This window comes from Corvus hawaiiensis, chromosome 4 (genome assembly GCF_020740725.1).
Source record: "Corvus hawaiiensis isolate bCorHaw1 chromosome 4, bCorHaw1.pri.cur, whole genome shotgun sequence".
Taxonomy (NCBI): Eukaryota; Metazoa; Chordata; class Aves; order Passeriformes; family Corvidae; genus Corvus; species Corvus hawaiiensis.
Window position 1 is genome coordinate 19,530,124 of NC_063216.1, and position 60,948 is coordinate 19,591,071.

Sequence of the window (60,948 nt, forward strand, 5' to 3'; positions counted from 1 at the left end):
CGCAGCTCTCTGAGTACAGCCAAGGCAGAGGAGGTAAATAGGTGTGAATAAATACATCTCTACCATCCTTAAGCACCTGGAGAGAAGGAATATAGAGTGTTTGTTGTTCTCTTATATTAAATGTGGCTTTCATTTTAAAAGACCCTGATATTCTACATACAAAATAATCTGAGGCTGCACTGATTTTGGGTGTGCTTATCCCAGAATGATGATTGTGGGCCTGTTACCTTTGTTTTTTGGTTCCAGGGCTGTGGGGCAGTGTATTTTACTAAAAAATTACTTACCTGTCTGGAAAGAGTAGGATATGAGAGTATTTGTACTCAGGTTGAGCAGAAGGCCATTTTTATGCCTTGAAGCTGCTGTTAAGATCAGCTCATCCAAGGTAAATACAGGCTTCATATTTAGTAGTATGTTGGAGGAATAGCTTAACTAATAAGGTGGTTTTTTATGTTATAATTTCTAAAAGATGATGTCTACCTTAGGCCAGACAATATTCAAACTATATGAATTGCTTTAGCACCATCAGCAGTAGTTTGCACTGGCTGAAGATCTCACACCTTCATTGATCTTAAATTGCAGAAACTTCCAGGTTGCTGTTACTGAACTGCATCTTTTGCCTCCTTTGATATACTTCTCAAATGTAAATTTTGTTGTCTTCTCCAGAGGCTCATATAGGACCAGTGTTTGCACCAGTGGAAACAATGTATTTAATGTGTCTCATGAATGTTACAATTCCTGGTATCTGTTGTAATGTTTATCCTTGAGAAGACCACGTCTGGTTTACCCAAAGGAAAGTGGAGACCATTTGGTTATGTTTAGTGTTACCAAAGTGGGCAAAAGGTCCTGCCAGCCAAAAACCCCCATCCCTAAAACATGCTACGGGCAGCTGAGCAGACACAATCTCATTAAGACAAGTTAAGTCCATTAGTTCAGTGTTTATTGGTGTTCCTGTTTGGAAATGGCCTCAGTTTGAGCCAGGGGAGGCCCAGGCTGGACATCAGGAGGAATTTCTTCGTGGAAAGGGTGGTCAGGCATTGGAACAGGCTGCCAAGGGAGGTGATGGAATCACAATCCTTTGTTCAAAAAACAACTGGATATGGCACTCAATGCCATGGTTTAGTTGACAAAGTGGTGATGAGTCAAAGACTGGACTCGATCTTGGATGTCTTTTCCAACCTAAATGATTCTGTGATTCTGTGTCTTCTGTGAAGGTGTCAGCGTTTGAAGAAATAAAGGCCTGAGCTCTGATTGTGTGAGGTCGTTAGCAGCCTGTGTTTTATAGGTTGCAGAGAGGTTCTCTGTCAGGATGGACTAAAGACAGACTTCCAAAGAAACCTGCTCCACCTTCCTGATTTGCAACTACATTTCACTGCACTTGTCTGTTGTTTTTGGAAGTGTCTTTTTCAAATATTGGGATATCCTGGGATCACTCTATTCATTAACCAGCTAGAACTGAGCAGGAGGGGGGTGGCTGCTCTGCCTAAAGCACAGTTGGGGCTTTTTGTCATGTAGGAGTACCTGGCAGCTTTGCAAAGGACAACAAATGATTCCTTCCTAATGTGAGAGCAGCAGGAGCCAGGCGTGCTGGTGGAAGGCAGGGCTGCTGCATCAGAGGGAAGAAGTTGCTGACACCTAGAGAAATGAGAGAGGGTGTGATAGGAAAGAAAAATATTTTGAAAAATTTTGTTTGCAAGTGGGGGCTGAATAGCTCTGAGAAAACCAGGGCATTAAACGTTTTTCCTCTTCTCTAAGAAAATCATTTCCAAAGGGTGGAGCTATAAAATACCTTGGTGTTATAGTTAGTATTTCAATAAAATATTGTTGTTAAGACAGAGGTCTCTGCACATGAAATCTCTCCTGACTCCCTATCTCTCATGGAAATTCTCTCACTTCTCCATTAAAGGGATCAAAATTTGGCCTAGACTAGATGCTAGCCATAGCCTGAGCTTTTAAATGTTTCCAACTTCATGTGAGAGAGTTGCAATTTTTCTTAGAGGGGGAGTGACCACGAAATTCCCTGTGGAGAGCAGGAAGAGCATCTGAAGGCACCCTTCAAAGGCTTGTTTTGTGAAGGGTACAATGTCTGTCTGACATCACAGTTGCTATCCTGGCTTTTCTGGCTGGTGCTGTTTTCCCCCTTTCTGGGAGACTGGGCATGGTGGGCAGGATGCTCCAAGATGATGGGCAGAAACCTCCCAGCAGGAAGGCACTAAGAGGGTCACTCTCTGGGAAAAGGGGCTCCTGTTTTGAAAAGGGATGTACGAGGAGCATGCCATGGCTCCCAAAGAAGGCTTCATTCTCTGCCTCTGTGCCGAGTGTTCACTTCTACAGTCTCAGCTCTCCCCACATCCCTCACTGCAAACAGCCTGGCGGGATGGGAAGCTCTGTAGGGCAGGAGATGTGTCCCATTATGCATCTGGCACCAGGAAACCCTTAATTTCTAGGCATTATCGTAAGGCAGGTAGTAACTAAGGGTTGATTATGTTTGAGAGCGGCAGCTTGGCAGACTGCAGAATAAAGTACAGATAAAGTGACCTTGTGATTTTGAAAGCGAGACCCATTATTTGTTTTGAAACACATTGCCTCAGTGACCCTGCAAGTTCTGCAGACATGTCCTGTCTGGAAATGCCATAACAGGTTGTTCACTATATTTTCAACTGAGTTAAGGTTTTGTTGAAATAAGGAATATCAATCAAAGGCCAGAAGGCCACATTCCTTTGGTGTTGTTGATTTCACCAGTATCTTTTGTCTGAAAGCCTGTGCTGACAGGGCATCAGGGGAGAACTCCTGGGGTGAGTGGGGATGAGTGAGGACAGCCACATGGATCTGCGTCCCTGTCAAACTTGTGTCAGCGGGGGTCAAGTTCTCAAGCTCCAGAGAGGACCCTCCAGCACCGAGGGATTAGTCAAGGGGAGAGCCAGACACCCTTCACAGCACAGAATCAACATTATCCAGAGTGTGACAGGGACAAGTGGAATATAATACATGGGGGTGTGCAAGGGAGGTGCTGTTCACATCTCCAAAAGATGGGAGGGACACAACTCTCTCCCTGCCCTGGATCCTCACCTTTTGTCACAGGAAATGTTCAAACTGAGATTTGTGTGTAGTGACAGCCAGACCATGGTGCTGAGGTCAAGTGTATGTGTTGGTCTTGGTTCAGTGCAGCTTTTTTTCAAGCTACGATTCAAGTTCACATGAAACACAGCTCACCTACATGTAGTGAGACAGAGCTGGGTGATTTTTCTTTCCTCTTGGTGGCAAATGGGAATTTTGCTGAGAAAAATGCTGGTTTTATTGTCTATAAACTGTTCACAAATTTGATATTCATTGACAAGTTGTTTGGATAAAAAATGTATTAAGGTACATGGACAAAACCAAAGGAAAAAATTATTTCATCTCTTAGCATCAAGGATGTGGGAGAGAAAAGTTCAAGCCTCTCTTTTTCCTGAGGTGACATGATCTTAACTTTCCATCATGTTTGGGCTATTTTGGTTGGTGATGTTCATGGCTGCTCCTAAGGGAGCCATCCAGTTCTTTGTGGAATACTCAAATATTTACCAAGCTGTGGAGCAGGGGTGGGAAGGGAGGGTTGGGAAGGAGGAAAAGTGATGGCCAGTCTGTCCACAAGACATTTACCAAAAAGAGGGAGCATCTGAGTCACAGGATCTGATCTCTTGCATATTTGTTCAGGCAAAGAAGACTCAGGTCAGCCAAGGGACTGAGAGCAGCTTTGATTTCTCTTCTCCTGGTGAAAGCACTGAGGTCCTGAAGTCACTTCCCTGAGAGGAGACTCCTAAGGCAAAAGGAGTGGTCTAAATGAGCCCCATCACTCAGAAGTGGGAAAGAGGGGACACAACTACCTTCTCTCCCTGATCAGTGGTTTTAACTAATAATTTCACCTACTTTTGTTGTTGGTTGTTTTTGAGGGGGGGGTTGTTTTTTGTTAGGTTTGGTTTGGTCTGAACTGCAAAGTGAGAACATCCTGTTTCAAGCCTGGAACCCTTTATTCAATGCAAGTTGAAATGCTTAGTTTTGAAGTGAGAGAAAAGTAACTACCAAATCATTCCCTGTACTAAAATTGATCCCATTTCTTGATTGTGGGGTTAATGGCAGAAACTCAAAATCACCATTTGTCAAGAGGGTCACTTGGCTTCCTTGTTCTGCAAATACCTGTGGAGGTGCTTCAGCTGAAAGTTGAGAGGGAAGTGGGTGGCCCAGAAGACGAGGCACTGCCAGGAAAAGATAGGATTTCATGGCTTCCTGGGAGGAGAGAAGGACAGCTCTGCCCACTCTTGCCTTTGAGTCTGTCTTTCTACAATGAGCTCCATCCAGGACCTTAAAAACTATTAACCATTTCCAAGATTTTGTCATGACTGGCATTTCCATAAAAGATTTTGGGTTTAGAGTATTGGTAATTATGATTATTTTGTGTAAAATAAATCCTTAGTAGTGTTACCACTCCTGAGTGGTGGAGGTAGTGGCAGAGCCACCATCCCTGAAGGTATTAAAGGAATGACTGGATGCGTTACTCAGTGCTCTGGTCTGGATGACAACATGGGCACTGATCAAAGGTTGGACTTGCTGATCTTGGAGGTCTTCTCCAACCTAATTTCCACATTCTTAATTTTAAAATATTAAGTGAGGGAGGGAGAATTTTAAGAAGTTCTTCCTTGTGTCCAGGTGGAACTCCATGCACATTAGTTCCTGCCCATTCCTCTTGTCCTAGTGGTTGGCACCACCAAGAAGAGCCTGGATTTGAGGAGCTGACAAAAAGATTTTTGCTTTTCATTACTGAACTTCATCCGCACCCGTGCGTGGTGTATTGGCTGACGCTGGAAGCAGCGGTCCCAACAGATCCCTGGAGGTGAGTTCCACAGGGCTAGAGGGACCCAGCCCAAATATTAGACGGGGAGGGAAGAGCACAGACACATGGCAGTCACTGCTGCTTGATGACCTATGGCTGTCTTCTGCTCAGTGGTGACTGTGTGCACATTCAGCCCATGGCAAAAGTGAGGAAAACCAGGTTATGTGAAACCTCAGAAGAAAGTGGCAGAAGTTAAGCACTTTTCAGCTCATGCTGGCTGGGCAGTAAGAGCATATGCACCCAGCCGGCTATCTTGGGTCAGCTGGGGTACTTTAATTTGGTGTGGTTTGAGCCCTTCAATCCCATCCTTGAATCACATGAAGGAAGCAACAACCTGTAACAAGTGCTGGTAGTCATACTGGGTCTGTGTGAACATCAAGGTTAGTATTTCCAAAGCATGCAGATGACTTTTGAAACCAAATTCAATTTACAGTTAGACTTCATGGCTCCAAAGTGCTTTAATTATTTTGGGAAATTAGATTTTGGGCCAAGTTTAAAAAATAAATCAATCAATGAGAATTACTAACAATGGGATAAAAGTTTCTGAGTTACTTGGGTAGCTTTGAAAGCATTACTCGCTTATTTGCCTCCCTGAAGGAACTGAAAGAGTGTCAAATCTGTTTTCCAGAGAAAAAGAGTTTCAGTTGCAGCACACAGTTTAAGGTGCAGGTTATAGTGAAAGATGGGATAACATGAAGGCAGTTTTCATGAGGATAACCAATGACACACATGGCTGAGGGGTGGTCTCCAGGTCTGCCCTCCCTCCTTCATGTAATGCTCTTAGGAAGTCAGGCATCACCTGAGAGGGGGAGAAACCCTCTCCCAGAGGCACTGAAACCCTTGAGCTGGGTTCCTGCTGGCCCTTTGCCCCTGCAGGTACTTTGTGCCGCGTGGGTAGGGCTGCAAGGTTTAAAAGCGTTCAACTCCTCGGAGATGGAAACAGCACAGGTAGGGCACGATAATCAACAAGATAATCTGGAAGGTTATTTACAAGCACTATAATGGAAACAGGTTTCCATGACCTCCTCCTCCTTTATTGCTGTGCCTTTGGCTTGACCCGGCTCAGGGCTCCCACTGCTGCATCGATGGGAACATCGTGCTCAGCCTGGCAGGGAGCCCGGGGCTTCCAGAGGAAGGGGGAAGGTTTTGGCTACTGCTTGTAGTGGCAAATCAGCTGCAGAAGAGGGAGCCCATGTCTTCTCCAGCCTGGCACCTCCAGTTTCCTCTTTTTTCTCCAGTTATTTTCACACCTGCACAGGAGGAAATTGAGGAGGGGAAAAAAATGGAGTGGGTTAAGGAACATGAGTATGGACATCCCTGCCCAGCCCAGACACCTCCCAGAGCCTCCCCACAGGGCCAGGTCCCTTGCCTCCAAAGGCCAGAGGCTGCAAGAGGAGAAAGAGTCCCTTTGGGCAACCACAAGAGGTACCAGCTGAAAGTCTTGTGACTGCCAACCACACAGGTGCTTGTACTCCAGGCATGCTCCTTGCAGGGTGTCAGAATGACAGGAATGTTTCCTCTGTGGCACACAGACGTGAGCTGGCTTGCATGGGACACGGTTCAGCAGGAGACACCTCAAACAGCCGTAACACCAAAACAAGCAACACTCAGGCAGAACCACTCTGATTATGCCCTTCACCCACACACTTCATAACCATCACCCCTTTTACTTCCCATTCCAGTTCATCCTGACCAAAACAAGGCAAGCAAGGGAGATACCGTTAATGAGGTGCAGGGGGATGGACGCTATCACATTTTGCACATCTGTGACGAGTGGGTTTAGCAGAGCTCCCAAAAAAAACATAAGGGGTTGCATTAGCCAGCTTCAGAAAATGCCTGACCTTACAAAAAAAAAGCATTATTCCCTGTGAATACTATGGTATGTACTGCCCCTCCACCCAGTGCCAGGAAGGGATCTGTGGCAGGGATATACTTCAAGGAGACTGTGGTTTATATTACAGCTGCTAAGATAACCGGGAGCTTTCAAAAGGAATCCCAGCTAGCACAGCTTGTTTTACAATACCAGACTCCAAGCGGGGGGAGTGGAAAGTAAGTTTGTTTTCCACGCTGCCCCTTTATCTTGATGTCAAATATATCCCCTGGGAAAGGAAAACATTTAAGCAGCAGATCCCATGGACACACACACACACACACACACACACACACACACACACACACACACACACACGTGTGCCTTTCCCCCCACTGAGTCAAAGCCATGTCCAGAGCGTGGCACTGTTCACTGGGTGGGTGCTGCTGGACAGCTGGAGGTTTGGCATGGAAAACCCAGGAAAAAGGTGCTTCAGGTGTGATAATCAACAGCCACAGGTGCTGGTGCCAGCCTGTGATCTGGGCGGGTCAAACCGACAAGCCACCTGCTGCAGGTGGAGTTGTGATCTCTTTGAGAGGACCTCCATGTGAGGGGATAATTGCAGCTAGAGAGGAACCATTTATTTGTGTGGGCAAAAGCATAAAAAAATGCAGTCATAAAGCTCCCTAGATAGCTCATGTCTGAAATAAGATGCACATTTTTAACAAGGAGGAGTAGGAACTGTTGGCACATCTTCTCAGAGGAGCATTGAGGAGGGCCTTCATTGCTTCTTTGGAGTACTTTAAATGTTTTGATCTAACTCAGTCAGAACTCTGGCCTTAATACTGACATTACTGCCTGGATTCTGAAGTCTTAGATGATCATAATGGAACTTCCTGGTCTGAAAATCTGTTACAAGGCACTTCTGTGTGTAAGAAGCACACATAGATGCAAGCCCTTCCATTACTACTACTACTATTGTTATTATTATTGTTATTATTATTGTTGTTGTTGTTGTTGTTATTATTATTATTATTATTATTATTATTATTATTCCTGGAGAGGGACTCTTCATCAGGAACTGTAATGACAGGACAAGGGGGAATGGCTTCAAGCAGAAAGAGAGGAGGTTAAGATAAGATATTAGAAAGAAATTCTTCCCTGTGAGTGTGGGAAGACACTGGAACAGGTTGTCCAGAGAAGCTGTGGCTGCCCCATCCCTGGCAGTGTCCAAGGCCAGGCTGGATGGGGCTCTGAGCAAGCTGGGATAGTGGAAGGTGTCCCTGCCCATGGAATGAGACGGTCTTTAAGGTCCCTTCCAGCCCAAACCATTTCACGATTCTGTGCTTATTCCCCAGCCTGACTGATGAGGATTTGCGTCTCCAGAGCTCTGGATCATAGCTCTGCTGGTGACCATGGTGTTTAAATGACCAGAAATATGGTACAAATGCAAAGGGAATGTAATGTGTTGGGCTAAATTGGTAAAAAGACAACCATAGGACAAGAATAAATGTTGCAGCTGCAATGTGGGAGCCAAATTTGCTTGCTGGCAGGTGAGGAAGGACTGAACCAGTGTTCCTAAAGAATATGAGTATGCTTGGGGACATACCTTCTTAGCCACAAAAATAAATGAATAAACTGGGATCCTTCTTAAGACAGGATCAGAGAAGCAGCCAAGGTGTTTACATAAACATATACCCCTTTTCAGTGCTAGTTAGCTAGACAATGACACCAAAATGAAATAGGGAGCTCATTAAACATACTCATGCTCTGGAGCAACAGCAAGTTCAAACCTATATTTGGGTTTCACAGAAGGTTGTTGCCTTGTTATGAGGTTGAAGCACATTTCCAGTGTGAAAATTCTTCACCTGTGGTTTGTTCTATGTTGATGCGTGACTCTGTCACCAGTCCCTGTGGCTTGGGGCCACCGCTGCTCACACCACATCTTACTGCTGAGCCTCTGCAGCTGTCCTATTTTCTGAGTGCAAAGACTGAATCTAAGAAGTGTGGTTTCTCTCTTGCTTGGCACACGCTTTACACTGGTGATGCTCCTTGCCTTTCTAACAGCAGGAAGAAAATTTTGACAACAGCTCAAGGAATGTTCCTTGGAGAGTCCTAACTGCTCAAATTGCAGTTATTTCAATAGGTAGAGCCCTGGTGTCACTACAGGGAGCTTAAAGGTGTACCACCAAGCACGGTGTCTTTCAGCCCTTGCCTTTGTGTCCTCTGCACCCACGATGAAGTTTATGGTATAGGTATTCTCCTCAGAGGATATCTCTTCTGGGAGACCTCCTAGTTTTCTGTTCCTTCACAAGAGCTTCCAGTGTGTGGGAAAGGTGGGAGGTGTGGTTGTCAGGGATCTATCTGAGGAAGCCATTCCCAGAGCAGGGCTGGAAGCCTTGTGATCATGATACAAGGCCAGAAGATGCTACTGTGATCATCTGCATGGTGTGCTGTAATATAATCAGTCAAAATAAACTGTGGAAAGGGCTTGATTGAAGAAAACATGTTTCCAAACAAAGTTATTTTATTTCCTATCTGTTTTCAATGGCACTGCCTCTTTTGACTATTTCCCTCATTCCCCAGTTATGCATCCCTTCTTCCCCTAATGTGGAGAGACTCACAACTCATACTACAGCATCAGTTCTCCTCCTCTGTCCCCTTGGGCACTCCTGAAATGCAACCAAACCCAAATCAACCCATTAGACTCCTCCCACACTGAGCATTTTGCTATTTTTTTGGAACACTTTCTAGAAATGGAGCTGGTACCTCAGAAGATGTATATCAGCTTTTTTTTTTTTTTTTTTTTTTTTTTACAGCCAAAGAGATTAAAATTACAGCAAGGTAAATAAATCTCAACAGATTTCAGTGGGTTTTCTGTCTAGTCAAAACCATTCAATTTTCAGCAAAATTGAAGATTTGCTTGATTGATTGATTGATTTTTATTATTTTGCTAGATAAGCACATGACAGATTAAAATCCAGAGACATCTCCTGCAACCTCTCATCCTCTGATTTTGAAATGTCCCTGGGCTACCTGGCATCTGAAGTGCAGGGTGTCACTATGCTCCCTGTGTCACCTGAGGTTTGGTATGACTGGCCAGCACCAGATGTTTCTTGCATGTTCACAAGTGCCAGGAGGTCTCTTTCCTGCCATTTACCAACAGTTTATATTCACAGGATACTCGTTCCTTCTCAGAGAACTCCGGCTTATTGTCCTGATGATACATTTAGAGAAGGAGTTCACTGTTGCTCTTTTGAACTTCCTCCTCCTTGTCCTCATTTGTTAATGGATTTCATTCCTCTCCAGCAGTTATTCATCCCTGAGTGCCTGAATTAGCTGGAAGGGTTTTTTCTACAACTGGTGGTCATTGAGAATCTTTGTCAATAAGCATTAATAGACACAAATGTATTGAGAAAGACATGAAAACCATCTCTGTGTGGATTATCACTTTTTATCTCTCTGATTTGATATTTTTGAAAGTGGTTGGTCAAGCACATGGTAATGAAAAACTTTGCACCACTGTACTTGTGAAGTAATTTTCTTCCTTGCCCCAGCTAGTTGATGGATTTTGGTTTTTAAATGTTTGGGGTTTTTTAAATATTATAAGATTTTCAGTATTTTTAACATCTAATTGTTCATTCACATCTGCATCTCAGGACATATCACCAGCTTTCAGGAAACCTCTTTTCCAACACACCTTAATTCTGACATTAATACCTTTATTTTGGAAAACAGTTGCTAAGTGAGAACTATATTTAAAAAACTTCTGTAACAGGATTTAAACATTATATCCATGCATTAACATAGTCAGGCAGCTTAAAAATTATATTCTTATGGTTTACTTTGGCGAAATATCTATCTGGAGTCACTGGTCTTGTGGTGATTTATCTACTCTCACTATTTGTACTGGATTTAAAAGGGAGTGCCTCATTCTTAAACTAATTGCCTGTCATTTATTCCAGGGGAAATACTTTTATAAGGATAAGGGGCTAAAGGCCAACTTTTCAAAGGCATGTTGGCACCTTAGGATGAAGACCGGCACTAGAGAAGCACTGAGGCAGCTGAGGTGTTCCTGAAAAATTCTGTGAGTGTTTGGCTGTGCCTTTAGGTGCCCACATACCTTCAATCTGTTCCTAAGACTTTTTTCTCCGGCCAGAAGAGAGGTTTCCAGAGCAGCTGTGGCACAGAGGATCCCTGAGACACGAATGGGGAGCACAGAAGCTGCTCCCCCTTCTTTTATCCCAGGATGTGGTTAAACTGAGCTGGGTGGGAAATGTGAGGGAGCCTCAGAAATGTCATTTGTAGGAAATACAACTTGAATCCTGGGCTTTAAATGATGTCATGACACAGCCACTGTGCTAGGAATTACTCTCTGAGTAGTGTCACATCCATGTGGAACACACAGCACTGCAATGAGAGGTGCAGTGAACATCTAAGGCTTCAGGCTAACCCTGCCCCACTTGGAGACACTTTTCCTTGGAGGTTCCATGATGGTGCCAGAGGGTTCCTCACTGCACCCAAGCTGGTGAACGGCTGTTTCTACCCCCACCAGTGGGATGTGACACTCGAGGTTCCCCACCAAGTGCAAAGCCATTGCTTGCAGTGAAATTCAAATGCTCACTGGAAGGAACAATGGGAAAATGTTTTTGTATACACATCCTGTCTCGCTTGTTCCCTGCCTTCCTGCTCAGTCACACAGCACTGCTCTAAGAAAGGTTTCTTGTCCTGATCACATTCGTCCTCACTTTCTCTCTTGTTTCTGTGTGGATTCCCTTCTTTCCTTGCAAGGATTTCTTTCCTTGTTTCATCATATGTCCTCTTCTGGTCCTCCTGTCCTTCTTCTCCCTTAGTAATTGGCTTCAATCTGTGTGCTGCTGCTGTACAATGCCTTAAGTTTCCTCACTTCATCCTTCATCCCACTTCTCATTTCTATGGTTCTCTTGTGCTCCTTCCCCTTTCCCCTCCCCAACTTTCATCAGGTTCCTCCAGATTTTTAGCTCTTTTTTCTTTTCTTCCTACCCTCTGTCTCTCTTTAAAAATTTAATTGGCATGCTTTCTTCAAGCTGTCTTAGAAAGCCTTATTTTTTTTTCTTCTCTCTTTTCAGCCTCTTTCCTGAATTGCAGTCACACCAGTTCTGCTTTCCTGACTGCAGAGTCACAGCAGCTGTGGTGCAGCAGAGCATCTGAAAAGAAAATGCTAATGGGGGTTTTTATAGTGTACAGTAAAAGGCTCTGATTAAAAAAAATAATAATGCTACACCTCAATGCTACCTCTAACCCAGACTATTGCTTCTTGAGAGTTTCCTTCTAGACCCTGCAGTAGCAAAGCAGAATCCATAATTTCATGTGCCATCTCCCTGCCCGTCATAACCACAGGCAAAGCCTGATCAGTAATTTTCTTTAGAGGGAAGCAAAGGAGATGTATCTGTGTAATGGCATCTCCCCTGTGCCTGATCACAAGATCATAAAGAGTGCGCAAGGCAGATTTATGGAGGTCCTGCCAATGTACTGATTGTACATAGAAGCATCTCATCAGACACTTTCAGATCAAACTGGTTCTGCAAACATTTCTCCATGAGAGCTCATTAAAATCTATACAGGAATTTGCTCCAGCCATACTAATGTCCCCCTCAGGTCAGCTTTCTGTGAGCATTCACAGTTTGTTTATCACCAACAACCAGTCTATACACATTTCAGCCTTGGACGGGTCAGTATTTCCACACACGAATATTGGAGTTCATGGTCATCCAGCTCAGGACAAAGAACATGTCATAGACTCAGCTACACCAAAGCAAATTATTTCCTCTAGCAAAGAGGGAAATTAGTTTAAAATAATGCAATACTATGTAAATTATGAAAAAATCTTCTCAGTGCTGATTATTCTTGTAGAGTACTGAGAATATGATCATTTGCTGGCAGATATTCTGTAAGAGGTAAAATACATTAAAGTAAATGATTCCTCTCAAATTACTTATCCATAGAGCTACTTAAAAAAATATCTTATTCACTCCAATGCACAACATTGATAGAACAAAAATGAGAGTATTACATGGACTTTCTTCTGTCATTTCTTGTTCTTAATAGAAGATTTACAGATGGTGAAACCAATTATTTGTATTTTTCTTTTCTTTTTCTTAATGTATCAGGCAAGTTTCCTGGTAAAAGAAAAACATTCAGGAAAAAAAAAAAGTAAACATACCATCCAGAAAATGTACCACTTTAAAAATACTTTATGTATTACAAAACAGTTCTGATTATACCCTCAAGGCTTAGCCCATAATTTCCTCTGGTTTGATCCCTGGTACAGAGAAGGAGTCCTAGTGGGGTCTTCTAGGACACCACTGAGCTTCCATCTGCTGCCAGCCCTATGTCTCTCATGCCCACAGTGATTTTCACCTGCTCTTCTCTCATGCTTGGAGTTCCCTGAGTTGAGGAGGATTTGGTGGGATGTGACAAGTGGAAAACTGGAGCCAAGCCACAGAAATAGAAAGTCAGAGTGACTGAACTGGCAGGACACGAACGATGGGAAGAGATCTTGGCTGGCCTGCTCCGTCCCATGGACTGAATGCAGGAACACCACCTTCCTTTGTGCAGTGCTCTGGGAGGCCAAGGTGAAAAAGGCTCTAATGGAATTCCTGCAGGGACAGTTTTCACTGGCTCAGTGGGAGCTGTTTGCACACAGACGCCACGGAGTAAGCTGCTAGGTGTTTATTAACTCAGCTTGCAAGAGGAGGGGAAGGGCAGAGGAAAACCGCTGAGGGGAAAATGCCGGTTAAAAAGACAGACCACCACCCCCTGCTGTCCACCGGAGCTGAGGGAGCTGCGGCTGAGCGAGGTCCTTGTAACCTGTCTGGTAAGTTTTAAAGGATGTTTTCCCTCTCTCTTAACTGGCTGCTGCGTATGTGTGTTAGGAAACAGCAATTAAAATATTCAGCCAAGGGCTTAACCCTTGATTGTTTCTGTATTTCGCCCCCCATTTAGTGACAGGCCCTGCGCCGGGGGCTTGGGGGGCACTGTGGGGGGCACTGCGGGGCCTGCTGGACACCTCGCCCGCCCTGAGGTGCGGCCTTCCTGCTGTGGGATTCGGTGGCACGCAAGGCAAGAGATCCTTTGGGATGAATGGAGCCCTTGGCCTGCCGTTTAGGCCATCCAGCCGCTCTGTGTTCTTTGTCAGGGCCAAACAAGCTACATATCATTACGCTGGCATTCGCTTGCCCAGTCTCATTATTAGGTGCATTAGCTGTGGGAACTAAATCCATGACAAAAAAAAAAAAAAGAAAAAAAAAAAAAAGAAAAGAGGGGGTGGAATTGGCTCACACAAAAAAAGGCTTTCCCAGCTCAGGCTAACAACTTGTGCCTATTAACTAAAAACGATCATTAGAAAATTCCCTGCAGACTTAAAGCTTCAGCAGAAGCTCATTTCACGTATGCACTTGCCTTGTTACATGAACACATAACCAGCCTTAAAGAAACATACCCTCCCACACTTGGATCAGGACTGGGAAAAGGGGCTCCAGGCAGGCACTGCACTGCCTTTAAAGTAAATCTTTCTGCTTTTTCCAGCAATACTGCTTAAAATATTCTGTACCAATAGGAGATAAGGAATCTATAGCCTTAAAAGGGGAAGAGTATTAGAGGATAACCATGTCAGCTTGGGGTGGTCACTGAAAAAAGAAAACAAGTGGTTGCATGTGAAAGATGTGTGATAATGTCTTTACAAACAGTTGGATGGGTGAGGGTAGGTATTAACATCTTTGAAACGGGGCTTAATGTCTTTACCAACTTCAAGCGGCAGGTTTGTTACAGAGCCCGGACAGTCTGCCTCCCGAAACACAGAAATGGGGCCGCACACGCCTGAGTTTCTGAGCTCTGGGGTAAAATGACGGGTACAAAGGGGGATATGTGGTAGGCGGTTCAGGAAGGCTGTACCTTCCTAGTACCTCAGCCAATGGGGAAAGGAAGAGGGCAGCAAGTGGGAGTTTAGGGTAAAAGGAGGCTGCGCCCTCCTAAACCTCGAGAGAGAAAACCCCACGAGTGAGTGTCCCAGTGGTTTCTCTCCCTTTATTCGAATAAAGTTTCAGGCATCCTCTGTCGCCTTTATGGATGCTGGCTTCTCATAGCGTGATTTTCCATACACATGGAACTTTCTTTTTTTATGTAATATTTTATATAACATAAAATATTATATACATTAATAAAAAGATATAATATATTTTATTTTACATTATATTTTTATATGATATATTTTACCTTTTTTTTTTTTTAATATTTAGTGACCTTTTATACAGGTCAAACCACAGAAAAAATCATCGGAGATCAGGTCTCCATGAACTGGATGAAGATAGTTCTCTCTAAACAGCAAATTGTCTTTGTGAACATGCATGGAATCTTCCCTGACTGCTTTACCATAATTGTAACAAACCACGAGGCAACAGGTAGATCCATGGGGATCCCCAGGCTGCTCAGGAGCCGTGGGGAGTTTTCCAATGGGTGGGAATGTGCAGACATCTCAACTCAGATGTCCTGGTTACTCTGGTTTTTGGTAGTCCTTGTGCTTTTGGCACTGAGAAAGCTGGTCCCTGGAACATGTTGGTTGGTTGGTTTCTCTGGGATTTTTGTGGGTCTCACTTCCAGTGGTCCGTGGCTCTCAAAAGCAAAAAATATTGCCCATAGAATCTGCTACTTGGTCAGCAGCTCAATTCACAGGCTTCTGATTAAAAGTTTTTCCTCCCAGAAGATGCTTTCTTTCTTAGTATTTCCTAATGCTAAGAATTTTTTAGGTTGTATGATAGCCTTTCTAGGAAATGATGAAATTTCCAGTCTTTCAGTCATGTGAAGATAAGCAGGACACATCTCTGGAGAATACAGGGGACGATATTTTCCTGACAGCAAAAACAAATGCACAAGTCTTTCCCACCCTTAGTGAACACACAGTGGTTCTCTTCAGGTTACCAAGCATCAGAAACAGGTCCCTAAATTCAGTTGATTTAAACCAGTGATAAATAACCATGGCTTAGCTATTCCCTCTCCTGAGTGCCCACCATTAACTGGTGTGATGGAGCAGGCAGCTACAGCTGGGAGTTTAATGATGCTCCCCATGGGAAGGCAGTTTGGGAGCCAACAGGGTGGGCAGGGTAGAGTCTCACCAACCAGGGTGCAGCCTTGCAGCACCTGAATGCAAAAGTGTCACAGTACCTGAGTGCCCGTGATCAGGAGCAGCCAGGATGGCCAGGAAAATTTGGAGAAATGAGGCAGGACCCCGGTGTGTGTCAGTGAGGTGCATGGCCAGGCACAGGCACAGCTGCTTTGTAGTTCATGCAAACACCAAAGGTGAGGGCCTGAGTTTATGGGTGGCTCCCAAGGGAAGAGAAGACTCTTCCAGTGAGGCTTTTCCCAGCTCTTTCCCAGCAGTCAGATCCAAGGTCACACGGCTTCACCATAGCTGGGCTGGGGCACAGGCAGCTGAAGGCCAGGGGTGTGCACTGGGGTCTAGCTAGCAGCTGGATGGGTGCAGAGGTGACACTGTTCTGCTGCTCCCACAGCCCTTCACTGGAAATGGTGGAATGGACATAAGGAACCCATTCTGTTTCCCAGGCAACTTTAGCAGTGCTTTGCTTGCCCAGTGTTTGTCCTCTCGGGCCAAGGCTTTACAATGGAAACAGCCACCCCTGTAGACACTCTAGGCTGAGCAAGCCCTTGGCTTCCTGCGCTGGCATCCTTTCCTGGTGCTCCATTTGCCCACCCAGGCTGTGAAGAATCTACCTCACAAAGATGCCCCATCCATATGGCAGCCTAAGGTCATGCTCATGTGTGGCTGTGCAACCAAAATGCGGGGATGCCAAAAGCAGACTCTGTGATCTGCTTCCCTTTGGCTCATCCCTACCCCCTGTGGAGACCAATCATGGCATGCACCTGGAATAGATGCAGATTTAGGGAACTACTTGACCAACGGTCTTGCATAGGTCTCATTCAAACACGTGTCAGCAGTTTTTGCTCTAATCCCACTTCTCTTCAGCACTCCTGAATGATGGCCATGATGCCAGCAAGCACAGTCTTAGCAGAAGGTTTACCTCCTACCATTTCTCCCTGAGGGCACTTTTCTCTCAGATAAGAGTGTCTTTGGATCTGTCAAGCTGAAAGAAGAACTCTGTAGTGCTCTGACTCCTCACGGAACAGATGGCAGGGAACAAGCAGCCTCGGTGCCCATTCAACACATTAGAGGCTGGGATATTTAAGCAACTCCTCTGCTGCTTCCTTATGAGATATCAGATCACAAAGTACACATTCTTGTCTCTCCCAGCAAAGCAGTACAGCCAAACTCCTGCTCAGAGCAGTGCTCGGCTTTGAGAGGAGTTAATAAGCAAGTTTTTGAGCATTTTGGGTTTCTCACTGTCCCCGGACTCCAGCACAGGGGTATTTGGTAGGTTAAGGACCACACGGGTTAATTTCAATCAAACTGGTAAACAGAGATGTCTGGCACTGACAAAACAAGATAACATCCAAAACTGACCAGAAGTTAAGAGATCAAGTGACATGGACAGAACCCAGGCAGACTTGCTCACCTTCCTCCTCCTCCTCCTCACACCAGCATCTCATACTTCCGACAAAAGAAATTTAATATTTTGAAAAAAAGTAGCAGGACCTAGGATATGTGTGCCATAAGGCCTTTCTCAGATGCCAAAGCAAGTAACTTCTGGAGTTTTAAAAAAGGAAGAAGGTCTGCTATAATGAACCTGCATTGCACTGTTCTTTCATCCTGATTGTTGCAAGCATCTTTTGGGTCTGCTGACATTAAAAATTGTGATCTATTAAAACATGTTGATTTCAGATGCTTACAACTTTTCAAAGCACTTTTTTTTTTTTTTTCCTGAGGAGGGTATTTTCCCATCTTAGTCTGGGAAAAAGTGAATATCTAGAAGTGTTGAATCCCAAACATGTAATTTTGTAAGAAGCTCTTGCATTAAAAAAAAATTCCTTCTTGAATGAAAAAGACAGGATGAGCTGTTTCTGCTGTGGGAATAACAAAAACTAGCCAAGATGCAAAATATTTCATAATACAGACATTTCTCAGGTGTACTGCCTTCTTTTTACTAACGTGCTACTAGCACAGTGTAATACACATAAATTTTCCTGCAGGACTTGTTTTTGATGGAGCGTGGGTTGATTTGAAGAGTCCTGCCGCCTGTCCTTGGCTAAAAGTTTTGCCTTCTCAGCATCACTGCCTGAGGAAAATGAAAGGTGTTCTTATTTTTGTCAAGTTCCACCAGTTCTAACAGGTCCGAGCCAGTAATTTGCGAGTTCCTCAGAATTTTACTGCATTTATATGATGACCCAATGTATCAAGGTGAATGAAATCAGAGCCAGAGGAGTGAGTTTACATAGGTTTATTGTAGATGTTATAAAAAGCTTTAGGCGTCCCTCCCTCTGAGCACTTGCTTATTCATCAGGTACTCCCAAACCATGGGATGCCCTTGATGCCAAATCCTTTTGGATGCTGCATTGATCCTGGGGTACAAAAAGTTTGTGGAGTTTCTAGATCAAGTGGTTTTTACCATTTCTTTGGGGTTTTGGTTGTTTATGGTTTTTTTTGTATGAGCAAACTAGAAAATTAATTGTTTGCTTTTGTTTTTTTCTAAAGAAAAAGAATGTTTTCTGTATTATTCTGCATTGTTACAGAAAATATTCTGTAAGAATAATTTCTTGAGCTACCCCTCTTCTCTTCATGTTCTGAGCTCAAGAGAGACCTGCTGAGAGAGGCAGCTGTTTCAGATGGATAAAACTCCTTCCAGAATGTGATTAAAAAACATGATTTGAATGTTATATCCAGTAAGATTAACTGAGATAAAAGAAATAATTTAGTTGATGAACCTTCATTCAATTGACTTGCAAATGGTGATCATGTAATTTTGTTAAATTTCAGCTTTTGTTGAGTAATACTTTTCTCAGTGGTGTCAGTTTTTTTCTTAGGTGTGGAGTGGAATCCTTGTTTCCTGACTAGCCCTGGAAATTATCTCGTTGACCTATTTAAAATTTATTTGTGTCACTGTTGTGATCCATACACATGTCCCAATGGTCAACAGAAATATTTTGCTGCAAATATTTGAACTTCAGGCCAGTTTACTGGAAAAAATGTCATCAGAGCTAATGTCCCTGTTCCCTGAGGAATGTAAATTCTGCAGTTAGGTTTCTAAAGCAAATCACAAATGTTCATTCCAGCTGCTTCATGGAACTGTTCTGTAGGATTTGGGTAGAATTTACCCTGCAGCAGAAAAGCTTCTCCATAAGAAGTTCACTGGGCTGTTTGCTGTGAAGACCAAGCATGAGCAAGATGGAGAAGTGGGACTGATGTTCTGGAAACAGTGAATGAGAATTTGCTGAAAAATGACCTCATTTTTCCTGAAAACACAGATATCATGGTTCACGGAACAGTTTTGGTTGGAAGGGACCTTAAGGATCATTCCATTTCAATCCCCTGCCATGGGCAGGGATACCTGCCACTATCCCAGGTTGCTCTAAGTTCCATCCAGCCTAGCCTTGGACTCTTCCAGGGTAGAGCAGCCAGAGCTTCTTGGGAATTTATTCCCAAATGCCAATTGCAACAGTCATTGATCAATAAATAAGAGTTACAATAATTGCTGTTAATATTATTGTGCCTAATATAATTGCACAGGTTTTGATATTCTTTTTTTTTTCTTTTCAGTTTTTTTGGGTTTTTTTTAAATTGTTTTTCGTGATGTGAGCCACTGATTTTGCCTCCAGTTCAAAACTTGATCTAATTCCAGGAATGCCTGAAAACATTCACTATATCTTTTCTGCTGGGAAAAAATGTCTCAACTTACTGTTAGCTCCGTGCTCCAAAAATAAAATGTACAGTACGTAACAAATTTGGTCTGACAGCATTTTCCCAGCTGGAAGGATGGAACTTCTTAATTGGTGTATAAATAAATAGTGGTTTGATCCTGCTCTTAAATATATATAAAAAAAAAAATTTTGGCCTTGCCTCTAGTATGCATAGGAACAGATCTTCCTTTCTATCAGAAACAGTAACAGAAAAGGACTCTTCATTGAGTCCAATTTAAAAGCTAAATCTAAAGTCTAAACACACTGAAATAAATTAAAGTCCTGCTGCTGCTGTTGAGGAAGGCCCATGAAGCTCCCTGTCTCTCTTGACATATGGTTTCCATACCATTTTAGTTCATAAATCATCATTTCAATTGCTTTAAAGTTTGACATGAGAACCTCAAGTGTTGTTGAATCATCAAATAAATAGCTGCTTAGCAAGAAGATGCTCCTATGAATTTAGGTTTTTCTTGTGTCTTCATATTAAAGGAAGTGATAATTTAGATTGGAAGTTCACCCAGAATAATTGTGTGGTTTTCACTTTTGCTACCTGACAATAAATTGAAACTAAATGAGGACACCAATCTGCAAATCCAGAAACTAGAAGAGGGAAGAGCACGTTGGTCCAAACCCATAAAATGCATTTATTTGGTCCTCAAGTCCAACACTAGGCACCCTGAGGTGCTGTAATACTTATTCCTAGTGCACCTGAACACTCCAGGTGCACTGCTTGGTTGAAGTTCCCTTGGCACTGGAGTTTTTACAGTAGGAGACGTGCAGCAAATGCCCACATCCTGAAGCTTCTCACCCCAACTCATGTCACGACTGAGAAGGATCCTCAGAAGCCCAATAGCCTGACCTTTCTGGGGCGCATCTTCTTTTTCCTCATACCCCAATAATTAACGATTCATCTCAAGAAAGGAAAAGGTCTGTTTGGGAAAAAGTGGGAGAAATCAAAACCACATCTCCTAGCTCCTGAAAAAGAACAGCCCCACCAAAAACAGCAAGTAAACATCTTGTTTCCTGGCCCCATCTTTGTGCAGCACACAGGCAAGAGGCTTTGAAAAGCTTTCACTGCCAGAATATGAGATAAACGTGTCATTAGGGAACTCCCTTATTCTGTTTCTGGGGTGCTGGCACACCTTTGATTAAAATAGTTCAGTTTAAAGCAATGCACCAGTTTGGGCGTGTAATATTTGTACGGAGCTTAAGATGGTCCTGCCATAACACTTCTATCTCCCCCATTGTGCAAAGTTGGACCAGAAATCTCATGAGAATGAGCTTACTCATGAGATATCTGCTACTTCTGGCTTCCAGTTATGCTGTAAATAGTATGAGAACTGCCTTTCTAGCAGTTTTACGGAATTTGGCTCCCAGCCATTGCTAGAAAAGCCCAAGCTGTGACCTAAGTGAAAAGCAAGGGGGAAAGAAAAATGCTCCAGATTTCCAGAAAGCTCTTTATTAGTGCCAGAAGTTTGTCTTCTTCTCTATGTTCTTCTTCTCAAGTGTAATGGCCTCTGTTTGCAAAGACATGCTCTTGTGAGGTCAGGGACCTTACAGAAGGCACAGTGCTCAGTAATCAGATACTATGATGGCTGGATATGGCTGTTCTGTGGAGTTTTTGAGGAATAGAAAGCTGTGCCAAAAGCTGCATGGCAAGCTCAGGACTCTGTCTACAGCTCTTCAGCAATGGACACTCCTGATCCCATTGCTTCTTTCTCCTCTGCCTCCTTCAGAGATGCTGGGATGGTGCCCTTTTCCCTACCCTGTGATTCCTTGCCCTGCCAGCTACCTGCCCTGCCTCCCAGGTCTCATTTTCATTACTGGGTCCAGGAACCCAAGGCTGTGCCTTGTAGCAAAGCCCTTAGGCAGTTCTGTGTGTAAACAGTGTCTCAAAAAGAAGCTGGACAGACAGGTGGCTTTTTTAAGTTTCAAGAAACCCTCTGTGCAAATAATCCCGGTACCCCAGAAAGCAATCCCTACTTTCAAAACTAAAGGCAAAAGTCATGTGCTCTACAGGCCTAAACTTGAGTACTGGATTCTATCTCATATGCAAATTCTTAGCCCTGGTATCAAAAGTACTAGTAAGCATGTACCTATAAACACTCATTAGCTTTAATTACACTGAGAATACTTGTGAGAGTGGCTTGGGTTACCTGATTTAGTGTACTAATAAGAGTTTCTAAGGCTGACAAGTGTCACACAGAAATTATTACATGTGTCAGAGATGAAATGTGGAATTGTAGAATTGTAGAATATTCTGAGTTGGAAGGGACACACAAGGATCATCCAGTCCAGCTCCTGGCCCTGCTCAGGACACCCAACAATCCCACCCTGTGAATCCCCAAGAGCACTGTCCAAACACTCCTGGAGCTCTGGCAGCCTTGGGGCTGTGACCATTCCCTGGGGGAGCCTGTTCAGTGCCCCACCACCCTCTGGGGGAAGAACCTTTTCCTGATATCCAGCCTAACCCTCCCCTGACACAGCTCCAGCCGTTCCCTCAGGTCCTGTCCCTGGTCACACAGAGCAGAGATCAGTGCCTGCCCCTCCTCTTCCCCAGGTGAGGAAGCTGCAGAACGGCTGTGAGCTCTGACCTCAGTCTCCTCTTCCCCAGATGAACAGTACATTTAACACAGCCTTGTTTGCAGTATGAGTAGCCAAGTTACTATGTTTCCATAATGATACTGTGGTCACTTCCAAATACTTTTCAACAGGTATTGAAAGCACAGCAGGCGATTTAAAATTGCCAGGAAGAAATGGGTCCCTTTGATAATTAATTAAGTAAGCAATAATTATCACAGAAAACATCTTGTCTAAAGCCTGCATCACATTGAAAAGATGGTTGCTTCTCTGGGCAACCTGTGCCAGGGTCCCACCACTCTCTCAGCCAAGAATTTCTTCCTCATATCCAATCTAAACCTGCTCTCTGTCAGTGTGAAGCCATTGCCCCTTGTCCTGTCACTCCAGGCCCTTGCCAAGAGTCTCTCTCCATCTTTCCTGTGGGCTCCCTTCAGGCACTGCAAGGCCACAGTGAGGTCACCCCAAAGCCTTCTCTTCTCCAGGCTGAACAATCCCAGTTCCCTCAGCCTTTCCTCCCAGCAGAGCTGCTCCATCCCTCTGCTCCCCTTGGTGTCCCTGCTCTGGACTGGCTCCAGCAGCTCCCTGTCCTTCCTGTGCTGGGCCCAGGGCTGGATGCAGCCCTGCAGGGGGTTCTCAGCAGAGCGGGGCAGAGGGGCACAATCCCTTCCCTCACCCTGGTTCTATAACTGTATCTGATTTAAACATCATTTATTAGTTTGGGGGTTTTGCCCATGCTGGTTTGCAAATTAATTTATTCCCAATTCTAGGGTAAAACCATGTCAGCTGTCATTTGTAATTTAGTGTTTGTGAATGTGAATATTATGCCCCCTTCAATACAATACAATACAATATCCAAACTCCCAACTCTTTAGAGTGGTTAAGTGTCTAATTGTCAATATTTTCAATGGGGTTTAGATGCCTGTGCACTTTGGGACTGATTCAGTCATCTTCTAAAATTTGGTACTGAAATAAATATCCTGATTGGCCTCATGCAGCTGTGAGGTTCTGAGCACATGGGACTTGAGACTGGTTGTACAGGAGCCTTTGTAAAACAAGGACTTTCAATCGAGTTTCCAGGGAACACCTGTGGAAACCTCTGTGTACATGACATACAACCTCCAAACAATTTTCCAGCGACTTGTGTTGAGGAATGTTATGTACTGATATTTCTCACTGTATTTACTTTTCAAGTTCTTCATGTTGTAGCAAGTAACATACACACACACACACTCTCATAAGGTCTTTGCAAACATCTGTGGGGACATCAAATATGCAAATTGTAGCCAAAAGAAATTCTTTCTAAACAGCCAAGAAGCTGGAACAGATTTTCATAAAACCTTTGTTAAATGGTGAAAATATCAGCAGTCACTGAAGCCTTTATAGTCAGCATGTATCCCCAGAAGGGCTGCATCATATGGAGAGTTCCAGTGCCCATCAGGACATCCTCTACAGGACCAGAGGCTCCTCCTCCTTCTTTGTAAGACTCTTGTGAGCAAAAAGTGTGGCAGAATTGAGTAATATGTAGTTATTTTCAAGGGCAGCCATCAGACATCAGGCACATTCTGGAATGTTTATGAATTCCATTGCTGCAGTATCCAAGTGTCTCCCAGCTGTTTATGCATTGCTTCTTCCTTAAGTTCCGTGTAACAGGGATCTATCCATCCCGTTTTCCAGGTCCAGCACCTGAGCACAGCTGGGACAGTTCATAATGCCAACGCTCTGCAAGAGCATAAAGGGGCAGAGGGACATCTAGTGGGATCTCTACTCTCTCTGCATTTGCAGGCCACCAGAAATCTTCGCACAGGGTTCACCTCACCTGTGACACATCTTCAGAGCAGCACCCAGATCCTTCGCTTCATGAGGATGCTGGGGCTGGACTGTAATTCCAGTGGATCTTGTGTTTACACTTTCTGAAGATTCACAGCCTGCTGTAATTAAAGGTAAGAGGAGGGACTAATCTGATTTCTGTCAGAGAGCTCACCTTGACAGACTTTCAGCAGCAGTGAGGTTGAAGGCATTTTGAAGGTTATCTTCATAAGAAAAGGACTGGCAACTTACACTGGAAAAAAACAAAAGTGTGATTAGCAACTTCTTTCTTGGCATGCCTGATGGCTGAGTGATTACAATGCACTGTATTGCCCTTCTCAGCTGGTGTAAAACAACAGTTTCACCCACTGAAGGCAAAAGGCTATGAGAATTTACATCAGACAGGGGTCTGTGACTAAACTACTGTGTCCGTGGATCCAGTCTGCAAGCTCTTCATTCTCTGCAGCTGTCCTCAAGTTCTGTGGGCCAAAAGAGCAGGATTTCTTGCTAGCCAACATATGAACTCCTTTTAGTCACTGAACTTGTCTTTGAGGCATCATGGAAATTGGCTTTTTTAGGGAAGCAATACCTGAACCAGAGGAGAATTCAGCCATGTTGCAGGTACAGTGCAGCATGGCTCTGAAAGCCCAGGACATGTTCACCATCCTACAGACACCATCAGTTGTTTACATGGCAGTGGGACACCAAGGACAGACAAGGGGTGTGTGTGTTATGGAATCACAGAATCATGCATTGGGTTGGAAAGGACCTTAAAGATCATCCAGTTCCAACCCCTGCCACGGGCAGGGACACCTTACACTATCCCAGGCTGCTCAGAGCCCCATCCAACCTGGCCTGGAACACTTCCAGGGATGGGGCAGCCACAGCTTCTCTGGGCAACCTGTGCCAGGGCCTCAGCACCCTCCCAGGGAACAATTTCTTCCTCATATCCCATCTAAACCTATTCGCTGTCAGTTTAAATCCATTACACCTTGTCCTGTCACTACATGCCCATGCAAAATGTCTCTCCCCACCTTTCTTGCAGAATCTCTTCAGGTACAGGAAGGCTTTGGAAGAAGGCAGACCTGCATTCTGCCATCTCATTAATGCTGCACATTATTGGCAGTGGATTCAACTGACAGAGGCCTGACTGTCACAGCCATGTGGTAATGAAATGACACAAAGATTTCCAGTGCCCGTGTTCAGTTCTGAATAATCAGCTCTTCCACAGCAATGGGGGAGTGGAGGTTTCTGGATGCTCCTCATGCAGAGACACAGAAGGGGGCTGGAAGATGCTCTGCTCTGCTTTTGCCCTGACCCTGCTGCTCCTTCTTGAGCAACTGAAGAACCTGACAAGACACAGGGTAACCAAATGAATAAATGTTTGCAGGATTAGCTCTTTACTTTCTCCAGGCATCATTACTGGAACTTACACTTTTCACCTGAATCTATTTAATCAGTATTTGCACATATGACATTTGGTGCAGTCAGAGATGACGTAGAATCCAGGGATAGGGTGGAGTATTTCTGCATGTTCCTTATAGAGGGCTTTCCTCATTACAAGTGACCTGCAAAGAAAATTGAGCATCCTTTGCTTTGCATCACGTTTAGTCAAAGACCTGACCAAAATATGCTAAAATTTAGATGTATTCTCCTTTCAGTCAGATTATCCTTTGAAACTCTGACCAAACCCTGCCTGACAACACAAAGGAATTTTCCCATGGATCAGCTAAAGCTGACTCACATGAAAGACTTGCCCAAAGTGGTCATGCCCTCTGAGCAAATACCACAGGCATGAGGATCTCTGCTCTTGGCCTAACAGCACTGTTAGGATTCCAGGGACCCAGCCTCGGAAGGCAGCTTTTATTGGAGGAGGGGAGGTCTCCTACCTGTGACCCAGCCAATCTGCTCTGCTTTTTATCTATGTTGCTAACTTGCAGGGGAGGTGAGCGTTTTGCTCTGTCACTGCACCATTGTGAGAAATTTCCTGCCTGGCCCCGAAGTTCACCAAATAGCACTGGCTGTTTGCTTAAGCAGGTACAGCACATAGCAAAAGGCACTGCTGTGACTCAAAGGAAGAAAGAAATAAAATCATCTGATCATGAAAGCTTTCAGCACCAGGTTTTAGTGCTGGAGTGAAAACCTAACGGAAGCTGTGCACCCTTCTAAGATAAATATTTCCTCTGCTGGAGTTGCTGAGTGTATCACAGATCAACGACCAGGAAGGCTTTGCTTACTCATCTCTGCCACGTGTTTCTGGAGTGGTTTTCTGCTCTTTTAATATTACCAAAGAGTGCATCCTCTGGCTGCCCTGGCTTGTTAGAAAGGCAAGCGCATGCTGAGCAAAGCGTCAGAACAACCCACAAAGCACTGATGCAAATAGAGACAGAATTTTGCACCACTCAGAGAGACACAGAGAGAGTTAAAGCTTCAGGCCAATGTGTTGCTGAAATTTTAAAGCTAAAAGGATTTTGAACTAACCTTTGCATTTTCTCCCTGAACTTCTTGTTTACTCTCTGCTCTTTTGCTCAGTGAAAGTAAAGCAGGCAAGACAACATCACTTGCTGTTTCCAACTGGCTTCTGCTTTGTTTCTAATACTCCTCTGAAAGAGTTCTGTTATACAGCTCACAGCATTTCAAGGAAACATTTTATTAATTGGGTACCTGTCTCTCACTTTCTGTTTTCTTATCTCTGGTTGCCCTTAAATAATATTTGGGCTTAAGTTATTTGTCATTTTCCCTTTGTATTTAATCTGGTCCATTTCTGTGTTTGAATTTGGGTTTTAAGTAAACTCACATGTGATCTGTGCCAAAATAGAGGCAAAGTCTCTTCTCACATTCCTCAAATATGTGGCACTGGGGTAACAATTTCAAAATTATGTGGCAGCTTCTTTTAAACAGGAAAACTCCAGTGGGTTTCACTCAGCTGTATATAAAAGCCAATAGTACACTTGGTGTTAGTCCCTGTGTTATTTGTTTTAAATTATGTTCCATTTCATACTTTCTCCACATTCCCTGTTTCCAGTATCCAGCAGATTTTTGTATTGACAAATGTGTGACTTTTACAGGAAGCTGTTGTGGAGGAAACCTGTGGTTCTTCTGTATGGGCTGAGCATAGTTGTGGCTTCTGACCCTGGGGAGAGCTGCTTGAGTTTGGGATTATCCCATACTCAGATGGATGCTTCTAATAAAACTCCCAGCAGCCAGATATCTTATCTGTGTTATCACCATACAGTTCCAGAGCCAACATTCCCCTCAGCATGAAAGGGTGAATACTGAGTGTCATTCATTTTGAGTGTGCTGTGGGCTCAGGTTGTAGCTGAGCTAACACAGTGACTGCAGCTGATCTGAAGCAGGGCTGCCTTGCCCTTTCTCACTCTCTTCTTGTAATCCACCAGGTAAATCCATCCTGCTAAACCTGCGACAAACCCTTCTAAAAAGCAATCAAAGAGTTTTCTGCCATCTTAGCAAGATGTTCTATGTGGTTTCTTATGGTTCCAGAAGAAACTACTGATGAGAGGTGGTCAGATAACCAAAACTACATACACCAGAGCAGAACTGCGACAGAGTTTGAATAAGGGAGCACTGTTTCTTGGAAACTGCTGGAAACACTCATCTCCCCTTCCTCTGGGCTGAAACTGTGTGTCCCTCACTCTGCACCTCCTCTTTGTTTTCCCCTTGTTGTGATTTATTGGGTTGGGTTCTGCGGCTGCTTCTTGGCTGAGTGCAGCCAAGGTATGTAAATTGCTTTTTAACAGCTAATACGCACCCACACTCCTGAAGATAATCAAAAAAGGCAAAATAATATCATCAGCAGTGAGTTATAGGAGATCAAGAAAGCACCCAGAGGTAAAAGTCAGTGGCTGGCTAGCCAAGTCCTGCATACTGTCACAGCTGTGTTCAGAATAATCCCAGTGGAGAGCAGGTTTGGTAGCTTGAAATTAAGATTTTAAAGGAAAGGACTGCCTCTGTGGCTGCAATACATACTGCATGAACTGGACTTCTCTGAACCAAGCAAATTTTCTTTTTATAGAAATTTCAAACCCAAAACACAGTGTTTCATCCTCCAGTGGCATCTCACTACTTGTCCTGACTTGGTCCACTTTAAATAAAGGACAATGGCCACAGCTCTGCTGAGACTGTCCCCTCCCCCCCATCCACAGGGCTGCATCCAGCCCTGGGCCCAGCACAGGAAGGACAGGGAGCTGCCGGAGCCAGTCCAGAGCAGGGACACCAAGGGGAGCAGAGGGATGGAGCAGCTCTGCTGGGAGGAAAGGCTGAGGGAACTGGGATTGTTCAGCCTGGAGAAGAGAAGGCTTTGGGGTGACCTCACTGTGGCCTTGCAGTGCCTGAAGGGAGCCCACAGGAAAGATGGAGAGAGACTCTTGGCAAGGGCCTGGAGTGACAGGACAAGGGGCAATGGCTTCACACTGACAGAGAGCAGGTTTAGATTGGATATGAGGAAGAAATTCTTGGCTGAGAGAGTGGTGGGACCCTGGCACAGGTTGCCCAGAGAAGCTGTGGCTTGGAAGTGTCTGAGGCCAGGTTGGATGGGGGTCTAAGAAACCTGGGATAGTGGAAGGTGTCCCTGCCCATGGCAGGTGGGTTGGAACAAGATGATCTTTAAGGTCTCTTCCAACCCATGCCATTCTATAATTCTGTGGTATCTACAACCTTCTGGAAAGCCACAGCTAATGGGGTTAAATTTATCCTTGTTCTCAGAGCTTTTCTTATGGCTTTTCCACACCTTGTGGTTCTTGATGGTGAATGAAAGTTGCCCAGGGCTGAGACTGCATCCTCCAGCCTGTGTGTGAAGGCCCCAGGGTGTTTTTATGGTTGCTAAGACATTGCATATAAACACAGTGAGTGAGGCCCATCTTGCCATTCAGACTGTGAGCTGCAGAAAGCCACTAACCTCCCCAAAGGTCTTCTGGTAAAGGAATGTAAAATCAAAAGCAAACCAATATGGATAATCGTGCTGCTGGCTAAGATGTGTTACCAAAATACCAAAAAATGACAAACCTCAAAATGGGGTGATTCATCCAGACACCCAAAAAGCACTTACAAGAAACCACCTGACTAATCATGCTGGAGCTCAGGGACACATATAATTTTATACTTCACAAAAACCAATCCTTGTCCTCTCAAGGTAAATAATATCTGCTGTGCTAATGGTATTATTGAGCTAATGGTATGAATTGCTGGGAAGAGCAAACTTCTCCTCCTTGGGCTCCTTCTCCTACTCATGTATTATTTGCCCAACACCTGGCAAAATAGTTACATAAGCAACAAAAAACCCCAAACGCACAAACAAAAAAGCGAAAGGCCCAAATTGTGCCCTGCCCATGCTGATTTTTGTGTGGTGGCATTTCATGTGGGGGACTTCAGCCACGCTACACACACAAAGGCAAAAGCAGACTCTGTCTTCCAAGCTGACAGTGATACAACCCAGGTTAGTGGGTTGGGAATCTGATCAGGGGAGGCTGATGAGCCTCCATGGAGTTGTAAGTGATGTCCCTGGAAGGGAGGTGAAAGGCTGTGACCCAATCCCTCAGGGTGAGGCAGTGGTTCTCCTGTCAGCTGAAATATGGCTTCGAAAGTGCCAAGATGCTCCCACTTTGGTGGGGAGAAAATCATGTCTAAATTTGAATGTGTTTGATGATACTATAAAACACATAAAACTACAAGGTAATTATTACAGGAAACTCCTATTTCAGCTATTTCAGCAAAATTTCAGCGCCTCTGTTCATTTGAAGGCCTGGAACAAAGCAACTGGGTTTCGACTTTCACAGTTTACCTAACGTGGCATAGATGGTGAACCGTATGGTGATGTAAAGCACAGAGCTATATTTGTTTAAGGAACCTTCAGGCCGAATTTCCAGCTTTCTGAGTGCTGAGAGAGAAGAAAGAGGCAAGTTCAGAGGAAAACAAATGCTTCCTGAACTTTGAGTTTCTTTGCTTTTATATATCACCAGATTTTTCTGTGATGTGACCAGCCGTCCTTTATAAACTTTGCTTTATCTCTGACATTTTGCGTCTAGGAAATGATTAAGCTGTCATATTTGGGGACTGAAAAGAGCAAAGGGCTGCAAGAGTTTGTTCTACCTGTCAAGTTACCCAGTTACAGCTGAGTCCCTTTACAGACATGCATTTCCACTGGCTTGCACACACCCTCCATGAGCTGGTCCTCGCCTGCTCCTCACTCTGTGGGAGCTCTAGATATCCAAAAATGTATATAAACCTATATGGATGAAAAATGTACCACCTGATGAGGAGGCTTGTGGGGATCAGCAAAGCTCCCTATTACTTATTAGCCAGCTAGTGGTCTGGCCTGCCTGTCCCTGTCCTTGGCAATAAAACGAAGATGAAAGGTAGCCGCTGACTTGGAGCCTCGCCTGAAAGTACAGTTTTATCAAAGGCTGGGACAGCAATAATCGTGCTGAGGGAGCAACAAGGACATGGTAGGCTGGGCTGACAAACAGTTACACCTTGTGGGCAAACAGCAGTTTCACATCCCCACGGGCACCCAAACAGCGTTGGCAGCTGAGGAGAGGCTGCAGCAGATGGTGCCCAACCGTGGTGCCAGCTCCTTCTCCAGGACAGGCTGGGCAGGGCAGTGCCTTCCCAGCCATGGGGCCTTCCCAGGAGCTACCTGGTGAGGGCTTCTAGGCAGAACGTGTGCCTCAGGCCACCAGAGGAAGCTTAGCTGTCACCAGCCTGGCTCTTCCCAACTGGGAAAATAATTTTGAGCCTGAGAGTCTCACAGATCCGCCCTCACTTAGGCTGTAAGCAAATGACATTGAGGACAGTCCTCTTCAGGGGTGTTAAAACAGTCATCTCAAGTGGTGACAGAAAGGTGGGACTTGGGAACAGTCACACTTGTGTTTTAGCAACACCGGATCATCCTTTCAGAGGTGAGCATTAGAGGTTCAAGCTTCAAGGTTCCTCAAGCACTGTGTTGAAACCCCAAAGTTTCCAGATGATTCTAGTGGAGAACTCCTACACGTAGAATTGACCTGAATCAGTAAGTTGAACAAAGAGACAGTGCCTCTCTTGAGAAGAAATAGACTGAGGTATTGAATCACTGCAGCTTTTGTTGGCTGCATGAAATGGGTTTTTTCCAGCTCACTAAATTTGTCCATACATGTCTCCGAAGTACTAGGGCTACATGTACCTGACAAATTGTCTTACACAATACAGCAAACATGGTTTCAGATTGTGCTCTCTGTCATGGAGTTACTAAGTGAAAACCAGAAAGACAGTTTTATTTTGGATAGGTATGTCAACCAAATCTGTGGAGTTGGGAGTGCAGTGTTAGTGCTGGAGTTCCTCTCCACAGATCAGTTTTTCAGTTAGAGGAAGGAAGAGATCCACAAAGAAGATGCTGAACACACAACATACAAAACAGAAGATATTGAACTGGCAATAGTAGCATAAAAATATATTTGCCCTGAGTCACAAGGACTTCATCAGGAGAGGATGCAAGATCCAACACTGTCTTAAGTACCAAGTTCTGTGGCAAACTTACCTCTCCACTGCAAAATAATGATGATGTGCTGGATGAATGTACATAGGAGGAACATGGAAATTTTGGAGCAAGTCCAGAGGAAGCCACAAACTGATAAAGGGACTGGAGCACCCTCCCTGTGGAGATAGGCTTGGAGACTTTGGGCTGTTCAGCCTGGAGAGGAGAAGGTTGTGTGGAAACCTCAGGGCACCTTCCAGCATCTGAAGGGGCTATAGGGAAGTTGGAGAGGGACTCTTCATCAGGAACAGTAGTGGCAGGACAAGGGGGAATGGATTTAAACTGACAGAGAGCAGGTTTAGCTTGGATATTGGGAAGAAATTCTTCCCTGTGAGGGTGGGGAGGCCCTGGCACAGGCTGCCCAGAGAAGCTGTGGCTGCCCCATCCCTGGCAGTGTTCAAGGCCAGGCTGGATGGGGCTCTGAGCAACCTGGGAGTAGTGGAAGGTGTCCCTGCCCATGGAAGGGGATTGCAACAAAGTGATCTTTAAGGTCCCTTCCAACCCAGATCATTAATGATTCTATGCAAAAAGTAGCTTGACAAGTTTTAAGGAATTTTTAATACATTAATTGAACATAAAATTCCTGGTGAACAACTTTCCAAGTCTATGAGTGAAGCCTGAGGTAGCAAAAACTGGGGGTAGCAGGTTGCAAGAGACCTCTCAGAAAAAAAAACCAACTTCTAATGCATTTTCTAAATGTGTATGTCAGTCTCACCTAACACAGCCCATCTGTATCATATAGCTGATGTTTCTGGCAGCCTTAAGAGTCGCTAGATCCAGGCTCCACAGCATTATGTAATTTGCTTCATTTTAATCCTGATAAGAAAATTCTTGGAAGTCACTTAAAAAACAGTAACTATGGTGCTGATCTGTTTCATTTTGCTGCAATGAAGCAGAGTCCTGAAGGCAGCCAACATGATGGGAGAGATGATGCGCAGTGAGAGATCCTTCCTGTGTGTTTTTCCATTCCTCAGGGTAAACTAAGTTTTGAAAACTTAAGCTTGGAGCAATTTTTTTACTCATATCTGTTATGCCAGTGGTCAGCATTAATATTAAAAACCAGTTTCAAATCACATATTTAACCTGAAAAAGTAATATACCTGCTGACATTTTTTCCCTAGGCTAAAAAAAAGCTAAATAAGCCACTTTCTGTTGTGTTTTAAGTGTGAGATCACTTGTTCCATTTGTCTTAATTTCCTTTGATAGAGCTAACTCATTTCAGTTTTTGAAAATTATCACCTTGTGATGGTTGTAACTTTTAGAACCTACTTCTTTTTGATAATTTTGAACATTTTGCTAATTTTTCTCCCATCCTTTGCAGCCACTCCTTGTACACCTTCATTGAAATCCTTTTCGCAGCTCCTGTAGTCTGGGTTCATCAGTATTGGACTTGAGTGACCTGAGCTGCATGCAGCATGCAAGAGTGCCTGCTATGGAAATACTATCCCTTATTTGCAACCAGTGACCTACCAGTTTAACATAAATAATCTCTAAAGGCATGGCCACAGACTTCACACTGAATTTGTGCATTATTTTGAAGCCAACAAATGGAGAAAGGACAGGAGCAATACAAGCTATGTTAGCCTCATCTCCTGTGAGTAAAATTAAAACAGAGGTGCTTGATTGTGTTTCCCATGGATCAATGGCAAGTGTATTTCCATTTCTGAAAACATTTTTACCCCTAGTGAACACCCTCTTAATGAAAACAAACAAAATGAAAATCACCTCCAAGATTTTCTATTCCCTCTCTTCAGCAGCAGAAAGACTGAGAGCCCTCTCACTGGAGTGGCAGGAGCTGCTGGTTAAAACTGAGAGTGGAGCCCAGCCACCAGTCCCTCATTGTGACTTAGACGGATAATTAGTCAGGTAACAATTCCACTGTTGAAAAGCCTGTGAGGCTGGGATCAAACTAACTCAGCACTGCAGGCAACTGTCATGAGATAAAAAGATAAGATGAATGAGTTTGTATTGCACTTGGAATGCACAGAGCCCAATATAGATGTAAAATATTACTAAATGCACTGAGGGCTCTATCGTAAGGAGACTTCCTGCAAAAGCAACTGAATGAATAAACTCCAGAGACCTGGACGGGTCACGGAGATAAATCATGTCAGTAAAGCAGTACTGGTTCCTGGGCTGCACCCTGCGCTCCTGTAACAATGTCCCCTGGGCAAGGTTTATACCTGTGTGCCGTGGCCATAGCAACACCAGTGATGACAGATACAAGAGCTCCCTTGTGCCAGGTCGGTGAAGCTCAGAGAAGCAGTCTCTGGGTTTCCATCACAGCAGGGAACTGCTGGTTGTGATCTTCCTGGCACTGCCAGAGAGCTTGGGGGCTGCCCAGTGAAGAGGTTCGGGGCAGTCAGTGGGGTGAGAGAGATGCTGGACCCATCTCTCTCTGAACACTCAATTGCAGGGCAGAAGAGATACACAGTGTCCACCAAAACATTCTAGAGCCCTTTGGTGGCTCATTTCTTGCATGGTGCCCTTCTGCCCCTTGGAGGGCTGCTTTGTTCTGGTCAACAAGGTGAAGCAGATGCTGGAGCAGGTCCATGGATCCAGGATTCAACCTGTTCCGAGGCTGAACACCCACTTGTGGGCAGCGTGCTACGCCCAGCACTTTGCTGGCTGAGTCGCTGTGTGTACAAACTTTCCCAGGATCATCTGGACAGCTTTTCTCATCCCCTCGAGCACAAAGCTTGTAAGTGGGAACAGTGCCACTAGGACAAATTTCTGCTCCTGTGACTTATTCACATTTAGTACTGCAGTTGTCTGTTCTGACAGAGCCATTACAAGTTCTCTCCCAGAGCAAGTTTAGCTGATGGTTCAGATATGTAAAGGCAGAAGCAAAAGGATTACTTATGGATGATGCTGGGATCAATCACATATCCAAAGTGCAATTCAGAATTCAGCTTCATTAAGGAATGAGTCCAGAGGAGGGACACCAAGGGGATCAGAGGGATGGAGTAGCTCTGCTGTGAGGAAAGGCTGAGGGAATTGGGATTGTTCAGCCTTGGGGTGACCCAATTGTGGGTTTGTACCTGAAGGGAACCTACTGAAAAGATGGAGAGAGACTCTTGGCAAGGGTGTGGAATGCCAGGACAAGGGGGAATGGCTTCCTACTGACACAGGGCAGGGATAGATTGGCTATGAAGAAGAAATTGTTCCGTGTGAGGGGGGAGGCCCTGGCACAGGTTGCCCAGAGAAGCTGTGGCTGCCCCATCCCTGGAAGTGTCCAAGGCCAGTTTGGACAGGGCTTGGAGCAACCTGGGATAATGGGAGGTGTCCCTGCCCATGGCAGGGGGTGGAACTGGATGGGCTTTTAAGGTCCTTTCCAACCCAGCCCATTCCATGATGCTATGATTCTTTTACATTGTGATTCTGGAGTTCACTTTCACTTTTCATCATGATCCTGTGCCATGAGAAGTTCTCACCAGAATATCTGACACCTCATACTTCTCTTCTGGGATGCAGAGAGAAAAAGAAAGGCTGGCTGACAGCTACCATAAAGTCACTGGTGTGGGTTTTTAATGCCAGGCAGGCTCCCTTGTAACCCTTTGACACACCCTGTTGCTGTGCTGCTTCGAATGAGTACCAGGCTAATTGAGAACACAGGCCTAAAAATAGATGTGTCTGGGAAGTGATGATTTTCCCACAGAAACATCAAGTTTTCATTAAAAACTCTAAAAACATGGAAGTTTTAAGTATAATGCAGAAAGGTTTTGGGTTACCAAGCTTAGGTTTTATGTTCTTCTTTTTGACCAACACTGAAGATTTTTGTGGGGAATTCTTTTTAACAAAAAATATTGGTTCCCCAAAGAAAACCACAGCTACTGACAAAATAATTTTTAAACATCATTAAAATGTTAGGCTCAGCTTACATCTTTTTCCCTGTTAATCTGCTTTCCTGCTTCTTCCATTTTTCTGTTTTCTGCCCTCTCCTTCTCATGTGCAGCCCACTTGCTGGTACTTACATGGTAACCAGTCCTACTAAGGGAAACCAGTGCTTTCATCTTCATCAGTTCTTTCCTCACTGTTTTTTCTCTTTATTCATATTTGTTACTGTTCTTTTTCTGTCCATTTATCTTCATGAGAACTTATCTTTCCTTTATCTTTTCCATGTCATATTCCTCCCCTCCCTTTCTTGTCCAGCAGTTAGATATCTCTGATAATCTTTGTTCCTTCCTGCTTCCATCTTTAGTTCTTTCTGGCACCTTTAATACCTGTGCTTTCATTTCCTTGTCTTCTCTCTGGATATTAATGTATGTTGGCAGTCTTTCCCACCTGTATCTCTGAATACCACATACTCCATAGGGCTTTAAAAACCATAAGCAATTTTTAATCACAATACTACAAGAGATTAAAAAGTAAATATTATTCTATTAATTTTATGTGTGCGAAAAACTAAAGGCAGAAATATTGATTAATTCTTTAATAGATCTGATGTTTCTTTCATCCTATTCTGTGGTCAGACTATTGTTCCTTCTACTGCTGTGATACTCTGTTTTCAATCTTCCTGGATTCTCTTAGACTCTGGACTACTGCAGGCTTCAACCCCACTTTATTCTTCATCTTCCATCACTTGAAACTTGTCCCACAAGCTTTCTCATGTGGAGATCACCACGCAGCAGCAGCAGAAGCATTGGGCCTGAGGGGAGCTGGGTAGCAAAGCACCACTTGCAGGATTTGAGGTCACTGCTCGTGGCCATACATTGAGAAATACAGAAAAAATAGTTGTGAAGATCAAGGAAACTTCATTCTACAGAATCACAGAATCCCAGGATGGGTCAGGTTGGAAGGGACCACAGAGGGTCATATGGTCTCACCTCCCTGCTCCAGCAGGGCCATCCCAGAGCACAGGGCACAGGATTGTGTCCAGATGGTTCTGGAATATCCTGAGTGAGGGAGACTTCACACCCTCTCTGGATAATCTGTTCAGTGCTCGGTCACTGCACAGGACAGAAGTTCTGCCTCCTGTCCAGGTGGAACTTCCTGGGATCAGTCCCTGCCCGTTCCTCTGGTGCCATGGCTGGGCCCCCCAGAGCAGAGCCTGGGCCCTGCTCGGAGCCCTCCCTGCACACAGGGACACACAGGGCTGAGGGCCCCTCTCAGCTGGGGCTCCTCTCCAGGCTGAACAGCCCCAGCTCCCTCAGCCTTTCCCTGTCAGGGATGTTTCCGGCACTAAATCATCTCTGCAGCCTCCGCTGGCCCCTCTCTAGGACCTCCCTGTCCCTCCTGTCCTGAGGATGCCAGGACTGGACACAGCACTCCACATGTGCCTCCCAGGGCCGGGCAGAGGGGCAGGATCACTTCCTGACCTGCTGCCACTGCTCTTCCCAGTGCACCCCAGGACAGCCCTGGCCTTCTTGTCCCTCAGGTCACTGCTGGCTCACAGACAGCCTGTTGTCCACCAGGACCTCCAGGTCCTTCTCAGCAGAGCTGCTGGCCAGCAGGTCACCCCCAGCCTGTGCTGGTGCCTGGGGTTATTCCTCCCCAGGTGCAGAATCCGGCATTTGCCCTTGCTGAACTTCAGCCACATTCCTCCTTGGAGACATGGAAAGATACAGGTTATACAGGTTCAAGTGTGCAGGGCATTGTACCTGCAGAAAACTTCATAAATGGCAGGATGAGCTGGGTTGCTGGGAGAATAAGCAGCCTGCCCCTGAGAGGAGAAACAAAGAATGGGTTAACAGACACACAACATTTTCATTTGGGTTGCTTAGGCTGTGTTTCAGATTCACTAACCTGGGTGTTTTTCACATGAGTTTGGGTTTCAGAATGAAAGCTTGCATAATGGTAGCAGGCTTGTGAGAAGAGAGAAGGAATTTGCCCCTGCTTCAGGCTGGGAAGGGTTAGTACTTGAAGACTTCAAATTACTTACATATGCATGATGTGTGTCAGTGGAGGATTTTTTTAATCATAAAACTAAAGTATGTAACTGGGTCCAGTCTGTTGGACATGCAAGTACAACAGATTTAGAAAGTTCTGTTTCTGCAGATGAGAGAAATCTGATAAAACTTGGAATGCACTTCCAAGCAAAGTTTACTAACTTTGAGAGGCTGCTGCAATTCTGTGTTAGGACCATGTGTTAATTATAGATCTTCTATTTCTAGTGAAAGCTCCCTTCTCACTACCCCAAAATGAGTTGAGTATAGTTTCAAGGAAAAGAGATAGGCTAAGCACAGTCCAGATCAAACACAGCGTGCGTTTTGTGCTTTTTCTCATCTTTTCTGGGAGGCTCAGACATTTCCAGAGGTGGTGGGTGGGAGACAGTAACATTCCTCAGGCTCTTCAGTCCTGCCCTTGCAGGGCATGAGCTTGGACTCAGCAATCTGTCCAAAGCACACAGGCCATGTTTGTGGAGGCCCCAGAGAGCAGAGTGAACATCCAGAGTGAGCTCTCCTTGAGGTGAGCATGGTGTCCCTCCCATAAATCCCACAGCAGACCTCCTAAACACAGCTCTCCTGTGGGTCACCTGGATGTGTTGGCACTGCCAAGGCTTTGTTCTGTGCCATCCATCCTGCTCGAGGCTCAGCCCTGTCAGCTCCCATCTGCTGCACAGGTTTGGGCTTGAGTGGATCACCAGAAGAAGGAGGCAGAGCTGGAGGAGGCTGGGCTGGTGACTCAGTGGGCAGAATTCTTCCCTCTGAGTCAGGGCTGAGTCAAGGGGTGCTAAGGGGGACTGTGCTGCTCAAGCTGCTGGGTTTGGGACACAAATGAGAAACCAAACTCCCAACCAGTGATGGTTTCAGAAATGTCTGAGGTCCTTCCTCAGCAGCAGTGGCATTTACCCACTATCTTGACCACGTTCCAGTGTGGAAAATGTATTTCGCTCACCTCCAGCTCCCTGTTACCCCAGTGAAATGCTTCATTCTTCACTACTGCAGCACCATGCATCAGTGAGGAGATGCAGTATTTCATGTGGCTTTTTGGCTTTAATATTGGCCAAAATGGCTTGCACGCACATTGCAAAACTTTTTTTCATATGCCTCTTTTATGCATATCAAGGGATATCCTGGTCATCCTGCTCACACATGGCAGTACTTCCACAACTGTTAATCAGGAATCTGCATAGGTAAAGAGAGCATCATATGTCTCACAGCCCAGTTTATCTCAGGGCAAATAATACTTTGCAATCATGCAAAGTCCTTTTGCACATCAGTTCGCAGTGAAGTGCAAGTATTAGCCTCACTGAGGCAACAGCCTTCAGCACAGATAGCTTCTCCTGAGGCAGAGTACCTGGTCTCAGAAGGTCCAAACTCTTCACCATGTCCTTTTGCTATTCCATCCACCGCAACAGTGATTTTTGAAGGCAACCAACTCTGAAAAGTTTGTGCTTGAACTCACTTTAGAATCACAGAATATCCATAACTGGAAGGGACTCTCAAAGATCATTCAGTCCAACTCCTGACCCTGCACAGACACCCCAACAATCTCACCCTGTGCCTGAGAACTATGTCCAAGCATTCCTGGAGCTCTGGCAGCCTTGGGGCTGTGACCATTCCTGGGGGAGTCTATTCAGTACCCCACTATCCTCTAGGAGAAGAACTTTTTCTTCATATCCAGCCTAACTCTCCCCTGACACAGCTCCAGCCGTTCCCTCAGGTCCTGTCCCTGGTCACACAGAGCAGAGATCAGGGCCTGCCCCTCCTCTTCCCCAGGTGAGGAAGCTGCAGAACTGCTGTGAGCTCTGACCTCAGTCTCCTCCAGCTGAACAGACCAAGTGCTCCTTGTGTAGCTTCACCTCCAGACCCTTCAGCATCTTTGTAGCCCTCTCTTGGACACTCTCTAATAACTTTATATTTTTCTTATATTGAGGTGCCCCAAACTGCCCCAGGACTCACTTTGTCCCCGCTTTGCTCACTTGCCATGGCTGACATGCCTCAGTTCATGCCTCCCAGCGATGGAGGCTGTGTGCCAGCATTGAGACACACATGCTGCCCGATACTTGCTTCGTTTGATATGTGATGACAGCTCTTTATAGGTGTCTGAGAAAAACAAATGAATGAAGAAGCAGTTCCTGGTGGCCTCTGCCAGCTGTTGACAATACCAAATAATTTGCCTTTCCTGAAACAGACCTGATGCCTCTTGTGGATGATGTGACGCGTAGGTGTCATGTCAATCAATAAAAATTAAAAGTTGCTGAAGGGCAGGAACAGCAGCTGTGAGATTTCTTACTGCTTTTCGTTCACAGGGAAATGGTATCAGGCTCTGTTTAGTGGCTTGTGTGATTTACTGTCACATTTATCTCACACGCTTCAGCAAGGACTTGCACAAGCAGATTGCTTTTAGACCCCAGCTTTTAAAGGTGGAAGACAAATGGTTTTTTCATAAAAACTTATTTTTGAAACCTTGTTTAGCATCTAAGCTTTTTCCAGAGCAGCTAGTATGGACCCCTTTACATGCAGGAAGCAATGCACACCAACCATGGGATGCCCCAGGTGCCTCTACAGAAATGGCTCTTGGGAAACACCTCTGGTGCTAAGCAAGCAAGGAGAGAGTAAAGGGACATTCTCCAAATTCAGTGTTCCTGTGTCAGACACATCAGCAATGCTATTGTGCCTGAAAACAACCAAATAGATATAATTAGGTATTACTAGGATAAAAAAAAAAAAAGAAGTTTATTTTTTGTTTGAAACTTCTTTACCACGAGGTCTGATTAAAATGTTTCTATTGAAATTGTTCTTTGGCAGGAAAAGCTGTTTCGAACAGAGCAGATCTCACAGAAGAGTGGATCCACCGAGGAAGATCTTCCTGCTACAGAATGTTTAGACATTTCACTGGAAAGCAGAAATGCTTCTGACAAAAGGATAGATGCTGTGCCATGGGTTAACCCAATGCTACACACAAGGAATTCTGCTGGAGAGCCCTGGAGGTGACACCCCAATGTGTCTGGCATTGCCCTGTTGCTTGGTCTTTACATTAAGTTGTCTAAAGCCTCCATGTGTCACCAGCCTAATGAGAATGCACAACCAGCACAGGGTGGAGGACGGGCACATGAGGCGCCCAGAATTACACTCTCATAACATGGCATATCCATTTTGTTCCATATTTCATTTATTGGGCAATGTAGCTAAGGTTTTGGCTTTCAGTCAAAAACAAAGATTTTCCCAAGAAGAGAAATTGGATGAGGAATTAAAGAAACCCCACCAAGTGACCAAAACACCTCCTAAGCACCATTTTCCACTATTCATATTTAGAAGAATTAAATGCGGTTTTAGTGCAAGGAATAACTGTACCCTGGCCCTAGGGTTATGAACTGGATAAGCTATTAGGAATTTTCCATTTCTGACTGATTGTGATCTCACATCAGTGTAACTCTGCTCACTTCAGTGGAATTACTTCAGAACTGCTCTGATGGGAAAGCAGAAGGAGGTCCTGTGATTCTGTAACTATTTCTACTAAGCTGTTGGCATATGCTTGTGACAAGCAGCTTTTAAGAAAATATAGTGAAATTTAGAGCCCGTTTTTCATCAGTTCAGTTAATCAGTTTACTTCGGTCTACTGATCACTTCTGCTGCTTTGCATGTGATTGTCTTTATAAGTGAGGTCAGTTTTATAGGGAAGGAAAATCCCCTTTATAAGCCCAGATGGTATCATTAGAAGAAACAGACAAGTTGGGCACCTCTAAAGTTGTTTTTTTTTCATCTTTCTGAAGACAAAGTTTTACCAGTGATTAAGGATTTATTGTTCTGTGTTATAGGTTATAAGAAATGACAATTTGTCATTATAAGACCCTAAGATCTTGATTTTTTTTTTTTGCTTCTGTCAATAGGAAATTACTGCTGGCCTGTCTGGCAAGACAACTCATCCTTGAAGATTTGTAGAAGCACCCCAAGATCCTCATTTACAACATGACATATGGTTCCCATCCAACTAGAATCATAGAAACATAGAATATCCTGAGTTGGAAAGGACTCACAAGGATCATCAAGTCCAGCTCCAGGAGAATAAGAATAGCAACATGTCAGTATTTTATGAAGGAGCACCTTGAGTTCCCTGTCCTGGAAGAGGATCACAAAAGGCAGAGCTGTTTAACAGGGAAGTGGATTTCAGTGCTTACTTGGCTACACTGTGAGCCCAAGGAGACTGGACAGAAAGGGTGGGAAGGGCTGAAGGTCCTTCTCACCACCTCCTTCCTGCATGGAATATCTAGCATACACCTGAATAGTAGGGTCTGAGCCATAAATTCAGAAAGTGACAGAATAACTGAGGTTCACAGACGTCTGTGAAGTCCAAATCCCCACTTAGAGATGAGCTAATTTCTGTCTCAAAAATTTTTTTCAGAGTCTTCTCTAGCCAAGTTCTGAATATCCCAATATTGATATGTATTGATATGTCTATTTCAAACTGACAGAGAGTAGGTTTAGATTGGATATTAGGAAGAAATTCTTCCCTGTGAGGGTGGGGAGGCCCTGGCACAGGTTGCCCAGAGAAGCTGTGGCTGCCCCGTCCAAGGCCAGGTTGGATGGGGCTTGGAGCAACCTGGGATAATGGGAGCTGTCCCTGCCCATGGTAGGGGGGTGGGAACTGGATGATCTTTAAGGTCCCTTCTAACCCAGGCAGGGACAGTCATCTGTAACGTGCCAAAATATAGATGGGTTTGAGGGCTGGCATCAGATGTATTTCAGGGTTGGAATAAGACTTCAAGTAGATTTAAGCTTCAGGGATTTTGGAGAGGAACAGTTTAACCAACCTAATTCAATAGGGCTGAATCCCACAGTTATCAATATCCCCAGAGGAAAAGAAGTAGCTTCTGCAGTCTTTTGATTAACTGAGCATAAAATGAGCCGTCCTCCCCTTACTGTTTTAATTAGATATGAATGAACCGGTTCAAACCACATAAAAATTGACTCCTGACTCCTCTGCATGTAAATTAACCACTAGGTCACAGTTTTATTTTTTACCCTGAGAAAACCAATTTTCCCAGAAGGGGGGATAGCATTTAGAAGTACTCCCACTGTATCTTCTTCCATCCTAGAGCTTTCTTACACTTGGCTGTTCAAGTGACAGGAGGACTTAAGCCGGGTTAGATGGGGCTCTGAGCAACTTGGTCTAGCAGAAGGTGTCCCTGCCCACGGCAGGGGATTGGAATGAGATGATCTCTAAGGTCCTTTCTAAACCAGGCCATTCCGTGATGTTGTGATTGTACAGCCATGAGCCATGACCCCAGCTGGTGGTCAGCAAGCGCTGGCAGATGTCGATGCTTGGGTGGTCGAGATTACAGCTGCAAAGGGAAGGAGAGCAGGTTTACACGTGCGGGCTGTTTGCCAGCCTAGAGGCAATGCAGGGTGTTTTTTGGGGGGGTTAGTGTGGGGGAAAGGCGCGGGTAGGGCGGCTGCGGTAGCGCGGGCACCGCTGCCCTCTGCTGGGTACCGTCCCGCCGGGCACTGCCTCCCGCAGCATCCGCACGAACGACGGGAACCGGCACCGTCCCTGCTCCCTGAGTTCTGCCACAGCCTCAGCCAGCCGGACACTGCTTTGTGTGCTTCCAGTCCAGGGGCAGAGCAGCGGAGGAACAACTCCTGCAGGGATGGAAGACCTTATCGAAAGGGCTGAGCTTGAGCTTCCATCACACCCGGCTGCAATCTGCTGTGTCCTGCTGTTATCCCAGAGCACCCTCTGGGACGGCAATGCAGTTTTGCTTCTTCGTCACGGAGTGAAGCAAGCGTAGATGTGTGTATTTGCTGGGGAGGTGCAGTTGCACTGCAAACTTATCCATCCCATGGATACCCATCCTAGAACTCTGTCTCAGATGAAAAGGACCTGGGGGTTCTCAACAACAGCTGCTGAACATGAGCTGGAGGGGTTCAGCCTGGAGAAAGGAGGCCCAGGGGGGACCAGCTTGCTCTCCACAGCTTCCTGACAGGAGGGTGCAGCCAAGGGCGGGTCAGGCTCTGCTCCTAGGGAGCAAGGGACAGGACAAGGGGAAATGGCTTCAAGCTGTGCCAGGGGAGATTCAGGCTGGATATTTTCTTCACTGAAAGGGTTTCTGAGCATTGGAACAGGCTGCCCAGTGGGTGGTGGAGTCACCATCCCCGGAGGTGTTCAAGACTCAGTGCTCTGGTCTGGTTGACATGGTGGTGATTGGTCACAGGTTGGACTCGATGATCTTGGGAGATCTTTTCCAGCCTAAATGATTCTGTGATTCTGTGAACACTCTCTCTGTCTTGCTGCCTCTTGCAGTGAGAATATGTACCCATAAAACCAGTCCCTCTGCATTTTGGCTAGCTATAGGAAACGCTGTGTGGGCCTATTTCTCCTTGACAAATCCCAAAGAAAGCCTCACCTGTGAGCTTTAAAATCATGCAAAACTCATAATAGAAGGACAAATTTCAAAGCCTCAGCCTTTTAGATAAACCTGTCCAAGCCTGTTCACTTAATTAATGAACAAAGATGCAGGAGAGGCAGAGCCTTGAAATGAAATGTGAATACTAAATTCAGCCTAGCTGGGGAGCCAGATATGTAGAGGGAACTGAAAGTTGCTGTGCAAGGGGTAGGTCTGAGAGTGTACAGGAGTCTGATAGAGGTCAGAGTTGGACTGCTGTTAAAATCAGTTTTATCTGTATCTATAAAGAGGTGTGGGGGGGATAAACAGTACTACAAGGCTCTTAACAGTACAGAATGAAAATGGAGAGACAGATTGAGCTGCTGAAACTCCTGCAAGTAATTGCTAGCTGACATGAGTAAGAAGATCAAAATGTTGGCATATTATACAACTGCACAGTGGTGGGGATGGACAGACAGTACAGAGGGAGCTGGAAATACTGTTCAGCAAAAATAAGATTCTCAAACATCTGGGAGAAAATACTCAGAAATCAAGCTACTCAGCAGGAGGGTGGAATTTGGAAAGCATTCAATGCTGAGAGACTCCAGGGTGATAAGGGCAAAATAGACACAGAGTCACAGAATCATAGAATGGTTTAAGTTGGAAGTAACCTTAAAGATTGTCCAGTTCCAACCCCCTGCCATGGGCAGGAACACCTCCTACTATCCCAGGTTGCTCAGAGCCCCATCCAACCTGGCCATGGACACTTCCAGGGATGGAGAAGCCACAGCTTCTCTGGGCAACCTGTGCCAGGGCCTTACCACCCTCACAGGGAACAATTTCTTCTTTATATCTAAACTAAACATACTTTGAATGAAGCCATTGCCCCTTGCCCTGTCACTCCAGGCCCTTGTCAATAGTCTCTCTCCATCTTTCCTGTAGGCTCCTTTCTGGTACTGACGACCACAATAAAGTCACCCAAAGCCTTCTCCTCTCCAGGCTGAACAATCCCAATCCTCTCAGCCTTTCCTCACAGCAGAGCTGCTCCATCCCTCTTGTGGGTCTTTCATAGCCCATAGGATGGCAGCCAGCTTATGTATGGGTCAGTTGCAGCCTTCAGAGGCATCTGAAGGCCTCCCCTGGTATTACACCACAGCATTCCCCAAAAAATGTGGCATACTACGTCTCAGTTCATCCAGAGGGAAAATAAGGCATGGAAAGGTTAAGTGGCTTGCTTTGTGTTGCGCAACTGGGAATGGAAATAGTTCTCAGATCTTTTATTCTTAACAGCAGCCAGTCGAGGGAACCTGTACTTGGATCTCCAAGGATTTCCTCCTCCAGCAAAGGCTTTCATTTCCAGTAAAAGCCGGGAGGCCGGGTGGGAACAACCCGAGGGATGCCGTGCATTGTTCACGTGCTTGCAGCAGTGTGGAATGTGAAGGCTGAGGAGCAGGAGGCAGCAGTGCCTGGCCAGGAGAGCAGGAGCAGTTCAGGTGGCCCTGGCAGGGATCCACAGAGCCAGCCAAGAGTGACTCAACAACCAGGGGGGACTTGGCCAGGCTGTGCTGGACCTTTCAGCCACCTGGTGGAGAGCAGTGCCATGTCCTGAGGTCACCTCAGTGTGGCTGAGCAAAGAGCAGACTGCTTGAATGGCTGCTTGAATCCTAAACCTCCCAAAATGAATGGCAGGAAGCCTGAGACCCAGCTGAGGAAGTCAGTGACTTTCGTGCATAGCACAAGCCTTATATCAACTGCATATGAGCTACAGTTTGGGGCTCAGCCACACTAAAGACATGGGGGCAGAAAGGCTAATTCAGATGTTTAATTAAGGTGGTACTTGGTGAGTTTTGGGAATGAATTTTAGGACATCTTTTCTGGGATTTCAATGAGCAAATTTAAGTGTCCAAGAGATCCCTATCTGTCTTAAGTACTGTGGGTATCCAGCAGTCATTTAACCCTACGTGGTGTCACTTTTCTTAACAACAAAATGTGAAAAATGAACCTTTAGAAATTATTTTGAGTGGTGAAGGGCAAAACTAGATGTGGGCCAAGGAAATAAGCAGTGGAACTGTTAAGTAAAGGATCAGGGAATTCTTCCTAGCAGTGAGGTCTGAAAGTGTAGCTGGATCTCAAGGGAGGCATGATCCCCATGTCATTTGGGTGAGTGAGGAGTGCATGGTCCTTTCCTGCCCTCTTCCCAAGGGAGTGGGGCTTGTCTCCTCTATCTAAAGAAGCCTTTCCATCTCTAATTTCCCCTTCCTTTGTTTGAATAGGTTATCTGATATAATTACACAACATTCAAGTGCAGGAGTGCAGGAAGAAGTGATAAAATCAAGAACAGCTTTAATGAGGCCAGAAAAGGAAGAAAAATGAGTCAACTCAGGGGAACTTCAAGGTCCTTTTGGTGCTATTCAAGCAAAGAAATGGGAATTCTGCTAAAACAGAAGAAGCTGGGTGGAGTCAGAAAGTTGATTTGGAACTAGCAGAGCATTCAGTGGTTTCAGTGTCCAGAAAGAAGCAGGGAGCCTTGATGGTGTCAGGAACACACAGAGGAATTTGGGTAAGCAAACATCCTGTTGTGCAGGCATGCACCTCTGCCTGCTGTAGAGTGATGTATCTGTTGCAGGGGGTGAGACTGAGGGGAGTGACACAGATAGGGAAGGATGGCCAAGACTGATGCTGGCTGGGGAGGGCTGAAGAACACACATTTTACAGAAAGCATCAATTTTCTGCATTCACTTGTATTAACTTATCAGTTAAAATTAACCCTAATACAAATATGGAAAAGAAGGGGAGTTTCATCTCCTATGAAGAGTGTGTGTTAATATCCAGTTATTCCAGGGGAAGGTGAAGGATGCCATTGCCTGCTAGACAGAAATTTTAATTTACACAGTAGTTCAAGGGCACTGGACACAGCAATTCAATTTCCAATGCAAGATAATGCAATCAGGCCCCCTCAAGATACCCCCAAGCCTAATGGGAAACACAACCAAACATGTTGTCACCACAACTCCTAAATTAATAGGGAGATAATTAATGTTCTCAGGTGTTCATGTGGGCTGGGCTGGGGGGAAACGGGGTGTCTAACACCGATGGATGTTCTTGCATCCTATTTATGACATCATTTACTGAGAGTATCTATGTGATGTATCACAGCTGTATTCATAGCTGGGTATTATTCTGACACAAATGTCCCCCTGAAGTCTAGATGTATTTCTCAGTCAGCTTTTGGGTGATGGTAAGGAAGCCTAGACCTTTCCTGCAGAGATAAATGCTGCAGTTCCATTCCGGGTGTTCCCATTGCTCTATTCCTGCCTCACACTTTTACCTGCCTTTACCAGGATAAGTACCAAGAGCAGCAGGTTAGGAGTCAGTACCAGCACCAGGACCAGAATTCTGGCTCCACAACTCACTTCTTGAGGTGAAACCACTTCCTTGTTCCTTTTTATCTCTCTGGCTAAAACAGGAATAGTTTTTGCATCAGGCTACAGAGCTCATGGTTCTTCCTGTATTTTTCTCAGCTATTTCTATTAATCTACATTATTGTTGCAGCTTAGACCTCACGGGTGAGTTACTGCTATCTCCAGCCAGAATAAACAAAAATAAGGAAAAAAGAAAATAAAATGTGTAACTTTTACCTCTATAGAATATCAGGGCAAGCATCTGTTTCAAAAACAAGGACAGTGTTTAATTTAGAGTGAGTGCATGGACATCAGAGTGCTGGCTAACTACTGTCAAAATAGGTGTTAAACAAAGATTGTCCTCACCAATATTTTCCCTGTGACTAGAAAATAAGTAAAGGACAATATCCATGGAATAAACCCCAATTATCACAGTTGTACACTTTTCCTCTGTTCAGCAACTACAATATTTTTGCTCAGATTTTTTCTGTTCCAATTAAAAATATTTGGAGCTATTCTTCTATAAACCCAAGAAAGGTCTAACTAAGCCACTGCCGTTCCCTGCTATCCTACATAACAGGCTAGGTGTAAACTTCTTTATTAGTATTTTGGTTCTGGAACTAACTTTGCAAAAAAGCAGCCAAAGTTCTTGGAAATATTACCAAATCTTGGGGAAAAAGGAAAGCATTTGGCTCACATCACTGTTAGTGACAATAATCAATGCCAAGACAAGCACGGCTTCAAAAAATGTGTCAAGAACTCACTTTATATTTTAAACAGATCATGAAGACATTCAAATTCTTCATCTGGAAGAGAAAAAAGAGGAGGGGGAGATGGCGGGAGGGAGAGATTTCCTTCCACCAGGCAGCAAGAGATCACTTCACGCTTCCCTTTGGTAGGTTAGAGGGGAATTGTAAAGCCATCCCATGTGAACAGATGGAGGCAAAGGATCTCAGCTTTCACGGGAGCGGGTTAAAGATCCGACGCCTGGGACGGTGGGCGAGACAGGGCCCAGCAGCAGGGGCTTTCTGCCCCCTGACAGTCAGACGTCTCCAGGGCCTGCTGGGGTGGCAGCAATCCTTGGGGAGCACCTCGGCAGGTTCTCAGCAGCCCGGCACCAGCTAAGCCCCAGACTTGTATAGGCACTTCACATTTAGGAGCATGTCTAATCCAATCAGGGGCAGATTGGAAGCTATCCGTGTACCTCCCAGATAGCATATTCTTGTTGGCTTGAAAGCAGCCCTCTCCTCCTCAGCCTTCCCCCCTGCCTCCCTATTAGTCTGTGCAAGCAGTGGCCTCCCCCCTTGGGCACAAGGAGCTAATCCTATTTACTCAGCCCATCAATTTAACAGCTTTAATATTCGCGTGGGTTCGATGGATGCAGCTGAAAGGTTTGCAGCAGCCAGGGAGGGGGGAGAGGCTGTGGTGAGCAGTGGGAGGCAGCCTTCCCATGCTGGCCAAAGCAGAAGAAAGTCATTCAAAACCATGAAGGCTGAGGCATGTCTCATGCCCACTCACACACACACACAAAGCAGACAACACATGTGCAGCCCATTACACACCCCAGCAGTGTCACTTTGGCACACCACAGCCCCAGGTTCTGCTGCCTGGTCATTCCTCGGCAGTGTTGGTGCTGGGGTTGGCAGGAGTGCCATAGACCATTGGGATTGGGCCTGTGTTAGCATGTGGTCTCTCTCTTCCTTAAACTGGAAGGTGTGCGTGGAAGGACGGACACAAGAACAAACACAGAGGGTGTCATGCACTCCCTAATGAGAGTGGTGACCCTGTGAGCCTCCTGCTCACATGCAGGCAGTTGTGGAGGACCTCAGTCTGATTCAGCTTTATACTTAACTCTGTTTCTCAGCCCTCTGTTTACAAATTCCTGAACTGAAATTCCTCCTTTTATCTGTCCTGAGCATCCTTTAGCATCCTTTAGCTATACCTCCTGTGCTCTGGTTATAGATTAGAGCGATCCTGAGGAGGCAAGTCTTTTTAGGAGGATTCAAGAATGCAGTCAGGAAGCTCCTCAGTGCTCCCATCCTCTTGTCACTGCTCCAAGTGATCGTGGACTTCAGAAAGAACCAGCACCCACCTGTGAAACCCCTGTGGATCCTGTGCGCCTCTCCTCCAGCACTTGGGTTTTTACTAATCACTTTACTCCAAGTGTGGAACAGCTTTTGGTTTGTGGTTTAACTCACCTGCGTAAGTCACACCTGAATTCCTCTCCTCATTACCAAGGTTAAATAGAATTGGGGTGGCTGTTGCCTTTCAGGGTATTGCAGCCTTTGATGTGCAAAGGACATAGATCTGTCTGATATTTCGACCTGGCACATTTTTTTACATTTAATCTGCTCTTTATTTATCTGTTTAGTTCTCAGACTAAATGTGGTTTTGGTTGTGGTTTTTTTCAATTTGCTTTTGCTGCTTGTGTTAGAGATCACGGGTGCTAACAAAAATCACAAGTTTTCCAGTGCCAGCAGGCAGCCAATTTGAGGATCTTCTATGAGTATCCAGACTTGGGATCTGCCCCTAAGTCAGGCAGACACATTTCCATCATTCTGAATTAAGGCTGAAATGGAATATAAAGAGGAACAGCAGTGAATGCCTTCTTCAGTCATTCCTGTTCTCAACACCTAAAGGTACCCATCTAAAAGAGATCCCAGTGTTTTGATCTAGTGGACAACACCTTTTTCCCCAGGCTGAGAGCCCTTTGGGCAGTGACTTTACAATTCAAGAGGGATATTCCAATAGCACTACTGAGTAAGTCAGATGAAGTGAAGGTCCTTTATTTGTCCGATTAGCAGTGGGAGGTTATGGCAAAGGAGAGCATTCACAGTGTGCACTTTCCAGCTGCTGGCATGCTGTGAGCCTGACACACCCCAAGGAATCCAGAAAAAATTCTTGAAGCATGAGAATAATTTTTCCCCCTAGTTCTGCCTCCCCTTTTCCTCCAGGAGGGAGCTCCCATGTACTGTTTAGGGCTACATCTTGATTTCCCCATTGCCCTTCTCAGCAATATATGTCATCCCTGGATACTGATGGAAACACACACACTATTTTTGCAGCAGATCTGTGTTCAGCCCAATATCCTGGGGTTTGGGCAGGTTTTTTCAGTTGTAACCTTCTGTTTCGTTTCTTAGCGTTAATTACTCATACTGTCCTCCTGCTTGGTGCAGTAGGACCAAGTATTCTCTTGTTCTAAGAGCATGGGGATGCTTTTGGTAGAAGATTTGGCCAGTGCAGCTTCAATTAATTGTGTCAGCCATGATGATAATCAACCTTCAGGGAGCAATTCACTAGGGAAAGGCTGAGAACTGCACATCGGAAGGTCTGAGGTGAGGAGGCAGAAGATCCAGAGCTGAGGGAGAGTGATGTGTCTAGCATAGCTGGATGGGAAAGGACAGATGGGACTGCATGAAAAGTGGGAGCAAGATTCAGGACTCAGGATATTCAGAACAAAGGCAATAGCAAGGATGTGGTTTTCTCAGCCAAGATAAAATGACTTTTAGCTGGGAAGCCATTAAAAGTGATGGCCCTCTCCTTCCTTCCTTTGCTCTGGCTGCTTGTGCCCACTGTGCTGTAGCTCTGTGAGATCTCAGGCTGTGACAGAGTCAGATGAATGGGGGAGCTAGCCTGGCTGAAAACAAATCATTTACTATCCCAGGTTTATCTGTCAATGGATTGGGTCCCAGATCTGACACCCACACAGCTTTTCAAGCAAGGATGCTGGCACGGGGGAGGGGATGTTTTCAGCCAGAGAGACAGGGAGATCCGCATAATTTCCAGCACTCCTTCCCTGGAAGCATCAGGCCAAAACAGCTGATGGATCAGCATGAGGAGGCTGGCACCCACCCTGCTGCATGTGCTTAAAGAGGCTGCAAACAAGCAAAACATACTTTAAAGGCTGAGCAGGCCTGGGCAAAACTGAGCAGTCACTTCCCTCCCTCAAGCTGCTGCTCTTCAGAGGCCGTGGGTTGCACAAGTCACGGCAGAGCCCATGAGGAGGTCACACAGGCAGCCCGGGCAGAAGGAGCTGCAAAAGGTGGTCCACAGGGTCTAACCTCCTCGTTTCTTCTCTGGGTATCAACAGCCTGCACCCCCCCAGCAGCTTCCCAACAGAGAGCAGCACTAGTGCAAGCACACGTGTTCTTGACTGGATATAACTCAATTGGGGAGGGGGGGGAGGAAAAAGGAAAAAAATAAATAAAAAAGGATGACCAGCTTCCAGCTTTAAACGGCATGATAGAGAGATACATCCTGACAGGCAAGATTAGCGACAGATAGACAGATTAGAGGCAGAGAGATTTCATCAGAAAAGGGGAAACTCCTCAGGGTATTCTTTTCCAAATACTGGCTATTACTGAATGAGTACCACAGGACATGAGCCAAATCCTCACCTGGAGAGAACTGGGAAAGCTCTCCCACCAGTGGGGCTAAGGACTCATCCCAGCTGAGACCCGACCCAGTGTGCTGATGGCAAGAGGCAAACTTTACGTGAGTGTTCTGCTGCTGCTGCTTCTGTCGGAGCCCACGACCACCCCCTGCTCAGGGAGAGGTCAGGAGGCCATGGACCTCGGAGGCCACACAAAGACTTCATCAGAAGTTCAACGCCAAGACTTCTTCCCTAAGCTGCATTCAGGCCCCCCTGCCCTGATCAGCTGCCTTTTGTTAGAAGTGCCGGCTCTCCGTAGGAGAGGCACTGTCGCTCTGGTGAATTGCCCTCCCGTTTTCACAGGATGCGGTGTTTTTTCCTCAGGAGCTTTGATGTGGCGAGGTAATGACCAAATGTCCCACACCCGCCCTGTCGCCCATCAGCTGCCGCTGCGGGTTTCAGCACCTTGTGGGGTTTCACTTCCTCCAGCGGAGGAGGTGAACGGAGGGGGGACGGAGTCCCCCTTCACTTCCATTTCCTTCCACCCCGACTTTGCTCTCCTCCGTGAGTTTAGTTGGAGCCAGATCACACACCCCTCGCTCCGGGCTCCCCTTCCCTGGACGCAGGAACTGGAGTGACCCCGGCAAGTCCCAGGAGAAGAGAGACAATCAGCGAGCCCCCGGCGGCCGCCGTGGTTCTGCTGTCGCTGTGCGCCAGCACAAGCAGCAAATTCCAAGAAGATGCGATCATCAGCAGCTCTGTGAAGACAGGAAAGTGGTTACAAATGCTCTGTGCCTCAAAGAGAGAGAGAAGAAACCACAGTCTGGCTGCAGCTGTGCCTCGTGCTTTCTGATTAATCTGCTGTTTAGAAACATTCGCTGTGGTACCCGTGCATAGGTAGAGGTGAAAACAAACACACCGATGGATGCAAAGGGACTGCTTTATCTCCGGCCAACACAAACAGAGCCAACTTCCAGCGTGGATACAAAGTCCTCCTACAAAAGGGAACAGAGACAGAGGTTTCTTCCTCAGAGCTGTCTACATTGCACATTCAGGGAGAGAAAAATTTGCTAGGGCATATGGTGTGACCATTCACGTGTGGGATCTAAGGTTTTAAATGTTAAAGTCCTCAGTGCTTCAAATACAGCATCTTCTTTAAATACTGATGCTACTCAGTAGGCAAATATGTCTCATCATTATCATCATATTTTCCTCAGTCTTCTGGCCTAAATTGTCTCTCTTTTGATAATGTGCTGCATATGCATCTGTTTGCCCAAAGAGGAGGGAGCAAGTGTTCACAAGCAGCCCTATCATGACAGTAAATGGCAGAATGAACAAAGTTAAAAGTTTTCTGAAATGTTTAATTAGCAGTTCAATGGCCAGATTCTCCATACAGCCCAATGTCCAGGTATGGTTCAGTTGGAAATTACTGGGTCAGTTGAGATTCAAAGAGATGCAAAAAGAAAATATTACTCATGAATCATAGAATGATTTGGGTTGCAAGGAGCCTTAAAGATCATCTCATTCCAACCCCCTGCCATGGGCAGGGACACCTTCCACTGTCCCAGGTTGCTCAAAGCCCCATCCAACCTGTCCTTGAACACTTACTGATGCCTCCCTAGACAGTTTGACCCAGCCTTCCATGCTGTTTTAGCAGCTGGAGCTATGTGCTCCCAGCACATCTCCGTATCTCCCTGGCGAGTCCCTTGGTCCAAGTGCTATAGGGGAGGGTACATCCCTGATTTTCTCTCTCACACTCCATTGCTGCAAAGCTGAATGGATCCTTTTCTGCCCCAGTCTAAAATGGCCACAACAAAACACAGAATCTGGCCTCATTATTGATATCTGACATTCCTTATTTTCATTATCAAAAGGTTTTATTGAAGCCTTGAATTTGCCACAGTGGGTATCCTTTCAAAATCCGCCAAGTTTGCTGTAGAAAAAACAGATAACATTACCTTGGTATTTGCGGTATTCCTTGTGCTGCTCTTCCTACTTCAGCAGAAGACTGCTGAGGATGTTTAGGGAAAGGCTAAGATAAATGTTCCTCAATATCAAAATAAACAATAGAGACTAATGTGCAGCTTGTATTTTTCATGCTCATATTGGATTCCAGCTTGAGTTTAAAGGGAGCTGCCCCAGAGCTTTTGGGCTGTGGCTCCCAAGTCCAGAAGGATCAAAGGGCAGAAGTGAGGGCATATTCATGTACATGTGCACATGCAGATAAAGAAGTTTCTCTGCATAAAGTCTCTTTTTCAGCATGGAAACATGTTGCCAACACTCAGCAAATAATAAATAATAGCAACAGTACAAGAATTCTTCCCCAGGATAATTCACCAGCCACAAAAATTACCATAACTATCCACCAGCCTCTGGTCTGGCAGGGTAAAAGGCAGAAGCTTAACTTGCTGCACAAGAGGAAAAGATAAATTCTCCAGGGCAGTCCTTTAGTGGTCCAAAGGGATCGTGGTTTTCCTGCTTTGAACTGTGTGCAAAGGAAAGAGTGAAGTCCAGAGCCAACCCACTGAGTATTCAGGCCTAGTGTTTGAAAAGGCCAGATACTGAAGCCTTGATGTTTAGTCCCTCATGCCACGTTCATGCTCCCACACAAGCTGGCAGTGTTCAAGGCCAGGTTAGATGGGGGTCTGAGCAACCTGGTCTAGTGGAAGGCTCATGGCAGGGTGTTGAAAGAAATGATCTTTTAAGGTCCCTTCCAACCTAAACCACTCTGTGATTCAATTTGTTGCATCAGGAGATGATGAGTATAATACACCATCCTAGCAAAAACCACTTGGGGTGTGGCAGTCTAGGAGAACAAGATTAAGGCAAATGATAGGTATTTCAAGCCAAAATTCACCATTTCATAGCTAAGTGAACAGACAAAACATAAAATGCTCTTTGTCCTTTCGAACACAGAACATGACCTGCTCTGTGGCCTAATCCTGGAACTCCCACAGGATGCAATTTGATGCCTCAATTATCCTGCTCCTGTTGAAAGGGCTCCTAAGAAGCACCCGATGCGATGTGAGACACTCTTGGTACAATCTGGAGCAAAAACAAGGAAGAAAGAGCTGCACAATTTTGGAGGCAGTGGTTCAAAACACAGCCATGCAAAACAGATTCTCATTTGATCTCTTTCTCAGAAGGCATTATCTCAGAAACATCTCAGTATGTTAAAGCACTGCCTCGATGGCTTGTTACTCCTCCAGTGCCTGAAAGACTGAGTTGCTGGAGCCTTCTTTGAGACATGTTTCATTCTACTGTCAAATCTAAGTATTTGGGTTCAGTTTCAGCTGCTGCCACTGCAATGTCACCTGTGGTCCTGCAGAAAAAGCAGGAGACAACCGTGTTGGTCGTGGTGCCTCAGCTCTACAGGACAAAACACTGCCTGGTTTCTCCTCTCACTTACATGGAAATAACTCCACTGCTTTCAACAGAGTAGCCTTGTCAGCTCCAAATCAGATCTGTAGACCTTGTTGCTGAGTCTATCTTATGCTGGTGTTGTTGCTGAAGTTACAGGATGGAGAAATGATGACCCCTATCTGTGCTTTCCTCTGTTATGGTAGACCTTTGAAATGTACCCAAGGCAAGTTTTGACATGGGAAAACCTGTTGTCTCCTAAGAAACTCCAGACAGATTTAGCTATTGAAAGGGCTTTAAAAATCCTTTTGCTCTTTCTCTATTATTGTCAGGAAAATCTCCACAATACCACTAGACACAGACACTTGAAGTGCCCTGTAAGAGTATGAAATGTCACTTCAGAGCAGTGTTCCTTTGGGAATATCTGGTGGTAGCTTCTTACAGAGGCATCTGGCCTTTATTTTTCATGCAGGCCCACTGACACTGCATGAAGAAACCATTCCTGAGCTTCCAGGATTTCTGCTGAGACTGAGCACAGGCCTGAAGACAAAGCCATAGGGATGCATGTTGCAGTCCTAGGTATTCTGGGTGAAAAACTCTTCCCTGGTGAGGTTGATGAGTAGGAGGATTCTGACGTAATGTTTTACCTCTAAATTAATCCAAGGGAAACAGGTACAAAACCAGGCTTGCTGAACTGGCACAGCCATGTATCTAGAAGTGAGGAAGTGACACATGCTGATTGTCCAAGCCATGGAAATAGGGATAAAGGGAGGGCGGGGGATTTAATATTTTCCTAGATGGGGCAGAGTCTGTCCCCTTTCCTGCCTAGCAGATGAGTTTGCCCACATATTTTACTGCTGGACCACAGTGTTAGAGATAATCACAGCGTAAACTATGTTCTTTTAGTGCAGCTTTTGTCTCTTTTCTGTAGGATGGAAAGTCTCCTTGTGAAATCAGACACTGTCATGCCAGGCACTGAAGAAAACACGTGTTGAAAAAAGTGCCTGTTCCCAGGCTTTCAGACTAAATAACACCAGACCAAAGGTGAGGGGGAAGCAGAAACCTGGATGAGGGACTTGATGGAGTTCCTGCAGCAAGTCCATGTCCAGGGTGGAACTGAGTCCAAACACCTCACACCTTGCTTGTAACAATCAGGGTGAAGCTGCTCCCCTGCACTGAGCAGGTTATTATTTTCCTACCTGTTGCTATAACACACAACCAGATTTGTAAGATATATGAAAATTATAGCTTCATAAATAACATGATCCAATTTCTATTTGCTGGCCACCTGATGTCTTATGTGTATTCAGGATTACCAGGATTCAGGATAACCTAAGGAGAACAGCACATGCTCATTTTGCCTTACTTCCGAAGTTCTGGGTGTGTTTATCCTTAACCATAATTCTTTCCCCAGCCTTGCTCCTACTCCTAGCCCTGACCTTATCTTAGGCTGTCAGAATAAGAGTTTAAAAACAAAGGTGCAGCCAATTTTCTTTTCTTTTTAATACAGCTTGACAGAGTTAAAATGCAGAACACAGACCTTCCAATTTTCACAAAGTGCTGTGATTGTCTTGTCTGCTTTGCACTGTTTTATGCTAACATCCATGGAGCCATTCTAATTTCAGAGGAAAAAGGGAGCTGCCTTCCATTCCACAGCAGGAGTGGTAAAAGCACAGGTAGGCTGATATTTATGCACAACCTTCAGATATAAGGTTGTTGTTGTTATTATTTACAGTAATGGCTGTGTTGCAAGTTGAGAGCTGGTGGTACAACACCTGTAGTAATTACTACGCGGTTATGGTGGTGATGAGTCTTTGTCAAGTTCAGGGTGAGAAGGACAAGGAACAAAGGTGTAAATGAGCTACACTTTGTCTGTCCCCTGAACTGCCAACAGTCACAGAGCCTTAACTGAGGAGCAGAGCACACAAACTTTGAAAAGCAGCCACCTGACCTTGGAACTGATGTACAAATTTCACACAGCACTCGGACTTTTAGGAGCCTCCATCCCACAGACTTCATGGGGACTGAGCCTGTTCAGAAGCAAAAGACAAAAGCAGTTTTGCTCTTCACTTCAAAGGGAAGAGAATCTGGCCCTATCTGCAATCAGTTCAGAGATGCTGGTGGAGCAGAAAAACTCTGAAGTAGAGATACCCCAGGTCTGTTCCCTCTGTGGAAGGATCTGTCTGTTGGATCCTGAAGACATGAGTGAGGAACTGACTGGATGGGAGGAACTTCAGCTGCCTGTGATTATGCTGCTTTTTCACACACTCGTGCTGGAATATGGAGTGAACACAATGCTGCTGTTTGCACTGCATATGAGTGGACAGAAAATCTGTGCCTAATGTGTCTGAGGCAGTAAAGCTCATCACAGCAGTTAAGAAGTCCTGAAGGCAGCTACCTGAGAAAGGATGGTTGAAAATTTATTACCAGAAATATTTGTGTGGTTGAAGTTTTTTTACCGGTATTTGTGCTAAAGACTCTTTTGAGGATTTTGTGCCATTGGAGTTGCCTTCTCCTACAAAGCTGAAGTTGGTGCTGGGGTTTATGTGTTGTTATTCTCAATGCTGTAATGAGGATGAGCAAAAGGAGTTTGAAGGTGACTCAGATGCCATTTTCTGTACTGTATTTATCTAATGCCTGTCACAGACTTCATGCTTGGCTGGCTGCCTGAGGACTAGGAAGAAACAGTCTTCACAACTCCTATGATTTATCACCCACATCATAAAGTTTAATTTCACTTTTGAAGTACCGGTGCTGCCCTGGCTGAAAAAAAAGGAGGCTGGACAAGCATGCTTATGCTTGTAGTGGTATTGGAAAATTTCTCAAGTACCTGTGGGCAGGTGTGGTTCACATACTTGGGTTAAACCAATCGCCAGATCTAGGGTCAGGAAGGAATTTTGCCCCAGGTCATATTGGCAGGGACGATTGTGTTGTTTTTGTTTCCCTTGCTTCACAGTGTGGATTGTGGTTGGCTTCCTAGATTATCTACTGCCATCTTAAGAAATGCTAATGACCCAGGCTTTAGGTCCACAGGTGGAATTGTAGGCCCAAACTTGCAGGTCTCAGGCCTGCCTCTGATAGTGATTGCTGCCACTTTGTGCCCCTGTGCAGAGACTCCATCACAAGGCATCCTCAGAGCTCTCAGCATCCTTCATGCTCTGTGGTCCGGGCATCTCCACCTAATAGAATCCTTGTAAGTGTGCAATTTGGAATTCTGGCTGTGCTGTTCCTCTCTCTTGGTTCTTTCCCTATGCTGCAGCAGGTTTTCAGATTGTTTTGGGTGATGGAGCACCTTGTGATGAGGACTGGGATATGGATGCTCCCTGGAACTTGTCAGCCTGCAGGATGCTTATGGTTGTGATGCCCTGGATTTGTGGATGTGGGTGACCTTTCCTGGGTGGCACAGCAATGTCATTTGGTTTCCTGTGTTCCCGGGAGGGGGTGGGGGAGGGGGCAGAGGCGGGGGGGAAGGTGTTGGTACTATTCACTTTTTTTAGTGGAATTGAAAATACTAGAAGGTTTACATTTAGCAAGTACTGTTCCCATGCCACTTATGTGGGATGACTGGAATCATATTAGGAGCATGGTTGCACGATCCAAGAAAGCCAGAATGAGAGAGCATCACTTCGAAGGGATGGCAGTCTCACAAGCAGGCATTCTTCCCTGTTAATGAAAGCACTTCGGTCATAATTGCACTGTTAATTCATTTCAGGTATGTTGCTGCATCTGAATTTCCCAGCTAACCAGTGATTAAAACAAGTCGCTTGGGGAGTGGCTTGTGTGATGTTGGTATTAATAGGATGAAAACAACCAGAAAGTTAGGGCATTCTTCTGAGGTACTGAAAACCCTTAATGAGGCCCTTAATTATGCAATAACGTCTTTGCAAGCAAACACATGCCTATTATCATTATTATTGTGCTGATAGTTGATATCCCACTGACATGAACAATTTAGAGAATTCCAAGTATTATGCAGCTCTCCTGCCAGCTCGGAATAGGCTGACACAGCTACAGCTACCTATTTAAGAAGATTAGCCTGATTTTATTTGCATAAGAATTTAAAGCGACAAAACCACTTGCCACACCCAGGAAACGATCATTAAAAATGAATTACTGCACATTCTTTTATTAGCTGTGTGGTTAACTTCTGAACGCTACAGTCAATGCCAAATCCAAAGAGAGATGCCCTGGAATATCTTCCCCTAGGTTTTGCAGGTTCTTAGAATCACAGAGTATGCTGACTTGGAAGGAACGCATAAGGACCATTGAGTCCAAGAATCACATCATGTACTTTCCTTGGATGTGCAGAGAAAATGTCTCATTATCCAGTCTGGCAAAAAAAAAAAAAAAAAAAAAAAAAAGGCATCTTGAGTACAATGTACATAATTATTCTTAAGTGGGCATCCCCTAGGAATGATGACAAGCAAATCTTTGCAAGCCTTGTGTTACTTACACACAGTTCCAGCAGTTCTGCATGTCTGTGTTGGCCATTACTCTGAGACATCAGGCTAAAGAAGCCGTAAGCCACGGGCTTCATTTTCAGTTGAGGTTCTCCTAGTCCAGAGAGGAGCCCTCCAGGAAAGGCAAGGTATTTTATGCTGGCATCTTCTGCCGAGTGGAGGCTGGTTGCAGAGGAGAATCCATCCCAGCAGCTCAAGCTTCAACAGGTAAGTGAAAGAAGAGAAGGAGCAAAACCTGATGGAAAAAAGAACATAGAAAACTTTCCTTTTTAAAAGCCTCAGCCACGGGCTGTTGATTTTTTTGTTGTTGCTCGAGCAGCAGCCAGGTGCCAGCGCCGACGGCAGCGCTTTGGGATGTGGGGAACGGGGTCAGCTCCGGCAGCGCGGCCCGCGCGCGGCCCCTGCCGGCACCGTCAGCAGCTGCGCCCGAGGCCTGCTGGAAGAGTTTGGAAAACCTTGAGATCACGGAATGGCCTGGGTGGGAAAGGTCCTTAAAGACCACCCAGTTCCAACCCCGCTGCAGGGACACCTTCCACTATCTCAGGTTGCTCAGAGCCCCATCCAGCCTGGCGTTGAACACTGCCAGGGATGAAGCCTAGTGGTCTTCTTTCAAAACACCCAGCACAGAACCATAGTCGTTATTTTCTTTTCTCTTGTCCTCCAAAACTTAATTGCATGGCCATTAAAATGACTGGAAAGAGTTTTATTTTAAGACTTTAAAAATTTTAAAAGCAGCTTCAGTAATTATTTGGTAGATATTTTCCAATATATAAAAGAATGCCTGTAAGAGATTCACCCCTCCCAGCCAAAGCAGCAGCATTCCAGCCCAGCTCCTAGTAATGAGAAAGTGGGGAACGAGATGCAAAAGATCTTCCAAGAGAATTATAGAATGGTTTGATCTGGAAAGGATCTTAAAGATCACTCATTCCAACCCCCTGCCATGAGCAGGGACACCTTCCACTATCCCAGCTTGCTCAGAGCCCCATCCAACCTGGCCTTGGACACTGCCAGGGATGGGGCAGCCACAGCTTCTCTGGGCAACCTGTGCCAGGGCCTCCCCATCCTCATGGGGAGAATTTCTTCCTAATATCCAATCTAAACCTGATCTCTGTCAGTGTGAAGCCCTTCCCCCTTGTCCTGTCACTCCAGGCCTTTGTTGATAAACAGCAGTGGTGACAAGCCCTTTTTATATTGCCTGTATGGCACTTCCATGGCTCTGTCAGAGGAACCAGGCTCAAAAGCACCTACAAATGAAACTGCACCCTAAGCAGCCCCTGATCACAGTGATGGCACTGTCTGGCCCTATGTCTGAAATGCATCTTTGAGGTGAATTGTACCTCAGGAGTTTCCCTCCTTCCCCAGCCAGGAACTGCACACCAATATCTGCATTTGCCTGAAAACATGACAGCAAACCACACCTTGGAGAGCCAGGGAAGAGGTGCCCTGGGGCACAATCAGACACAGAGGTACAGAGGGGGTGCCTGAGGGTCCCTGTTCCATCATGGACAGAGGCAGGTCTGGCTGAGCCTGTGCCTTGTTCCCAGGGTGACATGGGGATGGTTGCTCTCACCTATCCTTCCTTGCCTCTTCCCAGAGTGAGGGCTTCAGATGGTTCAGCTGCCCCTGTGCAATCACGTCCTTGCTGCTGGTCATGCTGTG

At 45.3% G+C, this 60,948-nt stretch overlaps 2 long non-coding RNA genes across 2 annotated transcripts; one reads left to right on the forward strand and one right to left on the reverse strand.

Annotated features, from left to right (window-relative positions):
* The first annotated feature begins 13,009 nt into the window (after positions 1 to 13,009).
* On the forward strand, positions 13,010 to 41,842 carry LOC125325453. Its single transcript, XR_007203340.1, has 4 exons — positions 13,010 to 13,530; positions 23,772 to 24,037; positions 40,122 to 40,303; positions 41,204 to 41,842. It is a non-coding gene; the product is annotated as an uncharacterized LOC125325453 (long non-coding RNA).
* A 17,086-nt stretch (positions 41,843 to 58,928) lies between these two features.
* Positions 58,929 to 59,630, reverse strand: LOC125325344. Its single transcript, XR_007203289.1, has 2 exons — positions 59,283 to 59,630; positions 58,929 to 59,159 (listed from the first exon to the last, which is right to left on the reverse strand). It is a non-coding gene; the product is annotated as an uncharacterized LOC125325344 (long non-coding RNA).
* Positions 59,631 to 60,948: the final 1,318 nt, after the last annotated feature.